The 64,256-nt window shown below is 37.8% G+C and overlaps 8 non-coding genes across 8 annotated transcripts; 3 read left to right on the top strand and 5 right to left on the bottom strand.

The window, feature by feature from the left end:
* Nucleotides 1-24,924: 24,924 nt before the first annotated feature.
* trnap-agg (transfer RNA proline (anticodon AGG)) lies at nt 24,925-24,996 on the top strand. Its single transcript has one exon. It is a non-coding gene; the product is annotated as a tRNA-Pro (tRNA).
* An 11,828-nt stretch (nt 24,997-36,824) lies between these two features.
* Nucleotides 36,825-36,897, bottom strand: trnav-aac (transfer RNA valine (anticodon AAC)). The gene has a single exon. It is a non-coding gene; the product is annotated as a tRNA-Val (tRNA).
* A 1,135-nt stretch (nt 36,898-38,032) lies between these two features.
* Nucleotides 38,033-38,105, bottom strand: trnav-aac (transfer RNA valine (anticodon AAC)). The gene has a single exon. It is a non-coding gene; the product is annotated as a tRNA-Val (tRNA).
* Nucleotides 38,106-38,359: 254 nt separating this feature from the next.
* trnav-cac (transfer RNA valine (anticodon CAC)) lies at nt 38,360-38,432 on the bottom strand. Its single transcript has one exon. It is a non-coding gene; the product is annotated as a tRNA-Val (tRNA).
* Nucleotides 38,433-38,553: 121 nt separating this feature from the next.
* On the top strand, nt 38,554-38,625 carry trnag-ucc (transfer RNA glycine (anticodon UCC)). The gene has a single exon. It is a non-coding gene; the product is annotated as a tRNA-Gly (tRNA).
* A 1,791-nt stretch (nt 38,626-40,416) lies between these two features.
* trnal-caa (transfer RNA leucine (anticodon CAA)) lies at nt 40,417-40,530 on the bottom strand. Its single transcript has 2 exons — nt 40,493-40,530; nt 40,417-40,462 (listed from the first exon to the last, which is right to left on the bottom strand). It is a non-coding gene; the product is annotated as a tRNA-Leu (tRNA).
* Nucleotides 40,531-58,523: 17,993 nt separating this feature from the next.
* trnap-cgg (transfer RNA proline (anticodon CGG)) lies at nt 58,524-58,595 on the top strand. The gene has a single exon. It is a non-coding gene; the product is annotated as a tRNA-Pro (tRNA).
* Nucleotides 58,596-62,631: 4,036 nt separating this feature from the next.
* Nucleotides 62,632-62,713, bottom strand: trnal-uag (transfer RNA leucine (anticodon UAG)). The gene has a single exon. It is a non-coding gene; the product is annotated as a tRNA-Leu (tRNA).
* Between the last annotated feature and the right edge of the window lie 1,543 nt (nt 62,714-64,256).

The following is a 64,256-nucleotide window of genomic DNA, read 5'->3' as shown; positions in this document are numbered from 1 at the left end:
CTCCTCTGCTGCTTTTAATGTTTGATAATATACAATTAGGAAGGTAATTTATCTCATAATCACATCTCTCTGGTATCACCCAGATGAGGATGGGTTCACATTTGAGTCTTCCTCTATATCGTCTCAGGGAGTTTTTTCTTGCCGCTTTGTTGCTCTCAGGAGTTGCTCATTAGGGGTAAAGTTAATTTTCAACTTTGTAATTTCTATTCTGAATTTCTGTATTTCGGTAAAGCTGCATTGAGACAGTGTCTATTGTTAAAAGTGATATGAATGAAAAATGAAGTGAACTGAATTTAATTACCTTTGGGGGAACAGACACAGCAAATTTACTTCTATGAGAGATTGATCCAGTTTCCTATGATTTTTATCATAGGAAATTATCATAATTATTTATAAATGTACAAATAATTTAAAAACACACAAACAGATAAAGGCTTATAGATATGGTATAGATGATGAATCTTAAAATACAACACAGCCATATTAATGACTCTACACTAAGCAACAGCATCACTTCTCTGGGTGTGTCCTTCTAGAGACGTGTAAAGTTCAGCACATACAGCACTATTATACAGAATCCTCACAGAGCTGTGTTCAGAAATGGATCAACTATACAACTTACTGTACATAGTGAGATACATACCACTGATTCTCACTCTAGTTACAGGTAATTTCTCATCAGTTCATCAATTAATTAATGGAATTAACTAATATTCATAGAATTAATTCAATATTAATTAATTAATTAATTAATTTCTGATATTTGTATTATATTTTATTCAATCATTTTCTCTTAATACAACAGGCAGTTCTGCTTGGATAAATTTTGGCTGAAGGACAAAGATGTCAACATTGTGGGGAAGGAAACAGACCCTGTTACTCTTGAGATGTTCTATATATGAATCAAGCCAGGTGGTAGCATCTCTGCTGTTTTTACTGGTACAGACAATATCCTAACAGCGCACTACACAGTTTTTACTGTACTTAAAGGTGCAAAGTCAGGCAAGTTCAGTTCAGCACAAATCCCCTCTGGCTCTCGATTCAATAAGCAGAAACATCCCCAGACCTCTACTGGAACTCACTATCAAACATCTGCAGATCTCAGATTCTCTGCACTCTATCAATACTGTGCTCTTACAGTAGTAGCACAGTGATAGCAGAGTCACTGAGAGACTGTACAAAAACCTATGAAATAATTCATTTTGAAGTTCAACGTTTAATATCAAAGATACTTCCTTTAGCAACTTATCAGTTAACCACAGACACAAAAGACATTTGTAGGAAAACATATGCAGCTGAAGAAAAGAGAATAAAAATAAAGAGGCACTGTGTCACTTGTTGCTGGTGTGTACTGTTTAATATTTAATTCATTGTACTTTGCTGCAGTTTTTCCCCATGATTAAATTCTGTAATGAATTTTCATTCATGTATATGTACAAACACAAATTAGGATTTGTCATGTATTCCTCAAGAGGCACAATATTGTACAACTTGTTTGGGGATTCAAGCAATATTCAGCAAAGTGTCTAATTTAAGAGGTGTAGTATAATCTAGGGAAGGAGAATAATATTTTCAAAGGTGTCCCAAAGTAACATTGTCAACCTTGCAGAAAATATCCCAATGTGGCATTTTCCCCATTGTTCTCTCTTTTAAAGGTTTTGTGGAGGACAGGGGAGTCAGGGAATCAAAACCTTGGAGGTAAATTTTTATGCAAAGTGCTTGATGATGATGATACTCTTATGTATTTTGATTTAAAAAGCACTTGTCTGGTGCCTCCATTGTCTTGGACTTCCAAATGTCATCAAAATGCAGACAAAAGCCATAAATATCATTAAAATAAGTTCAGTGTGCTCTTAACTGGCAGTGACTGTTACAGATTTGTGCAGTTGCAGGCCTTCAAATTTGCAGTGTCAACATGACATAGATGAAGAATATCAATATTGTATTTATACTACACACTTATACTGATCAATGCGTACTGTATCAGTGGCCGAGCAGAAGATACTGAATCAGAAGCAGTAGGTACTGATAGCAAAATCATGGCTGGAAAAGTAAGGAAACAGGTGTGCAGCGGTGGGGCGGTAGGGTGCATAAGCACAATGTTAACAAAAACACATGGGAGCATAATAAAAACTCCTGCCAGACCGCCTCTCTGGTGTCCTGGCAGGGAAATGTCCAGCAGTCCATGACAGTGCAAATGCAGTCAGTCTGCCTAAAGATGTCTAAAACTGGTTATGCTGCCATTTCTCTTATTCAATAAATGTCACACTAATTCTTGTTCAGTTTAATTATGTCTGTGATAGCGGACCTGTACTGCCAGAGAGAAGAGCTTTACACACTCTGTACAGATGGCAGTAGATAAAGTTTTAAAATGTTTTACTCTGGACCTAATCAGGAAGATGGGGAAATTTTGCCAACAGAACAAAATTCCCAGGCTGTAACACAAACATGTTAATACGTGACTAATTACAATATGTATTTTCATGTGTATCATTACATGAAATCCACAATGGGTTCATTCACTGATCTTCCTAAATAAAGGCTCCAGAATCATGTGGACACACTAGGCATAAGGAGGGGAATACACCAGTGGTGGGTTATCAGGTGTCAGCAAGGCCTTTCTCTGCTGGCTTTCAAACAGCAGTGATCTGAATCACTGATTTGCATTTTAATATATATTTAATATATTTTTTCCATGAATGTGTATTAAATTATTCACAGTTGTCTATTCTTCTAAAACTTCATAGCTTTTCTCTTGGTTGCGCTTGCTTCCAGTAGTGTATATTTATGATAAGAGTATTTATCCAATCATATTGTCAGCCAGTGTCTGGACATCATGTGTTGCCAGGGTGAAAGAAATCTGCCTTTAAGGCCTTCTAGAATCATTACCAATAGTGCAGGCTGTTTCATAGCTTAAAAATAACAATGGCAATGAAACTGTTAAATTAACCAATCAGGATTTTCGAAGTTGGCGCTTATTGGGTCCATCTAGCAGGCATCATGATTACGTCAGCAATTTCCTCATCCTTTGATTGGATAATCAGAGAATATATACTTTGCTATTTAACGGTTGATTAGTATCTATTGTCGTATGCTCATAATGATGGTATAGAGGTGGATTAATTCAGGAAGGACACCAGTGAAGGCCTAGGTGTGAAATGCACAGCCCACCACTGGAATACACCATATCACAGGTGTGGAAAAAGTACTTGAGAATGTACATGTACATGAAGCTTTGCACATTGTCACTATTTGTGTAAGTATTTTTATTTCTACTGGAAACCAGTGCTACTTAATGAAAAGAAACTTGTATTTGTATTTTAGTTAATGTTGACTTTCATTTTCATGAAATGAACTATGTTCCTGCCACTCTAATATTGGCTTCCTTTTTCATTCATTTTCTGTTCTTTGGGCACATCCCCAAGAACACTGCTTGTTGATGTCTCCTTACCAACAGAATGGAGTTAGTGAAATTAGTTACAGTAGTCGTCAACTGAAAAGTGATGAGCCCTTCCTATATTGTTAACATGTTACATGGAATAGACTGAGTGGGACAAAACTAATGGAAACTTGGAGTGCCGCTGCTTGGTTCTCATTTGGAAGCTTGTTTCTTGAGAGGTCCAAGGAGGTGCAAATCCCATGGTGTATTTCACCAAATCACCTCTGAAAATCAAAGCTCCAACCATGAGCCTATCCCAGGATTGCTGGGAGTAGGGTGGGTCCTTGGATTGTAGCCTCTTACAGGACACCATGCTAAAACACTCATTCACACCTAGGGGCACCCTAGATATATCAGCTATTGGCATGTCTTGTGGCCATGGAGAGAGCATCCAAAACTACACATAGTGAGTAATCTGTGGCTCAGAATCAAAGCAGGGATGCTGGAAGCTATGTCAAGGTGCTACTTATCTACTTGACTAACTAGCTGCTGTAGCTCACTAGTGTGTGTATTATTTTACGCAAATTTTAACAAAATATAGATGATTCAGAACTTAGTCAACTGTTTGCTATCGGGTTGTAGACGAATCTGGTGACTTCACACGACTTCATGTCACAGCTAAACAACACAGCAGGACCTTCATCAAATTGAACAAAAGAGACATGCTTTACTTGACCAAAGTCTGCAGTGAATTGTCATATTGCATGCCTCTAAAATGTGCACATAATAAAAAATACCAGCATAAATGTATGCCAAAAATGATTCACTGTAAAAAAATGATTAGAACGTGTAGCAGGTAAGCAAAGGTTCACTAGTGATAGAGATTAAGGAGCACATTAATGCTAGTCTGTTTATGACAGAGGATGTAAGACTTGTTCAAATTTAGATGGTGTTCATACCTTCAGAAACAAAGGGGACTCATTTTGTCAAGTATTTGTTTACACCAGCTTAGTGAACCATTTTATCTGGGTGTGTTAGGGAGGCTCATTCAGGGTCGATACTGACGCCTGGCTTTAGACACAAACAGCTAACTATGGCATTAATGACTCTGTGTAGCATGCAGCATTACAGAATAATTAAAATTAATCTGAATATATGATTGAATGGAGTTACTATACTACAGAAACAATATGGAAACAATTAGTAAAGAGATTCTCATTCTAGTGAACTGCTTAATAAAGCAATAAAATATATTATGAACATTCACTGCTTGTTGTTTAAACAATGGATTTAGCACATATAATGCCAGAACTGACAAAATATTATTACTAAGTAAAAGTGGGTGGAGCTAGATGTGGTAAGATACAGTTTAGAAAGTTTCACAGAGATCCTGCCATTTATACCTACTGCAAGAGAGACACAACAGTCATGTTAGTCTTTCTTTATTTTCATAGTTGTTAAAAAACATTGGTAAGTCATTTATATTATACACAAACTTTAGACGAATGCTGGAAATGAGCTGATACCTAAACATGATTAATTAACTTACACAGTGAAAGTAGAAATGTTTATGTTGTTGTAATGTTTTACAGCAGGTGCTGTTGACAGCAGCATTACACCAGAACAAACCATGATATCTTCAAGTGAAGGCAGCAACATCACACTGACCTGCACATATGATGATTCAGCTTACTCTCTCCACTGGTATCGACAAAACCTCAATCAGGACCAGAGTTTGCTGCTAATTCCTAAATCCTCAGATAGTGTCACTAAATCTGAACATGACCCACGACTATTCACCAAAGTTCAGAAACGAACAAGAAAGTAGACCTGGAGATCTTTCCTGCTGCAGTATCAGACTCTGCACTGTACTACTGCACCATGGAGCCCACAGTGACACAAAACTCAAACACACTGTACAAAAAGTCAAGCTGCATGTTTTTCTCAGCAGGGGAGATGTTTACCTGTTTCATTCATACACTTTTCTTTCTTAATTCTCAGACTCTGATGTTGATTTGCTTTGAATTTCAACAATGATCCTGTTACATATGTTGGTAATGCTTATTGGTTGAACAATCAGAGAAGAAACTTTAAAAATAAATGTTAATCTTTAATCAAAAATACATTTGTTATTCCCTGATGTAATAAAAATGTAACACAAAGTTCAATAACAATATGTATTTAAATAATTTAGGATGCTGATTTTTCATTTAACACTGAACTAAATACTTCACTCTTCATTATTTGGCAGATTATAAAATAGCACTTGAAATCACAAGTTGTGGTTGAAATGGAAATGGTTGCTTCCACTCCAGACTCTCACTGTGCTGCCACATGTTCACTCAGTCTCCACAGCACTAAGTGCAGTTCTCATAGCCAGTGGTGGCAGCTTAGCCCACTGACTTTAGCTAGCTTAGTAAATGACAGTGTAAAGTTCACATGTTAGAAATACCACAAAATGCTATACTATTACAGGTATAATGATAATAAATGCTAATTATTTGATGAACAGTTATTTCTTTGTTTATTGTGCTTGAGATCTGACGTGTTCAACATGTGTTTCTGTGCAGGTTTACTTTGGTCTTGAGTCTTGAATAATAAAAATGTCACTAGTTTGATTTCCCAGTGTGTTTTGACATTGATTGAAATATTTCAGCACTTAATTGCTGTGGGTTTTGGGAATATGTCTGTTACCCTCTGAGACCCTGCATCTGCAGAACCTGTAAAAGAAAGGAAGATTGTTTAGAAACTTCTAAGTGAGATTTTTGTTTCAGGCCCCAAGACACAGATCCTAATTATATTTGATAATAAATCTGTACTACTGTTAATAATTAGGGGTGAATCAATAACCAGTGGACTGCAAAGTGTTTTTGATGATGCCTAATGTTTTCACAGTGGCTTTATTAAGCAGATGGCTTTATCAATTATATTAAAATCGAATGGGTAAAATAGTAAAATAGACAGAGACAGAAAAGAGGCTGGTTTGTTCATCACCTCAGTGAAATAGACTCCAAACTGTGCTATTTATAATCACAACAAAACAAATAAGCACACAAACAATGCCCTAATGTGTCTACATTATTTTTTCGAAGAAGAATATATAGTAATTTAATGATGATTTAATGTTTATAGAATAGATTGATTGTTTTCATTATTAAAAATGATATGCTGTCAGTATTTGTTTACTATGTGCTTAGGACAGGTTCCTCATTCAAGGTTGACTAGAACTCATTCATTAGTGCACTGATTTTTTCTACTGTTTTGTCATAGAATCATTTCATAAAAGTATTTTGGTTTCAAATATTATCTTGTGATAATCAAGTATTTAAGTAAATTTAAGGTCATTTTGTGTGTTTACTCCCTGATAGGACATGATGTAGGACTTTCTTTTATGACCAGTTCAGTAGAGTTGAGTTTTATGATCATGCTGCTCAACATCCTTGTGGGAAAAAAAAACAAGGCAATCTGTGGCAATCTTGTGGCAATCTCCATTAAAAATATTCTTATTTTATTAATGAGAAAGAGAGAGAGAGAGAGAGAGAGAGGGAGAGAGAGAGAGAGAGAGAGAGAGAGATCCAAACTCATAATGTCAAAATATTGAGTATAGAACAGTTATCATGAATATGCATAAATACAAGTAGGTGGAGCTAGAGGTGGAGATGTACATCAAATCGTAACACTGACATTCATTTCTAAAGCTAGAGGTTTGAACTAAACACTCAGGAAAACAATGTTGTTCCTCTTCGTGGTGTTTTTCACTCTTGCTGATGTTGGTAAGTCATATACACTGCACACAAAATATTATTTTTTCTAATTAAGAAGACACAATTTTCCATGTGAAATGTGTCATTTATGATTAAAATATCACAATATTGTTGTAATGTTTTTATAGCAGAGGCTGCTGACAATAACATTAAACCAGATCAAACCAATGTATTTTCAATGGAAGGCAGCAACATCTCACTGTCCTGCACATATACTGGACGAGTTGACAGTCTCCACTGGTATCGACAAAAACCTGGATCAAGACCTGAGTTTCTGCTGCTAACTGATGAAAGTGGTAGTTATGTCATTGAGGCTCAACCACCTCATCCAGGATTGTCCATAAAACCAGATAAAACGAGTATGAAAGTGGATCTGATCATCTCCTCTGCTGCTGTATCAGACTCTGCTCTATACTACTGTGCTCTGACGCCCACAGTGACAGGAAATCCAGCTGCACTGTACAAAAACTTTCACACAGTTTTATTATATTGAAAGAAGTTTTGCCAATGCTTTAGAGAAAGTCCTTTGGGGGATTCTCTCTTTCTTTCTACTGATCAGGGTCATGGTTGATATGGAGTCTGTCCCACACATGAGGTAGGAAACACCCTGAATGGGATGTCAGTCCTTTGCAGAGCTCCATACACAAACCCTTTCACATACTTATTTACACATAATGAATTTATTAGTAAATTTACTACTGTCATGTTTTTGGAGGTGATGCAAAACTGCACACAAACTGTCAGTGACCTGAACTCATCATCAAACTGGGGATCCTGAAGCTGTGATGCAGCAACACTACCTGCTGTGTCACTGTGCTATCACACTGTTAAAATCCTTCTGCTTAAAGTGTTTTCTTGTAGTGTGGTGTTGTGTCATTGTTATTATAAAGAACAATTACTTATTTTAAGTATTATGTATTTTGACAGCCCAACTTTAACAAGCCATTAACATATTTCACCAAGCAATGTTTAAATCTTTTATTTCCTTCATAATCTTGCATAGGCTGTTGTCACTGAACCTTTCATACTACAAAATTGTAATTGCATGTGATAAGTTTATTGGTGTAATAGGGGTGTGTTCACTACATGCTCACTCACAGATAATGTTCACACACTACACTATCTTTTACCTGCTGAAGTGTGTCTCTCCCTTAAATCCCTTTTTCATGAAAATGTGTGTGTGTGTGTGTGTGTGTGAGAGAGAGAGAGAGAGAGAGAGAGAAATTTTAAATTGCTAAATTATAAAACTATTTATTAGTGTGTTATGTTTTTCTCTTCAGTGAACACAAGATGGCAGAGTCACTTATCTTATTGTGGGTCTAGAACTAGAGCACCACACAACCTGCTCACATTCTCTGAGATGATGTTGCTACTTTTCACAGTAAACAATTGTGACATAGAGTTTACTTGTTATTCTACTAAATAGTTTATTTATATTCTTCTTTATAATGGGCAGTTTAGCAGATTAAATTGGGCTGACCGATGAAGATGCCAACATTGTCAGAAAAGAAACAGACTCTGTTATTCTAAAATGTTCATACGAGTCAAGCAGTGATTACACTGAGCTTTACTCTTCTTTTCCTTTACCAACTTAAGAGTCATGCTTTTCACACAAGATGGAGATATTTACACTTTTACATTCACTTCATCATCAACCTGTAACATTAACCATCATTTAACCATCAAATGTAATATTTTAATGGACACAATATTAGGAGGTTAACTAATGTTGTATTGTTTGTAGAATAAAGCCCAAACTGCACTTCACTAACAACTCCTCATACAGCTAGTTTGTTGTGTAACTGGTTATTATTGCATGGAACCAGTGGACACTGTGGATCAGAAACCCAGTAAACGCTTCTGTTCTGGACATTCTTGTACCATTAAAGTTAGAAAAAACCCACAACTCAGTGTAGTCCATTGTAATTTGTATTCCTGCTTCATGACTAGTGTTGCTGGGAGAAACTCCAGATCCACTGCAACCCTGACCAGGATAAAGCAGTTACTGAAGATGAATGAATGAATGAATGTAGGTGTATATAGACAGTTGTGGATCTGTGACCAGGATAGAGCAGTTAATAAAAATAATTTCTGAGTTAATGATCATTTATTAGGACAGTAAGCAGCTGTTTATATTATTTATAAGGTATAGTTGGTGTGATCATGCAATGTGTCTCATAGCAAACAAAAACCTAGTAAATCCTAGCAAACCTATTAAAAACCTGCATTATGTCCAAAGCCTCTGATGCTAATTAATGAAGCTAGTGAACATGTAACACCAGCCATACAACATCATCCATGATTGTTCATTAAGTTTGACAAAAGTGGATCTGTTCATCTCCTCTGCAGCAGTGACAGACTCTAAACTGTACTACTCTGGTGCACACAGTGACAGGAAACCCAACTAGACTGTAGACAATGTACTACACATGATTCATTCATTCTGTGGAAATGCTTTCTTTATATTATGTTGGTAGATGCAGCTCAGGCTCTTTTGGTGAAAGCAGGAAAAAGAGCTGAGAGAGAAGAGGGACAGAGTGATAGCAAAGCTAACAGAGAAAAAGATTCTCCTTTCCATTTTCTTACTCATTAATGTGTTAGTCCTGTGCATTTTGTATAGTACATGACCAACAAAAACTACATACTGTTCTAATGAACTGATGTTAAACAAAATAGCCTCACAGCTCTACATTTATTGAGTGTATACACCGACCAGGCATAACATTATGACCAGTGACATAACACTGATGATCTCCTCATCATGGCACCTGTTAGTGGGTGGGATATATTAGGCAGCAAGTGAACATTTTGTTCTTTAGTGACACTGTCATGCTGTGGGGTGGAGCTTCATGAACCGTCATGATGTTGAAATAGAGTAAATAAAGAATATTTTCATTCAGTTAAAACCAGTCATCATGTTCACTGCTATATTCATGTGTCTGTGGTTTTCAGTAGGTGAGTTAACACTGACATTTTGTTATTTCAGAAATATTTTGAATTTGTGATTAATTAGTCTGTGTAGAGTTAAAGCCTGATTTATGTAATTCTGACTTTATCAAATAAAAGTTTTATGAATTAATGTCCTTTTTCTATGAAGATTCAATAGAGGCACTTTTTCACCCAAAAGTTTGTAGATGAAGGTGACAATGTTACTCTGTCCTGCAGATACAAAAAAATTGGTACATCAAACTACCTGTACTGGTACAGGCAATATCCAACATCTGACCCTGAGTTCCTTCTTAATATTCTTCAAAGTGGAGATGTACTTTCCAACACTGACCCTAGAATGTCTGCTAAAATCGATGAGAAACAAGTGGATCTGATCATCTCCTCTGCTGCTGTATCAGACTCTGCACTATACTACTGTGCTCTGCAGCCCACAGTGACAGGAAATCCAGCTGCACAAAGACATTCACACTGTTTAACTACACTGAAGGCAAATATACTACTGTTTTTTCCTCTTTTAGCTGATCCCATTAGAGTTGGTTTAGCTGATCCAGTGGCTGGGTTGGTTCCATACTAAGGCCGCAGTGAGATAACGCTAGATCTTAGACGCTGGACTCTCTGTGTATCTTACATATCCACATCAATGAATTGATATATGCATGTGATTTGCATGTTTAATGTTTGACTATTTACACTTGTAGAAGTTAATGTATTTATAATCACACTCTCTGGTGTCACCCAGAGGAGGATGGGTTTCCTTTTGAGTCTTCCTCATATCGTTGCCTCAGACTCACTTACTCATTAGGGATGATGTTAATTTTCAACTTTGTAATTTCTATTCTGACTTTCTGTATTTCTGTAAAGCTGCTTTGAGACAATGTCCATTGTTAAAAGTGATGTACAAACAAAAATGAATTGAACTGAATTTAATTCCTTTTGGAAATAGACACAGCAAATTTACTCATGAGGGAGTTTGTTTAAATCTGGATCTAGTTTCCTATGATGATCACAATGGAAATTTTCATTCCATTCATTTTTCATATAAAAGCTTGATGCAGTGGCCAGTGACCTTATTCATCACATTTGCAGTTCCACAGCAAAAAATCATAATTATTTAAAAACGTAAAACAGGTAAAGACATATAGATCATATAGATTATAGTATCATATAGATGATAAATCTTGAAATACAACACCAGCCAAATTAATGATTTTAGTTTTCTGTCACTGAAACTGTGTGAAGTGATGATCTGTACAAAGTTACACTACAACAGCATCACTTCCTGGGTGTGTCCTTCTAGAGACGTGTAAAGTTCAGCACATACAGCACTATTATACAGAATCCTCACAGAGCTGTGTTCAGAAATGGATCAACTATACAACTTACTGTACATAGTGAGATACATACCACTGATTCTCACTCTAGTTACAGGTCATTCATTTTCATTAGTTAATTCACTGTATTAAGTAATAATTATGTTTTTAGAGTATATAGTAATTTTCTCATTTTCAGGTCAATATTTGGTTTTAAAAAATGCTTTACAGTTTTATTTTTTAATGTTCTTTTCAACAGGCATTTTTGCTGATAAAATTGAGCCAACAAATGAAGATACCATCATTAGGAAGGAAACAGAGACTGTTACTATGAAATGTTCATATGAGTCAAGCAGTGATCGTATTTGGCTTTACTGGTACAAACAATATCCTAACAGCGCACCACAGTTTTTACTGTATAAAGGTGCAAGGTCAAATAGTGCTGATGGGGAGCACTCCTGATGACCATCGATTAGAGTCAAAAACAGGCAGAGACTCTACTGAACTTACTATCAGAGGATTAAAGCTCTCAGATTCTGCACTCTATCATTGTGCTCTTAGAGTAGCAGAACAGTGATACAGAGTCACTGAAAGGCTTTACAAAAACGTATAAACCAGTATAAATGAAGATTCTAAAACCACATCAAAGATCCTTCCTTTACCAACCTGTTATCAGATAACCACAGACACAAACAATGTTTGTTGTAATTCTGTGGTATAAATGAATAAATAAAAAGTAAGCAAGCAAGCAAACTAATAAATAAAAGTAAAATGTGTTTAAAAATACCACAATACCACAATAAAGTCACACATCTACATTGTTATGATAAAAAAGTATTTTATAAACACTAACAGATCCAATGTGTTACAGGTGCAAATGACATGAAATTAAGTTCATTGACCTTTTTTTCCAGTTTTGTTAATTATTGACTGGAAATAAAGTTTTTTCCTGTCTGGCTGCTAGGGATGTAACTGAACATCAGAACATTATTTGGATTAAACAGACATATCATGTGATGACAGAGAGCATCACTACCAGAGATATTATGTGACGATGGCTGAGTGAGTTTGTGCACTGTGGAAAAAAATTATTTAGGCTTTACAGCTGGCATTAGGGATGATAGTAGAGAAATAAGCTGACCATGTGCTGTTTAGAGCAGTTCTGTACCTAAGCAGGTGCTCTGGTATGCTATGGTACGCTATAGAGTGTACAGTTAGGCTGATTTTCCTATATAGACTCTCAAGGGTGTCACCCAATCACTCATTTTCCGAAGCTCAGGAGTGAACCAGGGAGAGGTGCAGGAAGATGGAACCAGATTTATCTTGGTGGGAACAGCTTGGGAAATGACAAGGTTATAGCTGCACAGAATCTCAGAGGGGCGAGAAAATTAAGCAGAGTCAAGAACAGAAAAAGCATAAATAGAGGGAGAGAAAGATATTAGATCAATCCCTCTGAGATTAGGATGATATCAAGGTTTTTTGTTTTGATTTTTGTAGTGGAATAGTGAAACTGAAATCAATAAGCTTGCGGTCAGAGATACCTGGTTTAGCCCAGGGGAACAGATCAGGTCAAGTGTGTGATCATGAAAGTGGGTGGGAAAGTTTACATGTTTCATTAGAATAAAGTTTTCCAGGACTGACATAAGTTCCCTGTTCATAGCACAATCCGTGTCTACATGGGATACTGAAGTCATCAAGTCATATTACAGGTGAAGATGTTGTACAAGCAAGAGTAGAAGTAGTTCACTAAGGAGGTCGATAGATTAGCATTTTAAGAAGAGGTGTTGGACCAACCACCTTCAATGTCAGATAATGGAACTGTGAGGCAGCAATACTACCTGATGTCTTGGTCTGACAGTTCAACAATCCCTGAAAAGTAGAAATTAGGTGAATATTTGATATTCATTAATGGTATGATATTTGGTATTTATAATACCATGATATTTATAAATCTGTGTAGAACCAATAACCCATGGATATAAAAATAGATAGCTGTTGGGCCCACAGTGATGACAGTTTTGTGTTGCATCACATAGGATCTCATCTGGGTCAGAAAATTTCAGAATTAATTTCATGTAGAGACAGGAGAGCAAACACCTCTTCTCCCATCCTCATCACTATATTCAGGGGAAATATTGATGGCATCATGTGTAACTTTACTGCTGTTTAATATGAAATTGCACTCAGAGCAGAAGACTCTATGGAAGATAATGAAAATGACTGGAAACATCAACAGGTTTTTATCTAACACTTTTAAGGCTCTTTACCAGAAAATATACAGGTATAAAGCCAACAACTTTGTAGTTGATGCCTCCCACCCTTCTACCCTTTACACTTTACCGTATACATTTTAATACACTGAGGATACTATTCCATATTCCTTGATAACATGTAAATAAAGAATAAAGTCTTGGTTCAATTCTTACCAATATTCTTTACAATATTCCAACACTCTTTTGTGGGAAACTTTTACATCTATCAATCACATTTAAGCATGGTAGATGAGTAAACCTTGTTTTTGCCTGTCTGGCTGCTAGGGATGTAACTAAACATAAATACATTATTTGGATTAAACAGACACATCATGTGATGACAGAGAGTATCACTACCAGAGATATTATGTGATGATGGATGGGTGAGTTTGTGCACTGTGGCAAAAAGTGTTTAGGGTTTACAGCTGGCATTAGTGAAGATGGTGGAGAAATAAGATGATCAGGTGCTGTTTGGAGACGTTCTGTATCTAAGTGGGTGCTCTGTGTAAGCTAGAGCGCATACAGCTAAGCTGCTTTTCCTATATAGATGCACAAGGGGTCACCCAATCACTCAGGAGTGACGAGGTGAGGAAGAGGTGCAGGGAAGAGGGAATGTTCTTATATTAACCATTGTAGCAGACACAGAAAGATAATGGAGTTTGTGCGGCTAATTAAGGATGACGTTCCCCAATCCTGCTGTTTTTGGCCTTGGGTTTTGCCTTATAACTGCTCAGCACTGCCTGGAAGAGCACACTGCCGACAACAGCACCCTTCACCTTCTTCTTACCTCTTTAAAAATAAAAGAGAACTTTTCTCACATCTGTGTTCATACATATATTGAGAAGAAGCCTTTATTTGTCATGTATAAATTACAGCACAGTGAAATTCTTTTTTCACACATCCAACTGAAATTGGGGTGAGTCATGATACAGCACTCATGGAGCAGTGAGGGTTAAGAGCCTCGCTCAGGGACCCAACATGTGGCTTGAACCCCATTCTGCTGATAAACAAAGCAACAACACAAAGGAAAGAAACCAAAGTCAGAAGTGGGATCCAAACCTAGGCCTCCAGGGGAGGCTGCAACCTGACCGCAGCATCTTAGATCGCTCAGTCATCCTAACACATTAAACTGGAACAGATTATCAAGCTAAGAAGCTGAACTAAAATCAGTTAAACAATATCTAATCAGATTGACAGGTCCTCGTGTTGAAGTGCAGGATTCTGTGTAGGTTTTGTAGAACCACAGAAACTAAACTACACTATTCCAATACTCAACTGTTTTATTTGTTAATACTGATAAATCAAGTGTTGTAGTCATTTAGATAACATTTAGATATTAGATGTTAGGAGAAATTGGACTGCTAATCTTTGTTGGTCAATCAACTGGTCAATAAACAATAATCATGCAGCAAGAAATGGAATTTCCACCTGTTTTGTTTTGAAATTTTGGATTGGAATTTGAATTGTAGTGTTTCATAAATATTTCTGTTTTTTACCTAGCCTACTAGAGGCAATATATATATATATATATATATATATATATATATATATATATATATATATATACATAAACACTACTCACAAAAAGTGAAGGATATTCAGCCTTCGGGTGAAATTACAGGATGCACCTAAAATGCACTATAACCTTTCCAGGTGAAATTAATTTGACCAATTGTCACGTCAGACCATTCGAAACCATTTACATCAGCGTGGGTCTGGAGTGCTAGACGACCTGCAAGGGTACCCTGACCATACCACCAGGCACAGGCGTCATTGTCTTGCATGGGCCAGGGAGCATTTACGCTGGACGAGGGACCAGTGGGGCCTCAGTGCTGTTCTCTGATGAAAGTCGATTCACTTTGAGCAGAAATGATGGCCGCCAACGATGTTGGATACTTCAAGGAGAGCGCTATGCATCAGCCACTGTTGTGGTGGTGTTACAGTTCTGGGCAGGTGTGTCTACTCAATACAGAACTGCCCTACATCTTGTGAATGGTACAGTGACAAGCCAATACTACCTGAATAACATCATTAATCCATTCATTGTGCCCCTGCATGAACAACACAGGCCTAATTTCATCTTCATGGATGACAATGCTCCAGCTCATCGAGATCGCATCATTAGAGAACGGCTGCTGGAGGCTAGGGTTCCTCAAATGGAGTGGCCTGCACTTTCTCCAGACCTGAATCCCATAGAAAACCTATGGGATCAGCTGAATCGCCATGTAGAGGCTCGTAACCCTGCACCCCATAACCTCAATGACCTGAGGGCCGCCCTTCAAGAAGAGTGGAATGCCATGCCTCAGGAGACAATAAGTCGACTCCATGAACAGCATGAGACGTCGTTGTCAAGCTGTAATTGATGGTCCAGGGCACATGACAAATTATTGAGTCACTGACATTTTTTGTTGTGGTATACCCACCTCGTCTGAACGCTGATGTTGATAAAAACATGCAACAAGTGGATCTGATCATCTCCTCTGCTGCTGTATCAGACTCTGCTCTATACTACTGTGCTCTGAGGCCCACAGTGACAGGAAATCCAGCTGCACTGTACAAAAACTTTCACACAGTTTAACTACACTGAAGGCAAACATACTACTGTTTTTTTTTCTTTAGGCTGATCCTATTAGGGTTTGCTACAATGGATCGTTTGTATATTTTGATTTGATGCAGGTTTTACAGTGGATGCCCTTCTTGATGCAACCCTCTGTGGAAAATATTTTTTCTGATACTATAACGCTCTATTTAATACTACTCAATTAATACTTTGCTATTATCTGTCTCCAGCTCCACATTGACCTGACAGCTCAGTCAAGCAAGGCTCTAACTAAAAAAATCCAAACTGCCCAGACTGGATGAATGCAGATACAAGGTTTTATTTGCAATCAGCGCTGGTTACAAGAATTGAGCTGTTCACGGAATGAACATCCCAACAACCTCCGAAATAATCATCACAAAACATAGTCTTTTTATTCTTTTTCTCTTATCTTTTCATAATATTCAAACCAAACCCTCTTTGCTGAGAAAGTCACTCCTATTTACTTCCTGAAATATCAGGTTCTTTTTGGACACCATTATCTCTTACTTTTTAACTCTTTCACATTCCATTATAATCAGACTTCCGAGGTCAGTTATAAAAATAGTGGACATCTGTGCACTTATCAATAGGACTTTTCCAGCTTGTTTTCCAGTTATTCCTAGCTCTATCTCCTGCTACCCTTGACTTCCTACGACGTGCTGCGCTTCTGCTCAGGACCTTGGGCACAGCTCCAACCCCAGCCATACCAAGATTGAAACTCCATCCTAATCTCATCTACTGTCAACAAAGTCTCGCACCCAAACCTCATACTGTTAAACCCTTCATTGTTAAAACTGTAAATAGAGGTGACCAATAAATTAAGGTGGTGCCTGACAACCCAACCATGCTGTCCTCTGATTATTTTATACAAACACAAACAAGAATGCATTCATATACACTCTAAACACTAAAACATTCAAAACCACTTTAAACACTCTAAACCACTTTAAACCATTAAAAATTACTCCCACACCTCCCAATTAATCTCAGCTTGAAAATGCACAGACTTGTGCAACCACCAGTGGCTGGGTTGGTTCTGTGCTTAGGCACAGTGGGGAGAATGCAGGATCCTAGACATTAGTCTCTTTCTGTTTATATTACATATTCACAATAATTACCTGATGTATGCTATTGAATTGATTTACTTACTGTACCATAGTGAGATACATACCACTGATTCTCACTCTAGTTACAGATCATTTATTTTTATCTGTTTATTCATTTTTGATGATATTATGATATTTAATCAGCTTTGTTAATGGTTTGCTCAACCTATTGCTGGCTATATATCGTCATATTGTGTAACTTGAGTATGTATCTTGTTTTGTTTGTTTGTAACTGAAGAATTAAAAATATAATAATAATAATAATAATAATAATAATAATAATAATAATAATAATAATAATAATTGCTTTTCTCTCTAAACAACAGTTTGTTGATTTGGGGAAAAATATTGTTGTTTTAAAAGATACTGTATTTCCCTAGTTTACTCAGTTACATTAGATAGAAAGTTTTTCAGAAAAGTCCACAGAGCCAATTCTGAATTTAATGAAAGCAGCTGAGCCTCTGTACAGAAGTTCAGAAATGACTATTTGTTGTTCTAATTTGTGAATTTAAAGAAACACAGACTTGTTTGTTAAAGTTTTTTCTCTTTTCTCCAGAAGATGCGGTAGTGAGTTATCTTACTGTGGGCCAAATACAAGGACCCTGCTCACATCCCCAAGAATGTAGACTTCTGTGATTATAAATACTTCTTTGCAAAATAATATCGACTCTATCTGTTGTTTAATCCACAATAAAGAATAATAGATAAGAGAAAGAAAAAAGGCTGGGTTGTTCCTCACATAATAAAAATACCACCTCATGAAAATGTAATCCTATTTAATAAACATGCTTTCAAATACCTTATTGTCCAGACACCACTTATAAAATATAAAAAATAATAAAATAAAATATTTACTCATTTTAATTAATAGTAATTTTTTCCTGCTGTCAGTTTTTGTTTGTTTACAATGTAAAGAGTTTCAGCACAGTTTCCCAAACAAGGCTTAATGTAAAGCCAGGATGTTTCACTGTCATCAACACTGGAGACACTGTCATGTGATGCTGGGGGGTGGAGCTTCCTGAACATTTATCATGTTAATATATTAGAGTACAGAAAGAGCTTTTTCATTCAGCTAAAACCAGTCATCATGTTCACTGTTATATTCATGTGTCTGTGGCTTTCACTAGGTGAGTTAACACCTTTTGTTAGTTTAGATATTATGTATTGTTTATTAATTGTCTGGTGTTATAGAAAGCATGATTTCTGTGTGTAATTCTGGCTTGATTGTGTAAAACTTTATGTTCTCTTCTCTATGACAGGTGACTCCATGGCAGATTCAGTAGAGCCACTTTCCACTCAGAATGTTGTAGATGAAGGTGATGATGTTACTCTGTCCTGCGAATTTGTAACAAGTGCTACAGACTTCTACCTGCACTGGTACAGACAATATCCAAAATCTAAACCTGAGTTCCTTCTTTATATTTACAAAACTGGAGATCTAAGTGAAAACCGTCCCCCCAAGAATGAATGCTACACTTAAAGATAAGAAAGTGGATCTGATCATCTCCTCTGCTGCTGTATCAGACTCTGCACTATATTACTGTGCTCTGGCGCCCACAGTGACAGGAAATCCAGCTGCACTGTACAAAAACTCTGACACAGTTTTGTTATACTCAAGGCAGTTCTGCTGGTGACACTCCTTTATACTTGAGTGCAATTTATAATTATATTAGAAGTGGCACTAAAGACAAGGCATGGCTCCACATTTATCACCTTGAACTGTATATATCATCTAACACCAATCACACAGACCAGCAACGAGGTAATGAGAAAATGAGACAGGAGGAGCCAGAAAGTCACGTGGACACTTCCGCATGTCCTAATTAGCATATCACAACAATGACGGATTCTTATAGAAGAAAAAAGTCAGTGAAAAAGAGTCTTTGTTACATGACAGTTGTCTTCAAGCTACTTTGTTTCTGCTCACTCCCAATTTAAACTCACATGACACTGCATAATTGTTCATTTACTGAAAGCTTAATGCAGGCTAATTTATTCCAAATCAGAGTAACTGGTATGCATTGCATGCTCTGGTGTCTGCAAACACGGGTAGCTGCAAACGAGACCATATCACACCAATGTTACGCTCCCTGCACTGGCTGCCCAGTCTGATATGGAATTGATTACAAAATTCTGTTATTTGTCTATAAAGCTCTTAACAACTTAGCTCCAAGATATCTCTCCGATTTACTCACCACTTACAATCCTGCTCGGTCACTTAGATCCCAAGATGGTCATCTTTTGTGAATACCATGGTCTCGCCTGTAACGCAGGGGAGACAGAGCCTTCGCAGTAGCTGGTCCTAAGCTGTGGAACAGCCTGCCATCACCCATTAGAACTGCTTTCCACGTTAGCTGAATTCAAATCGATGTTAAAAACGCATCTCTTTTCTTCTGCTGTTAATTGTTTGTAAAGTGTATGTGTTTTCCTGCTTTCATCCTTTTTATTTTTGTACAGCACTTTGGCAAACTAAGGTTGAATTGAAATGTGCTTTAGAAATAAAATTGAATTGAAAATTGAATTAAATTGATGTATAGAGATGTCGGCGCTTTGGTATTTAAATGGCATGTGTTGTACTTCACAGAATCTCCACCAGGTGGCACATGGTACACCTCTGGCCTGGAGCACATTATACAGTATAATCACTCAAAGTTTGCTATGTAGTCTTCATACTCTTGTTAAATACGCTTGTAATTTATCACGTTACATTAAAAAGTGTCCAGTAAATTTGTTAACTGCACATGTAATGTAGTGATTGTGAGAAAACATCCACAATAAATTCTGAAAGACATAAACACAGTTTCTAAAGTATATATTTTAATACTTTAATACATATATAATAATATTTACATTTTAAATGAATATGTATAAATTTACCCGTGACTGTGTGAGTGTAAAGCTGCGAAGTATTTTATGTGCTTTGTAAATACTTAATTGCGCTTGGTGTTGTCCTGCCCCTTGCACATAACTTTTTTTTGTTCAACTTTAAAGATGCCTGGGCAAAGATAAAAATTAAAATGGAAAACCTCTTCAGATTAAAGTCATTATAATGCAAAATTTAACTGGTAGTTATTCCAGAAAAAGTCAAACTAAATAAAATTGTGACAAAGTAGTAATATTTCGCGAACAACGTTAACACTATGAGAATAACGTAAAAATCACGAGATTCGTGAGCAATACGGGATTAAATTCGTGATATTTTTGAGAATAATGTCATTATTCACATTAACACGTTTAGAGTGATGAATAATATATTAGGCCTATTTGTGTATAGTGAAATTAAGGTATGAATAAAACGACTTATGCATATGCATAAAAGTGCATAAAAATGAAACTTGACTCATTGCATGCACATCCATCTGTTTTAATAATAAGGTAGGTATAACTTATCTGCTTCGAACATTACTCCAAACACGTTGATGTATATGGCCTTATAAATAAAACATTACAACTTAATCCCTACAGTATATTGCATGAGTTTAATACTGTTGCATGAAGTCAAACACATTAAATGACGTGCTTGGAAACGGAATTTCTCTCAGAAGCAGATTAAAACAAGCAACAATGAAAGTAAACGTGTGGAATTCATATTTAACATTTTCAGCTGTGAGTTTTCAATGTCATAACTTCATGGTTAAAAAGTTTAAAAAGTTAGTATGAAAGGTTAAAGTATTGTAAGTTATTGTGTCTTTTGAGACACAGCCCTGACCTCTAACTCCAAAAGATATGTTTAAGAGGTGAAGTCAGATGCACTGATTCTCACTCTAGTTACAGGTAATTCATTTTAATCAGTTTACCAAAAGTTTTAATTCTTACAATCATATTTAATGAGTTAATTAGTGTGCATTAATTAATAACCATGTTTTTTATTATTCATCCAGTCATTTCTTTATTTCTTAAGTCAATATTAATAAAACGTATAAACCAGTATAAATGAAGATTCTAAAACCACATCAAAGATCCTTCCTTTACCAACCTGTTATCAGAAAACCACAGACACAAACAATGTTTGTGGTAATTCTGTGGTATAAATCAATAAATAAAAAAGTAGTAAAGTATATATATATATAGTTACTTAAATGGTTTGAGGAAATCGATGGCCTTAAATAGTTTGAGTTGACGGAACACAAACTGATAAAGTTAGTCTTGATTAATTTGAGTTCAGTCAACTCAAACCATTTAAGGCAATCGGTTTCCTCAAACCATTTGTGTAGCTAAAAAGTTATTTGGACTTAATTACATCTGTTACCTGAACACAAACAGATTTAAAGACTAAGCAAAATCGAACTTTCCTTGGTTGCAGGAACCAAAAAAAAAAAAGTCAGCTTCTTGGGGTAGCTGATATGAAGGGCATAAAGCAGCCCCAAAAAGCAGCAACAGAGCACTGACCCAGGATTTTGAAGACATCACCACGTCATCTTCAAGGACAATCAAGACATACAAACAAAAAAACAAAGAGGCAAAACAAAATTAATACCAGTGGTTCCCATTAGAATAAACTAAACCTTATAATTACAACATAACAAGCCTCTGCAAATAGTGCAGATCATGTTCATGACTTTGGAGTATGAGCTTTACATATGACAATGATATAAACATACAGAAAACAATGCACATCAAATTTAGATATTATATTTAGATAATGTGTTTAATGTGTGTGTTGAACCATGTTAATATTTTAGTAAAGTCTAAATCAAAGTAATTTTTGAAGCTTGAAAATACAGATTGCCTTTAATTGGACAGACAAAAGGAGAGAAAAAGATTTAAACGTACCTTTAACAAAAATCTAATGGAATTACACGAGGGTGAGTAAATGAATTATATAATCATCATTTGAGTAAACCTTTCCTTTAAGATTACTGAAATGATCAACTGTACAGCTACTCTAGCTGTATTTTTTTCGATGTCGACAAAAAGATCAAAATGTTTCAGAAAGTAGTCCTGATGAGCCTTACCGTGTGTGTCTTGAAAACATCTGACGAGTCTTCCTTCAAGTAAAGCGGCAGTCCAGCCAGGACAAGAGTTCCAATGACACTGATGTCATCCTGATCCTTAAAGACAAAACAAAAATGACCATACTTTTAATTCCCAACTAAGCAACATTTTGAATTTATTAACATGATTAATGATGAGACAACATTCTAACACTGCAAACCTAGCTACAACATGTAACAGCACTAGTTATTACCTGGCACTTTCTTACTAATCCACATAACAGGCAAATTCCTTTAGGCAGTTTAATAACAGCACAAGCACATTTTAAGGATTAGTTCATCCACACACAAAAATTGTCATCATTCACTTACTTGCATGTTATTCTACACTACTTTGTGTAATTTATTTATTTTGTTTGTATAGACTACTGTTTTAGAATGCCTTCATGTTTTTGTCTTTTCTGGCAACTGAAAACATAATGTGACAATTTTTTAACCTGTAGAGCCCTTGAGTATGTTCAATGGGAATTCCACTTACTTGTTCATGATAGTCTTTAATATTTTAGCCATCTGGTTGCCAATGGTACCATCCTTCGATGCCTTAGCTCTGAAAAGTGTCAGGAGTTGTGGAGTGTGCTTGTCCAGGGAAATGTAAAAGGTTTGCTGCAAATTACAGGACTTGGTTACAGATGTATGTTATCTAGCTAGCGAACCTCGCTAATCATTTCATTTACACAATATCATATAATATAACAATCATAAAGCTTGCTGAACTCGGGTGAAGGTTTTAATAATTATTCCGTGATAATATTTAGATAGATTTCGGATGATGGACTGGGACAGGAGGTTTTTGAGACTTTAATCAGTCACCATGTACGGTGAATTTACACAAGCTAATGCTAATGCTAGATAATGCAAACTAATGCTAATATTTGTCTGTTTATTCTCAGCTTAACTAGTTTACAAACTCACAGGTTCATTAACGTTTCGGCGTTAAAAGGAAATTTTGTATTTTTACGCTCCCTTTTTAAAAAAAAAAAAAAGAAATCAAAATCCTCTATTTCTGGGTGTGGGTGAAAAACACTGGTTTATCTACACTGTTAGCAAGCCTGGATAATTAACTTGGTAGCATCATTAAGATAAATATCGTGAATGAGTAATGCAAACCTTTAACCGGTAAACAAACCTTTCCTTTATTTTACTCAAGCTGTTTTTACTGTAAGGAACGTGACAGAATGTTAGATGTGTTATTATGAAACTGCGATGAGAAGAAGCACTTATGATGGGGCGGCGGGAGGAAATGTACAGTACATCATCTTTTTGGAGAACAGGACATGTTTAGGCTTACATCCTGCTTCGTGTTAAGGTGTAAATTAAGTAGCCATCTAGAACACCATAAGTGAATTACAGAGATTTTTTGTTTTTTACGCTTTAACAGGATGCAGTTGGCGTACAGCTGGCCTCCGTGGGTCTGATTCGGTTCCTGAGGACTCTTCTCATCGACTCCATCAAAGCAGAGCTCTCCGGGTCCTGTGTAAGCTTATGAATGCCTGTGTAACATGACAGCTGTTTAAATCTGAAAGACTTTGATAATAGAGAACCCATTAGGACTCCATTATGTAAAGTTAATTTCTTTTTGTAACTTTTCTGCTCTCTGCAGGCCTACCAGTACAACCTCGTGGACGTGTTTTACGAGCTGCTTCTCTCCGGATACTTCACGAAGGGCTTAACGCCTCAGCCAGTAAGCTGCCTTATCGGAGATTTAAAAGCGATGCTTGAATGTAGTTTGGAGAACAGGATCTATTTTATTTCATTTTGTTTTCCCATATTTTAAACCCTGGCATTAACGGAGCTTTATTTGAAGTGAATAGACAAAACATTCTAAGTGAATCCAAATACAGATAGAAAAGTTAGGTGTGTGTTTGAAGAAGCCACATGTTCACTCCCTCTGCAGTATTAAGTGCAGTTCTCATAAACAATAGTGGCAGGTTTGATGGTTTATTTACTTAATGACAGTGTAAAGATCACATGCTGGAATTTGATTCTGTTCTAGGAATAAAAATGTGCATATTGTAAACTCTTTTTGACAAGCAGCTGATCTGATTTATTTTTATTTTATGTTTGTTTGTTTGTTTATTTTACTGAGCATGCTATTTAATGTGTTCATCATGTGTGTCTTTGCAGGGTGTTTAATATATTTTTGAGAATTACAGGATACCTGAAAGTATGTATAACTAAGAATAAGAATTGTGGAAAATAAAAACACAGTTTCCATCACACAATCAGGAAATAAATAAGCTCTACTGAAATAATGCTCCATAATCAATTCTTGAGGTAGATGAGCTACAACAGCTAAAGACCACATCGGGTTTCATTCCTGTTCACCAAGAACAGAAATCTAAGACTACAGTAACAACCCTGTAAATGACATAATTTGGCCCAATGGCAAGAGCTGCTTACTTAGTTCACACTTAGCGTCTGGATTCCAAAAAGGTTTGAATCCCACAGGAGCCTCGCTTTATTGTTAACTTGACTTTGTGTAACTGAGTTCCTTTTACTGGGACCCCAGTCCATATGAGCAAGAAGGTCATACAGTTACAGAGTACAGTGAACCTTCATTGGCGCACATCAAGGTACCAGGGATGACCTGGCTCGTTGGTCTAGGGGTATGATTCTCGCTTAGGGTGCGAGAGGTCCCGGGTTCAAATCCCGGACGAGCCCTGGTTTTAAATGGAATAGAGTGTTTGGGATAAAACTAATGGAAACTTGCACTGCTGGCTTGGTTCTCGCTTGGAAGCTTGTTTCTCCAGAGGTCCAAGAAGGTTCAAATCCCACTGTAACTACCTCTGAAAATTAAAGCTCCAACCTGGAGCCTATCTCTGGAATACAGGGAGTGGGATGAAGAATGTCACACTTTGTGGAGACATGAACCTCTGAAATATTAATATAATAGAGTACAGAAAGACCTCAGAATATTATCATTTTACTAACACCATTCATCATGTTCACTGTTATATTCATGTGTCTGTGGCTTTCATTAGGTAAGTTAACATTGACCTTTTCAGAAAGGAGGGTAAAAGGTAAATCCCTATGCCACCACGTCTGTCTGCTAAAGTTGATGATAAAACTAAACAAGTGGATCTGATCATCTCCTCTGCTGCTTTTAATGTTTGATAATATACAATTAGAAGGTAATTTATTCATAATCACACTCTCTGGTATCACCCAGATGTGGATGGGTTCACATTTGAGTCTTCCTCATATCGTCTCACAGAGTTTTTTCTTGCCGCTGTTGCCTCAGAGTTGCTCATTAGGGGTAAAGTTAATTTTCAACTTTGTAATTTCTATTCTGAATTTCTGTATTTCTGTAAAGCTGCATTGAGACAGTGTCTATTGTTAAAAGTGATATGAATGAAAATGAAGTGAACTGAATTTAATTACCTTTTGGGAACAGACACAGCAAATTTACTTATGAGAGACTGGATCCAGTTTACTCATGGATCCAGTTTCCTATGATTTTCCACAGCAAATTATCATAATTATTTATAAATGTACAAATAATTAAAAAAACACACAAACAGATAAAGGCTTATAGTATGGTATAGATGATGAATCTTAAAATACAACACAGCCATATTAATGACTCTACACTACAACAGCATCACTTCCTGGGTGTGTCCTTCTAGAGACGTGTAAAGTTCAGCACATACAGCACTATTATACAGAATCCTCACAGAGCTGTGTTCAGAAATGGATCAACTATACAACTTACTGTACATAGTGAGATACATACCACTGATTCTCACTCTAGTTACAGGTAATTTTCATCAGTTCATCAATTAATTAATGGAATTAACTAATATTCATAGAATTAATTCATTTATTTTTAATGTCAGTGTTTTTGGTGTTACACAAAAAACATTTTTAGAATTTTTCGATATTTGTATTATATTTTTATTAATCATTTTTCAATACAACAGGCAGTTCTGCTGATAAAATTTGGCCGAAGGACAAAGATGTCAACATTGTGGGGAAGGAAACAGACACTGTTACTCTGAGATGTTCATATGAATCAAGCAGTGGTAGCATTCTGCTTTACTGGTACAGACAATATCCTAACAGCGCACCACAGTTTTTACTGTATAAAGGTGCAAAGTCAGCAAGTTCAGTTCAGCACAACCCCTCTGGCTCTCGATTCAATACAGAAACATCCCCAGACTCTACTGAACTTACTATCAAACATCTGCAGATCTCAGATTCTGCACTCTATCACTGTGCTCTTACAGTAGTAGCACAGTGATACAGAGTCACTGAGAGACTGTACAAAAACCTATGAAATAATTCATTTGAAGTTCAACGTTTAATATCAAAGATACTTCCTTTAGCAACTTATCAGTTAACCACAGACACAAAAGACATTTGTGGAAACATATGCAGCTGAAGAAAGAGAATAAAATAAAGAGACACTGTGTCATTTGTTGCTGGTGTGTACTGTTTAAAATTTAATTCATTGTACTTTTGCATTGTAGTTTTTCCCATGATTAATTCGAATGAATTTTCATTCATGTATATGTACAAACACAAATTAGGATTTGTCATGTATTCTAAGAGGCACAATATTGTACAACTTGTTTGGGGATTCACAACATTCAGAAGTGTCTAATTTAAGAGGTGTAGTATAATCTAGGGAAGGAGAATAATATTTTCAAAGGTGTCCCAAAGTAACATTGTCAACCTTGCAGAAAATATCCCAATGGCATTTTCCCCCATTGTTCTCTTAAAGATTTTGTGGAGGACAGGGGAGTCAGAGAATCAAACCTGAGGTAAATTTTATGCAATGTGCTTGATGATGATGATACTTATGTATTTTTATTTAAAAAAAGCACTTGTCTGGTGCCTCCATTGTCTTGGACTTCCAAATGTCATCAAAATGCAGACAAAAGCCATAAATATCATTAAAATAAGTTCAGGTGCTCTAACTGGCAGACTGTTACAGATTTGCAGTTGCAATTGCCAGAGAGAAGAGCTTACACACTCTGTACAGAGGGCAGTAGATAAAGTTTTAAAATGTTTTACTGACCTAATCAGAAGATGGGAAATTTTGCCAACAAACATAATTCCCAGGCTGTAACACAAACATGTTAATATGACTAATTACAATATGTATTTTCATGTGTATCATTACATGAATTCCACAATGGGCTCATTCACTGATCTTCCTAAATAAAGGCTCCAGAATCATGGACACACTAGGCATAAGGAGGGAATACACCAGTGGTGGGTTATCAGTGCCAGCAAGGCCTTCTCTGCTGGCCTAAACAGCAGTGATCTGAATCACTGACTTGCATTTTAATATATTTAATATATTTTTCCATGAATGTGTATTAAATTATTCACAGTTGTCTATTCTCTAAACTTCATAGCTTTTCTCTTGGTTGCACTGCTTCCAGTAGTGTATATTTATGATAAGAGTATTTATCCAATCATATTTCAGCCAGTGGCTGACATCATGTGTTGCCAGGGTGAAAGAAATCTGCCTTAAGGCCTTCAGAATCAATAGTGCAGGCGCCCATAGCTTAAAATAAATGGCAATGAAACTGTTAAATTAACCAATCAGATTTCGAGTTGGCGTCATTGGGTCCATCTAGCAGGCATATGATTACGTCAGCAATTTCCCGTCCTTTGATTGGATAATCAGAGAATATATACTTTGCTATTTAAAGGTTGATTAGTATCTATTGCCGTGGCATCATAATGATGGTGTAGAGGTGGATTAATTCAGGAAGGACACCAGTGAAGGCCTAGGTGTGAAATGCACAGTCCGCCACTGGAATACACCATATCACAGGTGTGGAAAAAGTACTGAGAATGTACATGTACATGAAGCTTTGCACATTGTCACTATTTGTGTAAGTATTTTTATTTCTACTGAAACCAGTGCTACTTAATGAAAAGAAATTAATTTGTATTTAGTTAATGTTGACTATTTTCATGAAATGAACTAAGTTCCTGCCACTTAATATTGGCTTCCTTTCATTCCTTTCTGTTCTTTGGGCACATCCCCAAGAACACTGCTTGTTGATGTCTCCTTTCCAACAGAATGGAGTTAGTGAAATTATTACAATAGTCGTCAACTGAAAAGTGATGAGCCCTTCCTATATTGTTAACATGTAACATGGAATAGACTGAGTGGGACAAAACTAATGGAAACTTGGAGTGCCGGCTGCTTGGTTCTCATTTGGAAGCTTGTTTCTCGAGAGGTCCCAGGAGGTGCAAATCCCATGGTGTATTTCACCAAATAACCTCTGAAAATCAAAGCTCCAACCTTGAGCCTATCCCAGGAATGCTGGGAGTAGGGTGGGTCCTTGGATTGAAGCCTCTTACAGGACACCATGCTAAAACACTCATTCACACCTAGGGGCAATCTAGATAAATCAGCTATTGGCATGTCTTGTGGCCATGGAGAGAGCATCCAAAACTACACATAGTGAGTAATCTGTGGCTCAGAATCAAAGCAGGGATGCTGAAGCTATGTCAAGGTGCTACTTATCTACTTGACTAACTAGCTGCTGTAGCTCACTAGTGTGTGTATTATTTTACGCAAATTTTAACAAAATATAGATGATTCAGAACTTAGCCAACTGCTTGCTATCGGGTTGGAGACGTAATCTGGTGACTTCACACGACTTCATCTCACAGCTAAACAGCACAGCAGGACCTTCATCAAACTGGACAAAAGAGACATGCTTTTACTTGACCAAAGTCTGCAGTGAATTGTCGTATTGCATGCCTCTAAAATGTGCACATAATAAAAAATACCAGCATAAACGTATGCCAAAAATGATTCACTGTAAAAAAAAATATGATTAGAACGTGTAGCAGGTAAGCAAAGGTTCACTAGTGATAGAGATTAAGGAGCACATTAATGCTAGTCTGTTTATCACAGAGGATGTAAGACTTGTTCAAATTTAGATGGTGTTCATACCTTCAGAAACAAATGGGACTCATTTTGTGAAGTATTTGTTTACACCAGCATAGTGAATCATTTTATATGGGTGTGTTAGGGAGGCTCATTCAGGGTAGATACTGAAGTCTGGCTTTAGACACAAACAGATAACTATGGCATTAACGACACTGTGTAGCATGTAGCATTACAGAATAATTAAAATTAATCTGAATATATGATTGAATGCAGTTACTATACTACAGAAACAATATGGAAACAATTAATAAAGAGGTTCTCATTCTAGTGAACTGCTTAATATTATCACTAAATCTATCAAAATTTAGCCTTAACAGACTTAAACAAGCAATAAAATATATTATGAACATTCACTGCTTGTTGTTTAAACAATGGATTTAGCACATATAATGCCAGAACTGACAAAATATTATTACTAAGTAAAAGTGGGTGGAGCTAGATGTGGTAAGATACAGTTTAGAAAGTTTCACAGAGGATCCTGCCATTTATACCTACTGCAAGAGAGACACAACAGTCATGTTACTCTTCTTTATTTTCATAGTTGTTAAAAACATTGGTAAGTCATTTATATTATACACAAACTTTAGACGAATGCTGGAAATGAGCTGATACCTAAACATGATTAATTAACTTACACAATGAAAGTAGAAATGTTTATGTTGTTGTAATGTTTTACAGCAGGTGCTGTTGACAGCAGCATTACACCAGAACAAACCATCATATCTTCAAGTGAAGGCAGCAACATCACACTGACCTGCACATATGATGATTCAGCTAGAAATCTCCACTGGTATCGACAAAAACCTCAATCAGAACCAGAATATCTCCTGCAGATTCATAAATCCACAGATGGTGTCACTAAATCTGAACATGACCCAAGACTATCCACCAAAGTTCGTAAAAATGAGAAGAAAGTAGATCTGGAGATCTTTCCTGCTGCAGTATCAGACTCTGCACTGTACTACTACGCCATGGAGCCCACAGTGACACAAAACTCAAACAGACTGTACAAAAAGTCAAGCTGCATGTTTTTCTCAGCAGGGGGAGATGTTTACCTGTTTCATTTATGTACAGGTTTCTTTCTTATTTCTCAGACTCTGATGTTGATTTGCTTTGAATTTCAACAATGATCCTCTTACATATGTTGGTAATGCTTATTGGTTGAACAATCAGAGAAGAAATCCTTTAAAAATAAATGTTAATCTTAAATCAAAAAAATGAATTTGTTATTCCGCTGATGTAATAAAAATGTTACACAAAGTTCAATAACAATATGTATTTAAATAATTTAGGATGCTGATTTTTCATTTAACACTGAACTAAATACTTCACTCTTCATTATTTGGCAGATTATAAAATAGCACTTGAAATCACAAGTTGTGGTTGAAATGGAAATGGTTGCTCCACTCCAGACTCTCACTGTGCTGCCACATGTTCACTCAGTCTCCACAGCACTAAGGGCAGTTCTCATAGCCAGTGGTGGCAGCTTTTAGCCGATTGACTTTAGCTAGCTTAGTAAATGACAGTGTAAAGTTCACATGTTAGAAATACCACAAAATGCTATACTATTACAGGAATAATGATAATAAATGCTAATTCTTTGATGAACAGTTATTTCTTTGTTTATTGTGCTTGAGATCTGACGTGTTCAACATATGTTTCTTTGCATGTTTACTTTGGTCTTGAGTCTTGAATAATAAGAATGTCCACTAGTTTGATTTCCCAGTGTGTTTTTGACATTGATTGAATACTTCAGCACTTAATTGCTGTGGGTTTTGGGAATATGTCTGTTACCCTCTGAGACCCTGCATCTGTGGAAACTGTAAAAGAAAGCAAGATTGTTTAGGAAACTTCTAAGTGAGATTTTTGTTTCAGGTCCCAAGATACAGATGATCCTAATTATATTTGATAATAAATCTGTACTACTGTTAATAATTAGGGGTGAATCAATACTAATTTGTGAACTGCAAAGTGTTTTTGATGATGCCTAATGTTTTCACAGTGGCTTTATTAAGCAGATGGCTTTATCAATTATATTAAAATCAAATGGGTCATGACAAAGTAAAATAGACAAAGACAGAAAAGAGGCTGGTTTGTTCATCACCTCAGTGAAATACCCTCCAAACTGTCCTATTTATAATCACAACAAACAAATAAGCACACAAACGCCCTAATGTGTGTATATTATTTTTTTCAACCACAATATATAGTAATTTAATGATGATTTAATGTTTATAGAATAGATTGATTGTTTTCATTATTAAAAATGACATGCTGTCAGTATTTGTTTACTATGTGCTTAGGACAGGTTCCTCATTCAAGGTTGACTAGAACTCATTCATTAGTGCACTGATTTTTTCTACTGTTTTGTCATAGAATCATTTTATGAAAGTATTTTGGTTTCAAATATTATCTTGTGATTAATAATCAAGTATTTAAGTAAATTTAAGGTCATATTCTGTGTTTACTCCCCTGATAGGACAGGATGTAGGACTTTCTTTATGACCAGTTCAGTAGAGTTGAGTTTTATGACTGCTTTCAACATCATTGTGGGAAAAAAACACAAAAAGAGAAATATATGGTGGTTATGAAGACATCACAACAAAATATTCTTATTTTATTAATGAGAGAGAGAGAGAGAGGGATAGAGAGAGAGAGAGAGAGAGAGAGAGAGAGAGAGAGATCCAAACTCATAATGTCAAAATGTTGAGTATAGAAAAGTAGTCATGAATATGCATAAATACAAGTAGGTGGAGCTAGAGGTGAAGATGTACATCAAATAGTAACACTGACATTCATTTCTAAAGCTAGAAGTTTGAACTAAACACTCAGGAAAACAATGTTGTTCCTCTTCGTGGTGTTTTTCACTCTTGCTGATGTTGGTAAGTCATATACACTGCACACAAAATATTATTTTTACTAATTAAGAAGATACAATTTTCCATGTGAAATGTGTCATTTATGATTAAAATATCACAATATTGTTGTAATGTTTTTATAGCAGAGGCTGCTGACAATAACATTAAACCAGATCAAACCAATGTATTTTCAATGGAAGGCAGCAACATCTCACTGTCCTGCACATATACTGGATCAGTTAACAGACTCCACTGGTATCGACGAAAACCTGGATCAAGACCTGAGTTTCTGCTGCTAACTGATGAAAGTGGTAGTTATGTCACTGAGGCTCAACCACCTCATCCACGATTGTCCATAAAACAAAATAAAACGAGTAATAAAGTGGATCTGATCATCTCCTCTGCTGCTGTATCAGACTCTGCTCTATACTACTGTGCTCTGAGGCCCACAGTGACAGGAAATCCAGCTGCACTGTACAAAAACTTTCACACAGTTTTGTTATATATAAAGAAGTTTTGCCAATGCTTTAGAGAAAGTTACATGTCCTTTTGGGGGATTCTCTCTTTCTCTCTACTGATCAGGGTCATGGTTGAAATGGAGTCTGTCCCACACATGAGGTAGGAAACACCCTGAATGGGATGTCAGTCCTTTGCAGAGCTCCATACACAAACCCTTTCACATACTTATTTACACATAGTGAATTTATTAGTAAAATAAAAAAATAAAAAAATTTACTACTGTCATGTTTTTTGGAGGTGATGCAAAACTGCACACAAACTGACAGTAACCTGAACTCATCATCAAACTGGGGATCCTGAAGCTGTGATGCAGCAACACTACCTGCTGTGTCACTGTGCTATCACACTGTTAAAATCCTTCTGCTTAAAGTGTTTTCTTGTAGTGTGGTGTTGTGTCATTGTTATTATAAAGAACAATTACTTATTTTAAGTATTATGTATTTTGACAGCCCAACTTTAACAAGCCATAAACATATTTCACCAAGCAATGTTTAAATCTTTTATTTCCTTTATAATCCTGCATAGGCTGTTGTCACTGAACCTTTCATTCTACAAAATTGTAATTGCATGTGATAAGTTTATTGGTGTAATAGGGGTGTGTTCACTACATGCTCACTCACAGATAATGTTCACACACTACACTATCTTTTACCTGCTGAAGTGTGTCTCACCCTTAAAATTTTCATGAATGTGTGTGTGTGAGTGTGTGTGTGAAAGAGAGAGAGAGAGAGAGAGAGAGAGAGAGAGAGAGAGAGAGAGAGAAATTTTAAATTGCTAAATTATAAAACTATTTATTAGTGTGTTAAGGTTTTTCTCTTCAGTGAACACAAGATGGCGCAGTCACTTATCTTATTGTGGGTCTAGAACTAGAGCACCACACAACCTGCTCACATTCTCTGAGATGATGTTGCTACTTTTCACAGTAAACAATTGTGACATAGAGTTTACTTGTTATTCTACTAAATAGTTTATTTATATTCTTCTTTATAATGGGCAGTTTAGCAGATTAAATTGGGCTGACTGATGAAGATGCCAACATTGTCAGAAAAGAAACAGACTCTGTTATTCTAAAATGTTCATACGAGTCAAGCAGTGATTACACTGAGCTTTACTCTTCTTTTCCTTTTACCAACTTAAGAGTCATGCTTTTCTCACAAGATGGAGATATTTACACTTTTACATTCACTTCATCATCATCCTTTCACATTAACCATCATTTAACCATCAAATGTAATATTTTAATGGACACAATATTAGAGGTTAACTAATGTTGTATTGTTTGTAGAATAAAGCCCAAACTGCACTTCACTAACAACTCCTCATACAGCTAGTTTGTTGTGTAACTGGTTATTATTGCATGGAACCAGTGGACACTGTGGATCAGAAACCCAGTAAACGCTCTGTTCTGGACATTCTTGTACCATTAAAGTTAGAATATTAATGCTACATTTGATTTATTTGGTTTATTCTAGATGGAATCTGAAAAATACATGCAAACAACATGACTATGTCAAATGGATTAGTTTTAAATGTTTGCTTACTATAGAAACTAGTTTGGAGTTAAATGGAATATTGGTTCCAGATGTAGATGCAGACACCACTAATTTAATGTGTAATTAAATAACTTTAATTACTTTATTTACTGTAAGAGGAATAACTAATAAACTAAGGTGCAGAAATAGACAAAAGATCAAAAAGAGAGCAAACGGTAAATAAAACATCCAAAAATATCCAAACCAAATCACACAAAAAGTTGATCAGCAACAGTGGAAAAGTTCTGTGTTGTATTAGTGACTCAGTTCACTGTCACTGATACTGTGAAGTGATGATCTGTGTAAAATTATGCTACAACAGCATCACTTCCTGGGTGTGTCCTTCTAGAGACGTGTAAAGTTCAGCACATACAGCACTATTATACAGAATCCTCACAGAGCTGTGTTCAGAAATGGATCAACTATACAACTTACTGTACATAGTGAGATACATACCACTGATTCTCACTCTAGTTACAGGTCATTTATTTTTCATCTGTTATAATAATTATTACAATGATATTTAATCTGTTTATAAATTATATTGATTAATTACCATTTGTATTAATCTAGTCATTTTTTTATTTTTTATTATATGATTTGCAAAAAATACTTCACTGATATATTTCTTTATGTTATTCTTACACCAGGCAGTTTTGCAGATAAAATTGGACCAAAGGATGAAGATGCCAACATTGTCAGGAAAGAAACAGAGACTGTTATTCTGAAATGACTGATGGCTACATTGGCTAGATGGCTAAATTATTGTATTAAAACTATTTAATACACTAACATAAAAATGTGTATTTTTTTCCAAATTACATTTGTATCGCTCGATCCTCTCTCACTGCCTGAAATGGCTTTCTTGAAAATAACTTTATCAGACCTCTTAAAAGTCGACATGCCAATTCGAATCAATTATAATACTAAGACTTGTCTCCTGAAACCTTTTTTTTTAAATGAATGTATTGACAGACTGAAACACCAACTGGTGTAATGATGTAACTTATGAAGAGTCACTGAGAACATCAGTAAATGAATTTAAGCGAATCTTTTTGGCGAACAGAATCAAAAGATCCCACAATTCCTCTTCTTATAATAAAGGATTTATCAATACACAGACATTTTAAAACATTTCATTTTTATAACTTTGTATTTGTCTTTTATTCTGCTGAATAAACTACTACATAGAAGCAGAAACTGCAGTAAAATAAAGCAAACCAAAACCTGATTCGGAAATAAACTAGGCTAGGCTATGCTAAGCTAGTTTAGGCTAGGCTAGGCTAGGTTAGGCTAGGCAAACGTGCGTCAAACAGAAGCTAGGCAATTACAAGGTACAGCAAAGGAGCTTAACTCGGGAAGCTAATTCCTGTGTCACTACTCACATAACACTAAACAGGTGAACCAACTGAACAGGGGAAATGAACATAGAACCAAAATAGAGTTCAACTCTAATGTTCAGTGCTGCCCTCTGGTGGTCTAGCAAGGAAATATCCATGATATATATGTGTGTGTGTGTGTGTGAAATGTATGTGAGGTGGTATTATTCCCACATGAATTTATAAAACTCACAGCATAGTTAAGGTTAGCTCTTTATTAGTTTGAGATTAGTACATGCATTAGTTCAGAATTAACATGTACTGGAGTACAAGGTTATGGGATGATTGATTTTTGGGACGGTGATTTTTTTAAGCAGAATAATGATATTAATAAGAAATCAAATGAGATTGATTAAAAAATAATAGACACAAGAAAGAAAAGAGGCTGGTTTGTTCCTCACCTCAGTGAAATACTCCACAAAATGTTTGTAATCCTATTTAACAAACAGGCTTCAAAATAAACAAATAACCCAAAATATCCCAAAGTAGATGCACTATTTATAATCTACACAACAAAGTATTTTCTAATTCAATTATTGATTAATGTTATGAAATGGAATAAATATTTCTCCTTATTAAAAATCTTTCATTCTGTTATTGTTTGTTTACTGCATGTTCAGGACAGGTTCCAAATGAATGTAAAGCCAGGATGTTTCAATAAGAATCAACACTAACATCACTGACACTGTCATGTGATGCTTTGGGGTGGAGCTTCATGAACCTTTATGATGTTAACATATCAGAGTAAAGAAAGCATATTTTCAATCAGCTGAGACCAGTCATCATGTTCACTGTTATATTCATGTATCTGTGGCTTTCACTGGGTGAGTAAACATTTTTATTATTGCAAAATACAATATTCTTAGATATGAATGAACACATGTTTTTTAAAAAGTAGCAAATTGTGAGTATGTCACCTTCAGGGTCCTGATTAGGACAAGTGGGCTCTTACTGGAGCAAAGCTCAAGGCTTGTTTCTGCCCGGTCTCGAAAGTCTAAACGGAACAGCAATGTCCACCAGTTGCATTTGACAGGCTTTGGCCAGAGTTCTTTGGTGAGAGCTCTTTCCGATTTCCAATTGCGGTGTAAGTGATGGCTTGCGGCCTGCAGCAAAAGCCCCTACGCGCTGCTTGATTTGAAGTAGACACTTGTTCATTTTCTAAGCACTAAAGCGCATTTCAAACAAGGCATCCCATTGTGGAGAAACTGCTCCAGTCACCTTCAGGGTGCCGATTAGGACGAGTGGACGCATACTGAAGCAAAGCTCAAAAGCCTTGGGTTGTTTCTGCCCGGTTTCGAACCGGGGGCCTTTCGCGGGTTAGGAGAACGTGATAACCACTACACTACAGAAACTACAAAGAAGCTGTTCGGGCTCTCATCTTCAAAATAAATCAATTAAACCAAAAAAGAAAACAGAAAAAAAAAGACAATATCAAGACCTTTGTTCGCCAGTGCAAATGAGCAGAAAACGTGAAAACAGTCACGCTACAGAAACTATGTTGGAGTGGGGCCGGACCTCAGTTTCAGCTTGTTCCCAAAGGCACGGGTCCTACAGAGCGCAAAACTCGAGTCTTATTCGACGCAAAGCACAAGCCCCTGACCACCAAAAGATGTTTCTGCCCGGGGAACTTTCGCGTGTGAGGCGAACGTGATAACCACTAAACTACAGAAACAGAAGCGAAGGAAAGCGTTTCCTTTCGGCGGGGGAACCGCAAAGTAAGTAAATAAATAAATAATCGATCAATGCAAAGGCTTAAGCGTTCCTTCAACCGAGTAATGAGTGCACGGCCCCAGGCGTTGGTTCGATTCCCGGCCAACACACGACCTTTAAGCCGCATGTTGGAGCGTGGCAAATGTACGAGGACCGCCCTTGAAAAGGCAAACGGAACAGAAAAGTCCGCCAGCTGCGTTTAGCAGGCTTTGGCAAGAGTGTGACGAAGGCTTCTCTGCTTGTGAGAGGTCTTTCCACAAGTGATTTCCACTTGTGTTCTAAGTGGTTGCTTGCTGCCTGAGGCCAAAAAAAAAAAGCCCTACTTGTTGCTCGACTCGAACAAGCAAACACTTGTTCATGCACTAAAGCCCATTTGAAGCTAGGCACCACATAGTGGAGAAACTGCTCTAGTCACCTTCAGGGTCCTGATTAGGACAAGTGGGCTCTTACTGGAGCAAAGCTCAAGGCTTGTTTCTGCCCGGTCTCGAAAGTCAAAACGGAACGGCAAAGTGCACCAGTTGCATTTGACAGGCTTTGGCCAGAGTTCTTTGGTGAGAGCTCTTTCCGATTTACAATTGCGGTGTAAGTGATGGTTTGCGGCCTGCAGCAAAAGCTCCTAAGCCCTGCTTGATTTGAAGTAGACACTTGTTCATTTTCTATGCACTAAAGCGCATTTCAAACTAGGCATCACATTGTGGAGAAACTGCTCCAGTCGCCTTCAGGGTGCCGATTAGGACGAGTGGACGCATACTGAAGCAAAGCTCAAAAGCCTTGGGTTGTTTCTGCCCGGTTTCGAACCGGGGGCCTTTCGCGTGTTAGGCGAACGTGATAACCAATACACTACAGAAACTACAAAGAAGCTGTTCGGGCTCTCATCTTCAAAATAAATCAATTAAACCAAAATAGAAAACAAAAAAAAGACAATATCAAGACTTTTGTTCGCCAGTGCAAATGAGCAGAAAACGTGAAAACAGTCACGCTACAGAAACTATGTGGGAGTGGGGCCGGATCTCAGTTTCTGCTTGTTCCCAAGGCACGGGTGCTACAGAGCGCAATACTCGAGTCTTATTCGACGCAAAGCACAAGCCCCTGACCACCAAAAGAAGTTTCTGCCCGGTTTCGAACCGGGGACCTTTCGCGTGTGAGGCGAACGTGATAACCACTACACTACAGAAACAGAAGCGAAGGAAAGCGTTTCCTTTCAGCGGGGGAACCGCAAAGTAAGTAAATAAATAAATAATCGATCAACGCAAAGGCTTAAGCGTTCCTTCAACCGAGTAATGAGTATGCGGCCTCAGGCGTTGGTGGTATAGTGGTGAGCATAGCTGCCTTCCAAGCAGTTGACCCGGGTTCGATTCCCGGCCAACGCACGACCTTTAAGCCGCATGTTGGAGCGTGGCAAAAGTACGAGGGCTGCCCTTGAAAAGGCAAACGGAACAGGACAGTCCGCCAGCTGCGTTTAGCGGGCTTTGGCAAGAGTGTGACGAAGGCTTCTCTGCTTGTGAGAGGTCTTTCCACAAGTGATTTCCTCTTGTGTTCTAAGTGGTTGCTTGCTGCCTGAGGCCAAAAAAAAAACAGCCCTACTTGTTGCTCGACTCGAACAAGCAAACACTTGTTCATGGACTAAAGCCCATTTGAAGCTAGGCACCACATAGTGGAGAAACTGCTCTAGTCTTGTCCTGATTAGGACAAGTGGGCTCTTACTGGAGCAAAGCTCAAGGCTTGTTTCTGCCCGTTCTCGAAAGTCAAAACGGAACGGCAAAGTCCACCAGTTGCATTTGACAGGCTTTGGCCAGAGTTCTTTGGTGAGAGCTCTTTCCGATTTACAATTGCGGTGTAAGTGATGGCTTGCAGCCTGCAGCAAAAGCCCCTACGCGCTGCTTGATTTGAAGTAGACACTTGTTCATTTTCTAAGCACTAAAGCGCATTTCAAACTAGGCATCACATTGTGGAGAAACTGCTCCAGTCGCCTTCAGGGTGCCGATTAGGACGAGTGGACGCATACTGAAGCAAAGCTCAAAAGCCTTGGGTTGTTTCTGCCCGGTTTTGAACAGGGGGGCCTTTCGCGTGTTAGGCAAACGTGATAACCACTACACTACAGAAAATATAAAGAAGCAGCTCGGGCTCTCATCTTCAAAATAAATCAATTATTACAGCTGGCATTATTGATATTAGAGAAATACGCTGATCAGCTGCTGATCAGAGCAGTTCTGTATCTAAGCAGGTGCTCAGTGTAATCTATAGAGTGTACAGATTTGCTGGGTTTCCTTTATAATTGCTAAAATGGTCACTCTGATATCTCTTGGTGGGGACATGTTTTTTAAAATGGCAAGGTTAAAGCTAGGTAGAACCTAGGGAAAGTTTTGTAGACTCAAGAATATAAATAGCATAAATAGAGGAAAAGAAAGATATGTTTCTTGATGAACACAAGATGGCGATCTTATGGTCTGACAAGTACAAGAGCACCTTCTGTAATATAGGCTCTGCCTGTTCTTCTATCATTCATACTGCACAAATATTTAACCCTTGCCATTGTTAATCTCAGGAGCTAAACTAATTTCAGACATATAAAACAACTGTTCACTTTAGACTAAAGTGTTTTTTTCTGATTCAACATTAAAGTCCATGGAGAAGAAAGGGGGATTTGTTCATCTCCTCTGCAACTGTATCAGACTCTGCACTATGCTACTCTGCTCTAACCCTAACCCACAGTGACAGGAAATCCAGCTGCACTGTACAAAAATTTTGACAGTTCTGTTATATTGAAAGTTTTACTGAATTGAAGATACATGTTTTAAGGTTTTTCTTCTTGATAAAAAACCTGAACAGACTGTGCTGGTTCAGCACCATCAATGTTTTGGATAGCAGAGGAGCACATGGCTGCGGTGTGGAGCGAGTGAAGCATGGCAAAGCTGTTGGAGACCGAAGAAATTAAATGAAAATGAATGAAATGAAACAGCCTTTATTTTTCACATATACATTACGGTGAAATTCTTTCTTCGCATATCCCATCCTTGGAGGTTGGGGTCAGAGAGCAGGGCGCCCCTGGAGCAGAGAGGGTTAAGGGCCTTGCTCAAGGGCCCAACAGTGGCAACTTGGCAGTGCTGGTGCTTGAACCCCTGATCTTAACCACCTGAGCCACCACTGCCCCTAAAGGATCATGTCAGAAGTGGGATTCAAACCCACGCCTCCATTCGGAGACCAGAATCCTCCTTACATCAGGGGGAAGGTTTGAACCTTGAGTCTGGCGCCTTAGACCGCTCGGCCATCCTGACACTTAGGGAACACATCCCTAAGCCATTGCACTCGTCACTGCTCCACCGTACCTGGACCCCTTTCAGCCCCTTTCAGCCATCAACCATCAACCATGGCTGTGTAACCATGTTTTCCCTATTTTGCTCCTTTTTCTATTTTCACTGAATTTTGTACTCAAAGATTCTTTTTTTCCCTATGTGCACCAAATAAATACACTGTGAATTTTAACCTTCGCTGTCTCATGTATGTCTGTTAAGCCCTCACTGCCTGAGTAGCTACAACCTGTATTGTCTAATGAGTTAAAGTCATAAAGTTTCTTCCTCATGTCATCTCAAAGGTTTCCTCCATGTAACTGTTTCCTTTCGGTTACTCATGATTGATTTAAATCTACAATTGCAAAGTATTTCATTAAATTAAAGTTTCTGACTCTGTTCACGTTCATTACATTAAAGTATCTATAATTATGTAATGAACCTGTTTACCCAAATAAGTAGCTAAAAAAATTTAACAACCATGAAACCAGGACAACAGAGAAACTAGTTTCACCAAGAAAAGATAACATGGGACATGCCAAAGAAATGAACAAGTGGGCCAGAAATAAAACCAGATTAGTGACCAAAAAACACATTTCCTCTTGAATCCGTTCATTTATCAGCATCTACATACTATATTCTGATTGTACACATGGATATATCGCCAACATACTGCATAATCTATTGAAAGACATACTGCAAAGAAATATACATTTTTAAGTGCTTATATATTTTTTTCACATTTTGTACTGTTACAACCTGGACCTGAAATGAACTTAACTGGGATTACACAGTATATCATGATTATATATATAATACTGTATATTAAATCATGTTTGTTGACTTATTTTGCCACCTATTGGGATAATAGAGATAAGATAGTGTTTTTCCCCCTGAATGTTTTCATCCAATTACTTTCAGAAATGATCATGATTTATAACAAAATTAATTTTTGTGGGCCATATTAGCCAATATCAAGCTATGAACATGGACTTCGAGCAGTGACAGACTGTAAAATTACATCCAAATTCTAACAGCAACATACTGTTTTTCCAAACAGTACGATACAGTAACATACTTGTAAAATCTTAAGCAGGTTACCATAGAATTTAACAGTAATATACAGTATTTTCTTTTTGTGGTATAGACCAGTCAAACACATGCACTGTAAAAAGTAATTGTTGAATCTACTCAAGAAAAACTTGTAAATTTAACTGACTTTAGAAAATTTGTTGATTTAAATTGATTAGACTGTGTAGTGTGAACTAAACTTAAGAGTACTTAAGAGTATTTATTTATTTATTTATAGGTTCTGGGTCTTTTTCCCCTTTGCGCTATAAAATAACCTGGAAACCAGTAAGATTTAAGCTTATTGCCAATCAGCTGCTGCTACATCACAATCCACCATATTTGTATGAACAGAGCTTGATATATTTACTGGCCTTTGGTTAAGTTTCAGCATAGGACGAAACAATTACTATTACAATTATTATTACTATCACAATTAGAATTACTCTTCTAATTTCTTAAACACGCTTTTGTCTCATGCATGCGCAATGTGACAGAACACAGGTGTTTGGAGAAGACATTGACGAAGAAGAACTCAAAGAACAGCACGTTTTAGGGATGTAGTAGAATGACTAGGTATGCTCACAATGATCTGTTTATAAACATCAGTGTCTCTTACAACTTAAATACAATTTTATTTGCTAGTTGTGTGGAAAGAGGAAAAGACATAAAAAGGCACACTGAAGTAGTTTTATGTCAAATGCGACCAGTGCTACGTTGCAAAAATCGACTTTTACTGAACACTTGTTTTATTACATTTCTAAGCTATTTTAATCGGTTGTAAGTTCATGGTTTATCATTAATGATATGTAAAAACCTGTGCGGCCTTTATGAACATTCTTTCTAGAACGTTTGATCCGCACGTGTGGTTCACATGGAAATGAACAACATGATGCCTGAATTAAGATAGCTTAATTAACAAGCATGTACCATATTTTGTGTTTTTTATTTAGTGTGTGCTTATTTTGGGGACTTAAATTCATGCAGTGGAAGTGTAGGTTTTGCTTGTTTTCGTGTGAAAAGTGGGCTCAGCTGTTGAAACACTACAGAATAAAACATGGAAGCTACACTAGAAGTACTCCAATTCCATGTCTCTACACAGATTGTCTGTGCTCATTCAAATCATTTAATGCAATAAGTGTACACTTAACAAAACATCATTCACATCAGGCACATGGTAGCCTATCCAGTCCATGTGATAACATCCCTTTGATATTTCACTGCCCACTTTGCAGTTTTGAGGAGCCCTGCACAGAGTCTATTTTTTTTCTCATTTGCGGCAGCATCTCAAAAATCATAGAACTGTGCAGTTTCCCTACAACAATTGCAATTTTGAGAGCAATATCTACTCTACATTTAATTCCCATAAATGTAGAGAGCATGGAGCATTTGATCAGGGGCAGTTAAAATCTGACGTTCTCTTGTATGTTGCTACACACAGTGTAGATAATGTGCAACAAGAATAGCCCTTGAGCGCTGATCCTGTAGATGAACTTTTGGAGATAAATGATATAGAGATTGAAAACTTTGATGAATTGCGTCCTCAGTTGGAGCCTCACTCTTTCTCAAATTATAGCCTCACTCTCTCAAAATGCAGGTGATTTTGCATGTTTCTGATTTGGCTGCACAGGAAATAATTCAACATATAAATCAAATTTTACTTCTTTCATCTTGACAATGACCAAAGATGGTGAGCCTCTTTCCACAATAAGCAGAGGAGCATCATATTTTCAGAGTGAATTTCTGATTGCCATGCCAGTTGAATACAAGCTTGATTCAGAGTCAGTCTCTTATGTGCCAGTTCTGCAAATGTTGCAGAAAATGCTAAACTGGGCTGACATTCTATATAGGGTTCTTTGCAATGATCGATTAGTTAATGAATTTAAGACTTACAGAGATGGCACTCAAGATTCAAGATTCAAGAAGCTTTATTGTCATTTCAACCACATATAGCTGACGCAGTACATAGTGAAATGAAATAACGTTTCACCAGGACCTGGTGCTACAGAAACATACAACATAAAGATCAAACACAAAAAAAACACAGAGCTAGGACAGAAGTTTGTCTTAGCCACATAAAGTGCACAGTGTGCAGCTAGGTGCAAACAGATCGAAGACAAGACAGTGCAAAAATAATAAATACAAACAAAAGGCAACACAAAAACACAGGACACTTAGTGCCGAAAAGAAAGAAAAGAACATGTGTAATGGAATATAAGTGAAATAAAATAAGATAAAAAGAAATGATGTAAAAAATATTGTGCAAAATAAATTCAACAGCAGCAGTTGAGGTAGTGCAAATAGAAATAAACATAAGTATAACTATAGCAGCGTATGACAGGTAGTGGTAGTGCCACAAGTAATGAACAATTTAAATTATGTGTGTGTGTGTGTGTGAGTGTATCCATCCAGGTGAGAGAGAGAGAGTGTGTGTGTGTGTGTATGTGTGTGAGAGAGACAGAGAGTTTTGTACAGTTCAGTCTTGAGTGTGTGTGTGTGTTTATGTGTGTGTGTGAGAGAGAGTTGTTCTACAGTTCAGTCCTGGGTGTTGAGGAGGCTGATGGCTTGAGGAAAGAAACTGTTCAACAGTCTGGTTGTGAGGGCCCGAATGCTCCGGTACCTCTTTCCAGATGGCAGGAGGGTGAAGAGTGTGTGTGAGGGGTGTGTGGGGTCAGCCACAATGCTGTTAGCTTTGCAGATGCAGCGTGTGGTGTAAATGTCCGTGATAGAGGGGAGAGAGATTCCGATGATCTTCTCAGCTGTCCTTACTATCCACTGAAGGGTCTTGCGATCCGAGACGGTGCAGTTCCCAAACCAGGCAGTGATGCAGCTGCTCAGGACGCTCTCGATGGTCCCTCTGTAGAACACAGTCAGGATGAGGGGAGGGAGATGGGCTTTCCTCAGCCTCCTCAGGAAGTAGAGGCGCTGCTGGGCTTTCTTGGTGATGGAGCTGGTGTTGAGTGACCAGGTGAAGTTCTCTGCCAGATGAACACCAAGGAATTTGGTGCTCTTGACGATCTCCACCGAGGATCCATCGATGAACAGCGAAGAATGGTCACTCTGTGCTCTCCTGAAGTCAACCACCATCTCTTTAGTCTTGTCAACGTTCAGGGAGAGGTTATTGGCTCTGCACCAGGCTGTTAGATGTTGCACCTCCTCTCTGTAAGCTGACTCACTGCTCTTACTGATGAGACCCACCACAGTTGTGTCATCGGCGAACTTGACAGTGTGGTTGGATCTGTGCATTGCTGCACAGTCGTGAGTCAGCAGAGTGAACAGCAGTGGACTGAGCACACAGACCTGAGGAGCTCCAGTGCTCAGTGTGGTGGTGCTGGAGATGCTGTTCCTGATCCGGACAGACTGAGGTCTCCCAGTCAGGAAATCCAGGATCCAGTTGCAGAGAGAGGTGTTCAGGCCCAGCAGGCTCAGCTTCTCAATCAGCCACTGAGGGATGATTGTGTTGAATGCTGAACTGAAATCTATGAACAGCATTCGAACGTAGGAGTCTTTACAGTCCAGGTGTGTGAGGGCAAGATGGAGGGTTGTGGTGATGGTGTCATCTGTGGAGCGGTTAGGACGATACGCAAACTGCAAGGGGTCCAGTGAGGGTGGTAGCTGTGACTTGATGTGCCTCAGGACGAGCCTCTCGAAGCATTTCATCACAATTGGTGTGAGAGCGACGGGTTGATAGTCATTGAGGCAGGAAACCGTAGACTTCTTAGGCACAGGGACGATGGTCATTGTCTTGAGGCACATTGGGATGATGGAGCTGCTCAGCAAGATGTTGAAGATGTCAGTGAAGACATATGCCAGCTGCTCCTCACACTCCCTCAGCACTCTGCCAGGAATGTTGTCTGGTCCAGCAGACTTCCGTGGGTTAACTCTGCATAGAGTTCTCTTCACATCAGCTGTGGTGAGACAGAGCACCTGGTCGTTTGGAGGAGGGATGGTCTTCCTCGCTGTTGTGTTGTTCTGTGCCTCAAACCGAGCGTAGAAGTCGTTCAGCGCATCTGGAAGGGAGTCGTCACTGTCACAGGCAGGTGGTGATGTTCTGTAGTTGGTGATCGCCTGGATGCCCTGCCACATGTGCCGGGAGTCTCCGCTGTTCTGGAAGTGGCCATGGATTCTCTCAGTATCAAGAAAATGACTTTTTCAACACTGAGACCTTCAGGATTGTCCTAGGTCTTTATTTTGATGAATTTGAGCTTGCCAATCCCCTTGGCACTTCTCAAAAGAAACATAAAATATTTGCTCTCTATTGGGTTCTAGCCAACCTTTCCTCAAAAGATCTTTCATCACTTCAGTCAATTCAGCTAGCATTTTTATGCAGAGCTAGTGCAATTTAACATCATGGTTACAAAGACATCTTGCACCCACTTGTTAGGGACCTTGAAACTCTTGAAAAGCATGGTGTATATATTGAACAGTTAGGAGACTGTTTGAAAGGAAGTTTGCTTTTTGTTTCATCTGATAATCTGGGTGCACATTCTTTTGCAGGACTACAGGAGAGTTTCAGTGTTGAGCACCCATGTCGGTTCTGCTTTGCAAAGAGGAGTGAAATCCAGGAGAAGGAGGTCTGGTCGGGAACATGGTGTGAAAGGTGGCTGTGTGTTAAGTGAAAGGTTGGAACATTTTCACACAGTTGGTGGTTTTCCACCTGACATAATGCACAACCTTATGGAGGGTGTCATCCCTATTGAAATGTCCTTGTGCATTAATGATTTGGTATCAAGGAAATTAATATCTCTTGAATCCCTGACTCAAGCTATCAAGCAGTTACCTTACAAATTCTCAGACAAAGTTTATCAGCCTCAGATCATCCCAGGCACATTTGCCTCATAAGGTACCACTGGGGGTAATGCCCATGAGAATTGGGCATTTATTAGACTTCTGCCCCTCATGGTGGCCCTTGATATCCTGTCCTCACAGCATCATCTGTGAGCATTGATGGAATCAAGTATAATCCAGATATGGTTGTATCTGTTGGTACTTTTCCAGGCCTGTCTGATTTCAGACAGTTTTTTCAAAATTCTTGTCATCAACAGTGCTGTTCTGTTTGTGTGTAAAGATCTGACATGTTGGTACATTCAGCACCTGCGTTCTTTTGAACTTTGCTGTCATGTGCTATCACTGACAATCACCAAACTCTCAGAACTCTTATAAACTTCGTGTAAGGACCTGTGTTACACTCAAACATTATATCATATGCTGAATGAATGATAATTCAGGCTTAAAGAGACTTGAAATTATTGAAAAATTATTTACTCTCATTCTTACTTGGAAGACAAAAAGGCTTATTTTTGAAATGATTTCTGATTGCTGATGTCTGACTACTATGTAAGAAGATAGCAAGCATTGCTTCTCAAACTTCAGGAGGACACAAAAGCATCATATAATTTCATTCAACTTCAAGTGTTTGAATAGTATCAATGGGTTTATTAAGAAACAAACTGAAATGTAATTCATTTTCTTTAAATGGTCATATCCTGCATGCACTCCTGAGAGAGCAGCAGTTAAATGCTATTCTATGTGAAGGGTTGATCCAGTGAAATGGATTATATATTGAAGTTGATTTCTCAGCAAACCAATTTATTTGCCTTAAATGCTTGGACTGTATGGCAGATGTCACATTAAATTATTAATTATTTTGTGTACTTTTTAAAGTACATTTAAACAAGGATGAGTGAAACTTTTCAAATCATTTTTTTCAAAGGATGGGTTTAGAATTATGCAATTGGACAACTGTTTTTCTGTTGAAGCTATTACTTTAATTTAAGAAAACCAACCCAATTCTTTAACCTTTGTAGAGAGAATAAATATGGAGACAAGGACTGTACTCTGAGTTATAGTTTGTGAAAATGACATCAGAAAAATCATACTTCCTGCGAAACCACAGACAGTTGACTCCCTGATGGAGCAACTTGAAGAAAAGCTTCAGTATGAAGATCCAGAATTCAGCAATTCCCTTGTGAATCTTACCTACATTGCTGACTTGCCAGATAAGCCCACATGGAACTGTGATGACAACAACCCCTAACACAGCTGACACTGAAGTCCTGTCTGTGGCTTCTGATGATCATTCATCTCATAGTCTATGGACTGCATGGCCAGAATATTTTGAGATCCCTACTTTTCCTGTTGACGTTGAATACAGATTACATCAGGGAAATCTACAATACATGCGAGATAAAACATATCTACAAGTGTCAGGAGAGCTCATCTAAGGGGCGGAATAGGTGGTATGATAGCCTCAGATGGAAAATGGGTAACTACCACTCAAAACTGCATCAAGCTGGATGTTTGGAGATATCCATAAATGGTTGGAAAAGAAGGGGACAGCAGCCTCAGAGAAACATCACAAGAGGTTTGAAATCAACTTTCTACCGAACTTCCCTGATGGTGAAGATGAAGCCAGCATGGAGTCTAAAAGGAAGGAGATGGTGGAAGACATGAAGAAACGTCATGTTAATTCTGCACTAGCCCAGAACATGAATTCTACATTTGCCTTGTGTAGAAAGGAACTGATAGAGAAGGAACCTGCAGTGAAGAATACAGTGGAAAGGTGGCCAGCCCTTTTCACACAGAGTCAGGTGAATAAATATTCTTGGTTTTATGGATCATTAAAGAAATAGTTCACCCAAAATTAAAACTGTCATTTACTCAGATAGTTTCAAACCTGTATAAATGTTTTAGTTCTGCTGAACACAAAAGAACGTATTTGTAAGAATTTCAGTAACCAAACAGATCTCATCCCCCATTTACTTCCATAGTATTTATTTTTCCTATTATGGTAGTAAATGGGGGATGAGATCTGTTTGGTTACTGACATTCTCACAAACATCTTCCTTTGCGTTCGGCTGGACAAAGACATTTATACAGGTTTGGAAAAACCAGAGGGCAAGTGAATGATGACAGAATTTTATCCAAACTTAAGAAGATTTTGCACCAGATTAAAAATGATGTAAGCTCCTCACACACATCACAATTTTTTTTTATATTAAAACAACTGTTGCTTTTGCTGTTGTTCTTTGCTTTGTGTTGTGTTAGTGCCATGAGCGCTATTAAATAATAATTTTCATAACTTTGCAGAAATCCAACATCAACGTGAGACGAACAGCCGTTCTCTATGGATTACCATTCCTTCTTGGAGAGGACCCCACCGATTTTTACAAGACCTGTTTTGTAAGTAGTTTCGACAGGCAAACTGCTCTTTAAACAGTTTTGAGATCTAAACAGTACGGAAACTGAAACACAGAAGGGGTAGAGCAGGGGTAGGTCCTAGAGAGCCGCAATCCTGCAGAGTTCAGCTCCAACCCTAATCAAACACATCTGAACAAGCTAATCAAGGTTTTCAGGATTACTAATGCTACAGGCAAGCAAATCTTTTTTTCAGGGTTGGAGCTGAAATCTGCAGGACTGCTCTCTAGGACCGAACTTGCCTACACCTGGGGTAGAGAAAAGAAAGTAAAGATAAATTAAGAAAAAAAGACAGTAAGAAGACATTTTATAATACATAAAGAAAAGAAAGAAAAACAATAGTAAGAAGGACAATAAACAGGAGGTTGGAAATTTAGACAGGTAGGAAGAATAAAGGACAGATGCAACAGAGATGAAGTCAGTAAAAGAGGTAAGAAAGTACAGTAAAATAAATATAAAATACAGAAAGGAGATTAGATTGAAAGAAAGAAAATTTTTTTAAAAATTCAGTCAATTCTCCTCCATAATTGTGTATTTTGATAACTTTTCAAATATCAAATTGTGAGTTTTAGAATAGGTTTTAGTTTATATAGCTGGCCTTCCGTTTGATTTATTGTCTTTTCATGCAGTGGTTTGAATGTCTGTATTCGTTCCTGCATCCACTGCTGTGTCCTGATTGAAAAGGCCTGTACATTTAGACATATTGTAGTGTTATTAATTTTGTTTCACATTTTACTGTGAGTATATGCTCTTAAAAGATGTTTTGTGTCTTACTTTGACCTTATTTTTGCTATATGCCCTGTTTTTAGGACTGTGATGACAATGAAGAAATGTCCGAAATTGCAATTGGAATTTTGACTGGTGATTCCCAAGCACTCTGCAACTGCAACATTACCCTACTCCCTGCATCTTGATGCCAAAACAACAGCTATTATTTTGGAAGGTACCATGGTTGTGGATGATGTGGAAAATCTTCCACAAGCAATGTGTCTGCTCTTTGGACTGATTTATGATCTAAACTTAGAGTATCCTGCAGCTCTGAAGAGCACATTTGATTTCATACAGAGAGTGATTTTGTCTCTTGGCCACAAGTCACTCAAACCTAAAATCCAATCACTAAAAAATCGCCTGATGCAGTAATAGTAAAATCATTGCTATGATGTGATTTTTCCCCCATGGTAAACCATTCCTGAGTTGAGCTAGAGTAAATAGAGCTGTCTTTAAGAGAACTCTAAAGGAAATTTTTCAGTACTACATTGATAGTTCAGTGATTTCCAATTGTTGAAAAAGAAAAATATCTATAAGGATGTTTTGAACAATGTCAAGTTTACCTAATGTTAAATTGGTCTTAGAATAGTTTTATTAGAAGACAATTTTAAAGAGAACTGAATTAGGAAAGCTGTACTAAACTTACAGACAATGTTCAGTGTTTGCAAGCTCTGCTTTTGACCACTTTGTAAAGAATTTTATTGTCCTTTATTTTATGAGTGCAGTATGTGCTTTTATTGTCTAAAATGTTTTAACTATGTGAGATATTAAACAATATAAAAACAAAAGGGAATGCTGTTATATCAGCACCCTGAGATCTGGTCGGAGGTAATCACAGCCGATATGTGTTTTGAGCAGAGTTGTGGTAAAAAATCTTGGTTTTAAATGTTTGATTTTATATTGGAAAATTTATGGGAAGTAGCTAAGTAGAGTTTGGTCACATTATACCATTATACTCCCAAAGCAACTGCACTGTAAAAAATACAACGTTGACTCAACTTAAAATTTTAAGGCAACTTGCTGCACAGCATTTTTGAGTTAACTCAACTTTTAACCCAAGTAGTTGACTTAACTCAATTTACTAAGTAAGGTCACAGGTCTCCTAACTAATATTCTTTTGTTAAGTTGATAGAGTTTTGATAGTTTAAAAGGTTTAGTAATTTAATAAATGTGAACTTATGTTTTTTGACATCCCTGATTTAAAAAATGTATTTGGATTTACTGAAGCAGGTACTTTGTTTTTAATTAACATTTAACATAAGGTTATGAAAAAAGCTATAACTGCATGCTTGAAAATTTGAAAATTTCAGCTCAGTGGCTAGCTAAGACCTGAAGCAACAGATTTGATCAGATTCACCAGCTTTAGCATGATTAACTGTATACATTAAAAAATGCTGGGTTATTTTTTCTACCCAAATGCTGGGTTGCCTCTGTTGGGTCATTTTTCTGGGTTATTTACAGAGAATTGGGTACTTTTTGTGTAACCCAGCCGCTGGGTTTGGGTTGGGTTAGCTAGTGACTGCTGACACATCACAGACAAGACCGCCCCTCCCCCAAAGTTCAGCGGTGTATTCAACAGCTGTGTCAACTTCGTGTCTTCTCTTTTGGGCTCCAACACCGCTGACGGTTCATCTCCCTCATGCATTTAAGCGAAAATAACGCTAAATACAAGGTCTGTATACACATTTTCTCCCACTTAAGTCACATATGACAGAAAAAATTATCATTGTGTTTGTAACATTTATTACTGTTACCGTGTTAACGTTACACTCGAACTTTCAGCCTGGTCTGAGCTATATAGCTTGATAGTTTAGCTGACTCTAGCTGACAATAGCTATTAACGTTACCCTCTCCCCATTTACTCCGTGATCAAAATTCTCCCGCATTTCTCCCGAGTTATGACAATATTATTATAACTATTCTTATTATTATTATTATAACTAGCTTCCATGATTTTAATGTTGACAAGATGTCTTTGTGTTCTGTGTCATTTTGTCTTTCAGATCAGGCAATAGATGAAGAAAGCTTTCTGCTTTTAGATGAGGGGACCATCAACTGCATAATCCCAAAAATTGGCCCAAGGCTAAAGTTCATGGAATACTTCAGAGAATTTGTAAGTAGTTACGGTCACTGCAAATGGAAAGGGCTTAATTTTCCCCACTTTTTGCACTATTATTTTAGCAGATCATTTTTTAAACGTTCCCAAGGCATATGTTTGCTTTTGGTGTAAAAGGCAAATTCCTGGGGATGTCAGGAGTATCTTTAAACATTTACAAGCAGTACACCATATAAACAGTTCATCAACATATTTCCAATGTAGTGAAAATGGTTGTGGCAGAACTTTTTCTTACATCAGGTCTTACAGAAGACACCTAGTGAGCAGCATGAAAACCAAGTTGAACAGATTCTTGATGAGCCTCTCGAACAGCTGGCCCTGCCTGATGATGAACTTAATGCCGAAGAGGAGTTAGGACAGGAAGTTGAGGATGAATGGGATGAACTACAGCAAGAGGACATTATCGAATGGGTGACCCTTTTTTTTTTTTAGCTAATCTGAAGTCTAGATCTGCCCAGACATTTTCTAACTTAAACTTTGTGGTACAACAGACCTCTAGTTTAATCTTCGATATTGTGAGCAGACTACAATTGCAGACTATGTCGTTATTTAGTCAGTTTGGTCTTGATCAAAGCCCAAAAGTAGAAGAGCTCATGCTCTTGCAGCTGAGCCTTTCAGAGAACTGGAAACAGACTATAAACAGATGCAGTATTTTGCTAAATCAGGAAACTTTATTCAGCCAGTTGAGGAGTTTTTGCCTGGGGTTTCCTATGTACAGCAATGGGATTCCACCACTGGCACTGTCCGACAAGTTGCAGTTCCTGATTCCTATCAGCGTATTCCACTACAGTGCCTTCTTGTCAAGCTACTTGAAATTCCTGGTATTTTGAAGGCCATGATAGAATGGCAGCAGAGAGAGGGTGATGCACTTTAGGATGTCTTTGATGGGGAGTTTTGTAAAACGTATCCACTATTCTTGAGGTTTCAGTTCTGCTACTGCTGTATAGTGATGACTGTGAAACTGTCAATCCCCTTGGATCGAAGACTGGGATTCACAAGTTAGGATTTATATATTTCATCATGAAGAGCTTGCCACCAGACCTGCTATCAAGTTTACGGTCACACTTCCTTCTAGCAGTTTTCAAATCAGATAATGCAATTCAACCTATGGTCTTGATGCAGTGCTGTGCCCTATTGTTGAAGAGATCAGGTGTCTTGAGAGGGATGGCATCACTGTTGATACCCCCGAATTTCATGGTGTTGTTAAGTTCACAGTTGTCCAGGTAGTGGGAGACAATCTGGGCTTGAATGCCATTCTTGGCTAAACTGAAAGCTTCCAGGTATGGGGGTGCAAATCACCTAGGATCTTTTCTGGGCCAGAAAATCCCAAAAGCGATTCAATTTCCTGCAGAGACAGAACAACAGACATCTCCCTCAGTCTCTGAGTCCCAGAGTCTCAGAGCACAAGTACCTACAGCAGAACAAAAAAAACACTAGAAACATCAGGGTCTCTCTGACGTTTAAGATAAATATCGTAATGAGTAATGCAAACCTTTTAACCGGTAAACAAACCTTTCCTTTATTTTACTCAAGCTGTTTTTACTGTAAGGAACGTGACAGAATGTTAGATGTGTTATTATGAAACTGCGATGAGAAGAAGCACTTATGATGGGGCGGCGGGAGGAAATGTACAGTACATCATCTTTTTTGGAGAACAGGACATGTTTAGTCTTACATCCTGCTTCGTGTTAAGGTGTAAATTAAGTAGCCATCTAGAACACCATAAGTGAATTACAGAGATTTTTTTGTTTTTTACGTTTTAACAGGATGCAGTTGGCGTACAGCTGGCCTCCGTGGCTCCGATTCGGTTCCTGAGGACTCCTTCTCATCGGGACTCCATCAAAGCAGAGCTCTCCGGGTCCTGTGTAAGCTTATGAATGCCTGTGTAACATGACAGCTGTTTAAATCTGAAAGACTTTGATAATAGAGAACTCCATTAGGACTCCATTATGTAAAGTTAATTTCTTTTTGTAACTTTTCTGCTCTCTGCAGGCCTACCACTACAACCTCGTGGACGTGTTTTACGAGCTGCTTCTCTGCGGATACTTCACGAAGGGCTTAACGCCTCAGCCAGTAAGCGTCTTATCGGGAGATTTAAAAGCGATGCTTGAATGTAGTTTGAGAACAGGATCTATTTTATTTCATTTTGTTTTCCCATATTTTAAACCCTGGAATTAACAGAGCTTGTCGTCTCCCTTTCCTAAAGCTTCAGGGAGGACTCTCGGAGCGCCTGCTGGCGCTCATCAAGTGGGATGTAGACGTTCGGGAGCCTGGAGCAAAGATCTACTTCACAGTGCTTATTGTAAGTGTTCAAATATCTTCTGATGCCACGATACACAAATGGTCAGCATTGTATCTCTAAGACAGTGACATTACACTGGATTTGTGTTTGTGTAATTTGTTGATAGGATCAGCTTACAGGCCTTTTTGTGGTACTGTTCTCTCAGCCCCTGGAGCTCTACACCGACCCGCCAGCTTTAGCCAGCACGGTTAGGCATCTCCTCGGGCAGCATGTCGAGAAGAAGATGGTGAAGACTTTGGAGAGGCTCTTGGCAATGTCCTTCCCTTACTTCTACACCTTCCCAGTACCCACCAACACAACACACACACACAAACACACAATTTATTGCACAAGTTCCCATTCCATACTTTGTTACAGTTCATATTTTGTCCCTACATTGCTCAAGAGTTCCACAGATGAGTATAAATTGATTTTGTAACATTTCAATTGTCACATTTTAAAATATCTCTCTTCTTTTTCCCCTTGACAGGTCTGCACAACGATCCCAGGACTTTAGGACCAGAATTGCACAGTCAGTTGTAGCCTGTGTAGCATTTTATCATTCTCACTAGAAATAATTGCTTTCTCGTTACATTTCCAGGTTTAGTGTTAATGAATTATCTGTGTTTGTCATTTCAACCAATATTAACCCTCCTCTCATCATCCTCCTATCCTAACTCTAATAAAGTATTTCATTTGCATCTATTACAGCCTCGGTCAGATCATTTCTATACATCAAGATATGTGTATATATATAAAATGTTGATTTTCAACTCAACTCCAATACATGACATTAGGTTTAAACTTTAATTCATGATAACGGCACATGGTTACTTTTTGTTTATTCAGTACACTGTTACTCTGAAATGTTCATATAAGTGAAGCAGAGATAACATTCTGCTTTATTGGTACAAACAATATCCTATAATTATATATCCTGTAATTTTTTTCCATTCATATATTTATTTATTCTTTCATGTGTTTATTATACCTGTGTGTATAAATGTATGTTACTTTACCAAATGTGAACTAAGATCCAGAACAAAATGTGAGCACTCCAGACCATAATTCCATTGTATAGTTACAAGAAGTTAAAATGGATGAATAAGGAAAGTGTTAGTCAAATTTGCTTTCCTTTTATTGATCATAATGAAATTCATCAAGATTGAGTGAAAATGAAATGAAAATGGAAATTGTGTATTAACATTTGTATTTTCAGTTAAATGGATGTACAATGTCTGCCAAATTTTAAATGGATCAGCAAAAATCCATTCACAGTTGCATTTCCCAGGTCTTAAGTGTTACGACCCTGACCTGTGGAAACAGCACTTACTCTTCCCTGCACCACCTTCCATTCACAAACCTGTGCTCCACCTCAGTCCTGCCTCCACATATGGCTTTCATGGAAGAGGTGAGAGGAAGAAGCCCTTTCTCTACAAAAAAAATGGCAGCATCTTAACAAATTCGGGAACAATATTTTTTTGGACTGATGGTTAATCATTATTCATAGTTTCATGTTTGGTGAAGGTCAAACAGAGTTTATCACAACAAACACCTCATACCAAGTGTCATGTTGGTGGAGGGGTGAGGATTCGGTTGTTTTGCAGCCACAGGCTCTAGAAAACTTTTAATCATTTGGACATTGATGATCTCCACTTTATATTAGAATATTCTTGAGACAAATGTAAGACTGTCCATGAGCTTATGTTGTGCTGAAACTGGGTCATATTAAAGGACAATAATCACAAGCACACCAGCAAATTTGTCTCTTTAAGGATGCTGAATCTGAGGACTTGTTTTTGTCTAGGTTAATGTCAGAAATACAGATAAAAAAGAAAAAGACGGGTTATTCTTGTGTTCTGATATGCTGAAATGCTGTAATGATTCCAAATGAATCTGTGAATTGAAAGTGTGAACTATTCCCAGCGTGGTGAGCAATACTTTTGTTTTAAAATATATTGATGGTTCTTGATGTAAATAATGTATATGTCTATTTAAATTCAGCTCCTGCAGATGGCAGTACATGACATGAAAATACTCTAGAACTGAACCTGATTGGACCTGGACACAACAGAACCATGTGGAGTGTTAAAGTAGCCATGAACATTAAACCTGAACAAAGCTTCAGCACAGATACATGGTGTGTGGAGTGCAGTCCGACTGAAACACTTGAATTACTGCAGAATCTTGAGCTTAATACAAGATGCTTATGTATTTGTGCACATGCTCTCAAACACCACCTTGTTAGGGGTTTTATATTATTATAATTTTATGGGGAATTTTTTAAAATCCTATCAATCCCTACAGTACCTCTGGTGTTTTGTTTAGACTTTAAGGGTGTACTATAAATCTGCTGAAGAATTTAATTTCACAATAAGAATTGTTTGTAATTGCAACAATATATTTTGTAGATTAGAAAAGGTTTAAGTTCATAGAAATAGGAAATACAGGAACTAAATATATGAATCTTTTGCTCATTAAATTCTTTTAGAACGTGTGTGTATTTTACATAATGCGGCAAATCCTGCACTCTGATTGGTTAAAACAGAGGGAAGCTACAGTTGAGGCTTTGTACACAAGAAATGCTTAGATGCTTCACTGAAGACAGAGTAGAAGGAAACTTGACATTTACAATAACATAAAAAGGAAACTTTCAGAAGAACAGAGGAAATTAAAACATGATGGCTTTCTGTGTTTCTGTTTTTTACCATGTTCATAGGTAAGCTTATATTTTATATATCCCCATATATCATGTTTAAATGTTTTATAACTAGTAAAGAAATGTTTCCATGTGTGAGTGTTTTAGATTGTAAGCATGTACTGTATGTATACTGTATAATATAAAATGATAATATTCTGAAATAAATGTCCTCTTCAGGTGAGAGCACACAGGACAGCATTACTCCAACATCTTCTGCTGTCTATGGTAAAGAGGAGCAAGCAGTTACACTCTCCTGTGATTATAAATACACTGTTTCTATGAACAATCTACAGTGGTATCGACAATATTCCAATGCAGCACCAGAATTCCTCGTTCTATTGACGGAATCGGGAGTGAATCAGACAGGTGATACTCCTCATCCTCATTTGTCTGCTAAAGTTCATAAGAGTCTGAAGCGTGTGGATTTGGAGATCTCGCCTGCTTCAGTATCAGACTCTGCACTGTACTACTGCGCCTTGCAGCCCACAGTGACAGGAAAGTCAACTTCACTGTCCAAAAACCTACAGAGACCTCAAACATGAAAGTGTTAAAGAATCACAATAAGAAGAAAAGACTGGAAGCTATGCATAACATCAGCATTCTGATTATTGATCCAATAGAAATGTATGTATATAACCATATATGAATACTTTATTTGAAGTGAATAGACAAAACATTCTAAGTGAATCCAAATACAGATAGAAAAGTTAGGTGTGTGTTTGAAGAAGCCACATGTTCACTCCCTCTGCAGTATTAAGTGCAGTTCTCATAAACAATAGTGGCAGGTTTGATGGTTTATTTACTTAATGACAGTGTAAAGATCACATGCTGGAATTTGATTCTGTTCTAGGAATAAAAATGTGCATATTGTACAACTCTTTTGACAAGCAGCTGATCTGATTTATTTTTATTTTATTTTATGTTTGTTTGTTTGTTTCTCAGCATGAGATTTAATGTGTTCATCATGTGTGTCTTTGCAGGATCTTTAATATATTTTTTTATATTACAGGAATATAAAAAGGGAAATTACAGGATACCTGAAAGTATGTATAACTAAGAATAAGAATTGTGGAAAATAAAAACACAGTCTCCATCACACAATCAGGAAATAAATAAGCTCCACTGAAATAGTGCCCCATAATCAATTCTTGAGGTAGATGAGCTACAACAGCTAAAGACCACATCGGGTTTCATTCCTGTTCACCAAGAACAGAAATCTAAGACTACAGTAACAACCATGTAAATGACATAAATCATACTAAAATATTTTTTAAAATCCATAGCAACCACATGGGACTCCATTACAGCTTCCTAGTGTCACCCTATCGAACAGATGAGACCTTGTAACAGTTACCAAACCATACCCCACCAGCCACCTGAGTTTCATTAGCAACCAGCTAATTCAATTTTATTACCAACTGGAATCATTTTTAAACTTACTGCAAATGTCACAGAAACTACTTGAAGCCTCATAATATTCACCAAGCTATACTGGAGCAACAGTACAGTTTCCAGCAAAGAAGCTACAATCCTGTAAACTTGACCTATACTGAAACCTCCACCTGACACTAAAGCAAGCTTGTTCTACAAGAATTGATTTTGATCTTCATGTCCACCGAGATTAATGACATATTTGGCCCAATGGCAAGAGCTGCTTACTTGGTTCATACTTAGCGTCTCGATTCCAAAAATGTTCAAATCCCACAGGAGCCCTCGCTTTATTGTTAACTTGACTTTGTGTAACTGAGTTCCTTTTACTCGGACCCCAGTCCATATGAACAGGAAGGTCATACAGTTACAGAGTACAGTGAACCTCCATTGGCGCACAGCAAGCTCCACAGGGACGACCTGGCTCGTTGGTCTAGGGGTATGATTCTCGCTTCGGGTGTGAGAGGTCCCGGGTTCAAATCCCGGATGAGCCCTGGTTTTAAATGGAATAGAGTGGTTGGGATAAAACTCATGGAAACTTGCACTGCCGGCTTGGTTCTTGCTTGGAAGCTTGTTTCTCCAGAGGTCCAAGAAGGTTCAAATCCCACTGTTAATTACCTCTGAAAATTAAAGCTCCAACCTGGAGCCTCTCTCTGGAATACAGGGAGCGGGATGGAGAATGTCACACTTTGTGGAGACATGAACCTCTGAAATATTAATATAATAGAGTACAGAAAGACCTCAGAATATTGTCATTTTACTAACACCATTCATCATGTTCACTGTTATATTCATGTGTCTGTGGCTTTCATTAGGTAAGTTAACATTGATCTTTTCAGAAAGGAGATAATAAATTAATGATTAATTAGCCTGTGTGATGTTAAGAAAAATAGAATATGAGTTATATAACTCAAAACTAAAAAATTATTATGTTCTCTTCTCTATAACAGGTGACTCCATGGCAGATTTATTAGAACCACTTTTCACTCATAAAGTTGTAGATGAAGGTGATGATGTTACTCTGTCCTGCAGCAACAAAGACAGTGGTTCAGTAAACAACCTACAATGGTACAAACAACATCCAAAATCTAAACCTGAATTCCTTTTTTCATCACTCCATGTGGAGGTAAATCCCTATGCCACCACGTCTGTCTGCTAAAGTTGATGATAAAACTAAACAAGTGGATCTGATCATCTCCTCTGCTGCTTTTAATGTTTGATAATATACAATTAGAAGGTAATTTATTCATAATCACACTCTCTGGTATCACCCAGATGAGGATGGGTTCACATTTGAGTCTTCCTCATATCGTCTCACAGAGTTTTTTCTTGCCGCTGTTGCCTCAGAGTTGCTCATTAGGGGTAAAGTTAATTTTCAACTTTGTAATTTCTATTCTGAATTTCTGTATTTCTGTAAAGCTGCTTTGAGACAATGTCCATTGTTAAAAGTGCTGTACAAATAAAAATGAAGTGAACTGAATTGAATTGAACTGAATTTAATTACCTTTTGGTTATAGACACAGCAAATTTACTTATGAGAGATTTTGTTTAAATCTGGATCAGTTTCCTATGATTTTCCACAGCAAATTATCATAATTATTTATAAATGTACAAATAATTTAAAAACCACACAAACAGATAAAGGCTTATAGTATTGTATAGATGATGAATCTTGAAATACAACACCAGCCATAATGACTCTAGATTTCTGTCACTGACACTGTGTGAAGTGATCTGTACAAAATAACTCTAAAACTGCATCACTTCCTGGGTGTGTCCTTCTAGAGACGTGTAAAGTTCAGCACATACAGCACTATTATACAGAATCCTCACAGAGCTGTGTTCAGAAATGGATCAACTATACAACTTACTGTACATAGTGAGATACATACCACTGATTCTCACTCTAGTTACAGGTCATTCATTTTCATCAGTTTATCAATAGTTTTAACTATCACAATCATATTTAATCAGTTAATTAATTACATTAATTAATAACCATGGTTTTTTTTGGCGACGCTACCCATGCACTTGGAGGGTTGTGGGGCTGTGGTCAAGGGAGGCCTGCCAGGTCGGGAAAGAGAGGCACTCTGGCAGGCGGTCGCAATGGTTGTACCACGCATGCTTCCATTACCAGACGTGATTCAAGATCCAAACCCAGGAAAGGTTTGAAAGGCTTAGGCTCTTGTTGACAAGGTTTGCTGATATGAACTTGCATCCCAGTCTGTTGCAATCAATTCAATTCAATTCAATTTTATTTGTATAGCGCTTTTAACAAAGAGCATTGTCTCAAAGCAGCTTTACATGAGAAACCACATAAGAAAACAACAAACATATGAACAGACAAACAGACAAACAGTCCTAGATGTTGTCCCAAGTGAGCAAGCCTGAGGTGACTGAGGCGACTGTGGCAAGGAAAACTCCCTTAGATGGTATGAGGAAGAAACCTTGAGAGGAACCAGACTCAAAAGGGAACCCATCCTCATTTGGGTGACAATTGTGTGATGCAGATACAGCATGTGTATAGTGTTATGTGAATCAATAAGGAGGTTGTTGTCCATGGCGCTGCTTGAATATCCCAATCCTCACAAGCAGAACCCGGCTGGAGCTGGTCCATCTCCGGATGCCACTGGAGCCGGCACAGTCTCTGTATGCCTCGGGATGGGTAGAAGAAAGGAAACAATGGAACAGCATTAGCGTAGCTGCTGTTCATAATATTAGCAGTACTAGCTGAATGTGCATTTAATCAGATGTACTGGAGTGCAAGGTTATGGGAAGTGTTAGATGTATGCCTGGCTAAAGAGATAAGTCTTTAGTCTACATTTAAACTGGGAGACTGTGTCTGAGCCCCGAACACAGTCAGGAAGACTATTCCAGAGTTTTGGAGCTAAATACGAAAACGCTCTACCTCCTTTTGTGGACTTTGATATTCTGGGAACTACTAGAAGTCCAGAATTTTGTGATCTTAAAGAGCGTGGTGGATTGTAATGTGTTAGAAGACTGGATAGATAGGTGGGAGCTAAACCATTTAGAGCCTTGTATGTGAGTAGAGCTAGTTTATAGTCAATTCTAAACTTAACAGGTAGCCAGTGCAGGGATGATAATATTGGGGTTATATGATCATATTTTCTTGATCTGGTAAGAACTCTGGCGGCTGCATTCTGGACTAACTGTAGCTTGTTTATTGAAGATGCAGGACAACCACCTAGTAATGCATTACAGTAGTCCAGTCTGGAGGTCATGAATGCATGAACTAGCATTTCTGCATCAGATACAGATAAAATGTTCCTAAGCTTGGCAATATTTCTAAGAAGGAAGAAGGCTGTTTTTGTGATATTGTAAATATGGTTTTCAAAGGATAAGTTGCTGTCTAATATTACACCCAGGTCTTTCAATGTTGAGCTAGTAGTAACAGTGCATCCTTCTAGGTGCAAGCTGAATTGTGAGAGCTTCTGTGTACTAGTTTTTGGGCCAATAAGTAATATCTCCGTTTTTTCAGAATTTAATAATAGGAAATTATTGGTCATCCGATCTCTAATATCTTTAACACACTCAGTTAATCTAGACCAATTAGATATTTCATCTGGTTTTGATGAGATATATAAAGGTGCACGATCCGGGCCGCTGTCTTCGGGACTGTGCACTGCATTGATCTGCACGGATCTCCAGTGGCGACCCATCAGCCTTACAGCATCTGTGTCCAACCAACATGGAAATAAAGCCCACGGTTGCGAAACACCTAGACCCAGGGTTAGCTTTTCTCGATCCCCTCTAGCACTCCGAAGCATTCCGTACGCATGAGTTGTGGAAAAGACGAGGTTAAAGGGCACACAAGCGACGAGGATGGGATTCGAACCCACGCGTGCAAAGCACAAAGGATTAGCAGTCCATCGCCTTAACCTCTCGGCCACCTCATCAGACGCAGGTGTGGCACCCACGACCAAATGTCCACAGAGACCGCAACAATTCCGTAGCGGCGCGCCATAACTCAACGCGTTTAAACAAGCCTGTTCCCAAAGCAACTGGAGCCCATCCCACGTGCATTAGCAGTCTGTTTCCTTAACCTCTTGGCATCCTAGGTCACCCACATGACCTTACACCTCAGTGCACCTGGCACTTGCACTCCATTGCCCAAACCTCTTGGCCACCACTTCTTATGTCGATTTTTTATTCTTGGTTGATTTGTTGTTTTGTTGGTAGCTCGTAACCATGGTAAGGGCACGACTGATGCGGCTCAGAAGCGGAAACCGTGATTTGCGTACCGTTCTGCGGTTGTTTGGACTTGCTGTTTGAAAAAGCAAGGTGTGAAACGAAGCAGCCAGCATTGACACCAGTTGCAGAAACCTGGGAGCTATTTCAGGACCTGGGTCTGGGGGCTCCGGTACCATGTGAGCTCGTTTTTTTTTTTTGCAGCCAGGCAGCCAGCTAATGGCAACTCTTAAGCACATTTGCAGAAGGCACAGGAGCCAACACCCCTGTAAAGCCTTTGGGGTGCCAGAGCCCACAACCACTGCCTTGAAAAGGCTCAGCTGGCAGCGGTGGGATTTGAACCCACGCCTCCGAAGAGACTGGAGCCTAAATCCAGCGCCTTAGACCACTCGGCCACGCTACCCAAGGGCTAAGCACTTATAGACCTCTGTGGAGAGCACACTGACATACTGTCTGGGTGTGTGGTACACAGGCTGCACAGATGAGGACAGACAAACTGTGCAGAGGGTGAAAAACAGCTCAAAAAATCATCGGCTGCCCTCTGCCCTCCCTGGATGACATGTCCAGGTCCTGCTGCCTCAGCAAAATCAAGGCCATCACAGGAGACTCCTCACATCCTGCTCATCACTTGTTTGACCTGTTGCCATCTGGGTGGCACTTCAGGTCAACAAAGTCTCACACCACCAGACTTACAAACAGCTTCTTCCCCTGGGCCATTCGGACTGCAAACAATCACTGAACACACACACATTCTACCTAATAAAATGTGCAATTCTACTGTGCACTTTAATCTGTCTGTGAATTGAGTACAAGTTATAACTTAATATTGGCTTTGCACAAATTAGATTTCAAGCAAATATATAATTGGGAACATTTTGTTGCAGCTTTATGAATGTTCTGCTTATATTACAGTAGCCCTTTAAAAAAGGGTACAAGTATGCATATGTATGAAAGGAGAGTCCATAACCTGAGGTACTGAGATATTGAGAAGGGTTCAGTGAATTAATTCTATTTTTACATATGTTTCTTTATTGACATGCACAGCCAATTATTACAACATTATTACAACAATACTAATTCTAACAAAGTCCTGAATATGTACAATATGGCTATATTTGTGGACACCTAACCATCACACCAGTATGTGGGCATTCTCCAACCTGCTGCACAATTGTATAGGATGTTTTTATATTCTTACAAAAACATGTTCCAGCTCAATGAAGATGTTTATTACAAGTTTGGTGTGGAATAAAATGAGTTACCTGCACACAGCCCTGAACTCAAACCCACTCAACACTTTGGGATGAATTAGAATTCTGACTGCACCCCAAGCCACACATGCCTGATGTTTTAGGGCTGTATGGACACATGGACATACAGTATCTCACAAAAGTGAGTACACCCCTCACATTTTTGTAAATATTTTATTATATCTTTTCATGTGACAACACTGAAGAAACGACACTCTGCTACAATGTAAAGTAGTGAGTGTACAGCCTGTATAACAGTGTAAATTTGCTGTCCCCTCAAAATAACTCAACACACAGCCATTAATGTCTAAACCATTGGCAACAAAAGTGAATACACCCCTAAGTGGAAATGTCCAAATTGGGCCCAAAGTGTCAATATTTTGTGTGGCCACCATTATTTTCCAGCTTTGCCTTAACCCTCTTGGGCATGGAGTTCACCAGAGCTACAGGTTGCCATATATTTACAAAAATGTGAGGGGTGTACTCACTTTTGTGAGATACTGTATATTGCCACTTACTGAACAATCATCTAATTTTTAATATTATTAGTGTATATTTTGCAACAAGTTTGAAGTAATATCTAAATAAAGCTAGTCTAAGTAGATTGATTGATAATGTTAAATTGTCCCTAGGTGTGAATGGGTGAGCAAATGGCTGTGTGTGTGTGTGTGTGTATGTGTGTGTGTGTGTGTGTGT

Source organism: Hemibagrus wyckioides, unplaced genomic scaffold (genome assembly GCF_019097595.1).
Source record: "Hemibagrus wyckioides isolate EC202008001 unplaced genomic scaffold, SWU_Hwy_1.0 Contig12, whole genome shotgun sequence".
Taxonomy (NCBI): Eukaryota; Metazoa; Chordata; class Actinopteri; order Siluriformes; family Bagridae; genus Hemibagrus; species Hemibagrus wyckioides.
Note: the sequence above shows the minus strand (reverse complement) of the source record. Positions and strands in the feature narration are given on the sequence as shown.